This window comes from Mixophyes fleayi, chromosome 7, assembly GCF_038048845.1.
Source record: "Mixophyes fleayi isolate aMixFle1 chromosome 7, aMixFle1.hap1, whole genome shotgun sequence".
NCBI lineage: Eukaryota > Metazoa > Chordata > Amphibia > Anura > Limnodynastidae > Mixophyes > Mixophyes fleayi.
In genome coordinates, this window is record NC_134408.1 from 129,901,998 (window position 1) to 129,974,086 (window position 72,089).

Consider the following 72,089-nt stretch of genomic DNA (forward strand, 5'->3'; position numbering starts at 1 on the left):
TATATATATATATATATATAAAAATATATATATATATATATATATATATATATATATATATATATAAATAAATAAATATATATATATATATATATATATATATATATATATATATTTACATACATATATTTATATACTTATATAATATATATATATATATATATATATATATATATATATATATATATATATTATACATATACGCTTTCAGAGACTCGTCTATATAATGCAACTTGTAATATAGTGTTTTAGCTTTATTGGTCTTTTAATGTTTACTACATTCATTTCCAGAACATTCACAGTAGGTTATGTACGTTGATTACAGACAGTTTTGGCATTTTGGAAAATCACAGTGCGAAGTTCTCTTAATGAAGAAGCCATTGTGCACTAATGTCTTCTCACAGAATGACTAACAATTTAGTCTTATGATTTTTTCTTGCAATTGTAGATCACCTTAATTCTTAACTTTTAATTAAACAACAAAGGGATACCTCTGAAACTCTCGAGTCATCTCTTTATTCAAGATAGATTTCCTCACAAAATTATAGCCTTTACAAACTATTTACATGCCTCAGTAGTTTTTCCTTGTACATTAAACAATTTTGTGTTTGCACAATATGTTCTCATATATTTGCATAGTTTCTGAGTTGGTAAGAAAGATAAACAGAAGCTCATCAGGTTTAAGCTGCAGTAGTTTTCTCTATTGTTGCAGAGTAAGTTATACCTGAAAAAATATTGCAACTGTGAAACAAAGGAAAAGGTTTTTTTTCCATGATATGGCTATACCTACAGATGGAACATATAGATTTGTGACAAACGGCACTATATCCACTCAGGCGCATCGCATTGTCATGCACACTGCATTGAGTGGGTGGAGCTGATATGATGCAATAATGTTCCCTATCTGTGTGTAAATAGATATATATATTCCCAGCACTTTTCTTTTTTCTTTTGTATACTTCTGATGTCCCCTCACTCTCACGGTTAATTTAAAGAATAAATTAGGTTAAATAGTAGAAAATAGAAAAATTAAGGGACTGGTGAAAGTTTTTGGACATTTACCAGGGTATCTTCAAATCTGCAAAGCTAGGTGCAGGTTGATTTTCTAAGGGGCAGTTTCCTAGTATGGAAAATAGACATGCAATGTGAAATGCGTTGGTCCAAGTAGGTGAATAGGTAAACTGTGCTTGCCCACATTTTTGTGGTTCACAAATGAGCCTTTCTCTGTGCCTTTTGGTTGTGAGTAGAGTGTGTCACTGTTATGCTTCTTCTGGTACTTGCCTATGTGCATCTGGTTGTCTGTACCTGATGTTGCCGCTCAAAAAAAAAAAAAAAAAGTATCAAATACTCCAGAAAGTAAGAAAATACATAACTTTTAGTGCTTTTTCAATTTATAAATTGCAATTTTCATTTTACAATTGAAATCCATAGAACTGTTTGAGACAATCTTTTAATAAAAGTAATCATTGGAACATTTGTTCTGTTAATTTATCTAGCGTTTGAATTTGACCTAAATAAAAGCACCCAGTAAAAACGTATTTAAAAAACATGCTCAACATAAAAATGATAATAAACACAATTACATATGACAACCTGCAAAACATATATGTGTAATGTTAATTGTTGATACTTCTTTAATTTCAAAAAGACAACTACTTTATTTTTAAACTTTTTCAGTTCCTGGAAAATGGAAAATAAATTACTGTGGCTAATGTGCAATGTTAACTGGCACAAGACATGAGATTTCCTGCCAAGTTTACTTTAAGCATTTCAAGGATAAAAACAGATTAGCGATTTGCTAAACATGCATTTATTTTGTAGCATTTGTAGTTTTTGAACAGTTGTCACTTAAAAGTGCTTTAGAAATGCTGGCTCGGAGTTAAGAAATTAGATCTTATACCCTAGATATGTTCACTGTAAATCAATATATTAAACAAGTGAGGATATTTCGACGTTGACTGACAAATGAAGAGATGTTTGCTATATTATGTTTGTCTTTTAAATATGTTTGGTTTTAACATCAGCAGAGAACATTGATGATTAATCTCCAAATCCTCTTGTGAGCCTTGTCAGCGTTATAGCTCTTTATTTAATAGTCCTCTACGTTTCAGGGGCACCAGTTACTTCCAAATTTTAAACAAACCAAATGGCAGTCATTTGGCTTGCTTGACAATTATGGATAAATACATTTTATTTTGGTCAATAATCTATTTTATTATGATTATACTTGTAGATAGTATCAACTTATTACACTGGCTTATCAGAACCGTGGATTGTCATAACTGATTGTAGGAAGAAGTTTAGGGTCGTCTGCGTTTCTCCTACAATCACAGTCATAGCAGCGATGTGATTGGCAGGATGGCAGGATATTCTTCCTCACCCTCCCCTACACCACTTACCGTGTCAATCACTGGGCTTCAGCAGAGAATGGCACAAAATCCTCTCTGGTCAAATTACAGATGGGTGCGTCGTTTTTCACTAATGTAGATAGACCATCTGCACAATTTGAGCTGAGAATTGCTGACTGGATATATTATTTAAGTTTCAGCCAAAGTTTGTGATTTAAACTCATTAATCACATGGATGAGGAGCATAGGCAAACCAAGGGGGGGGGGGGGGGGGGGGGGGGTTCCTAGTGCCTGGAAACCCCCTCATAGCATGGGGCACTGTATAATTGAGGTGGCTGGAACCTGTCCCCGCTTCACACGGCTCTGCTTGAAAATGGAGAGCTTCGTGCACCTAACAGTAGTGCACGCAGCATTGCCCATGTATATTATGGGGATAGAAAGAGTTGGAGAGCAGCCAAGCACTGTCTATTATTATAGCCACGCCCCCATGCATGCTGGTCACGCCCACTGGTGGCGTAGTGTGGAAACCCCCCTCTACAAATCCTGCGTTTGCCCCTGGAGGAGAAGCATTGACAACAGCAATGTCTATTTTAATCAGACAAATGATAGTAAGACAGGGGTGTCACAACTGTCTTCCAGGGATCTCTCGGCTTAAAGGGAATATGGGACCTCAGGTAACTAGCGCTATACATTTGTTTTAGATGTTCCCTCTGTCTATAACATACATTTAAGCCAAAAATGTCAACCATTTTTAAGGGGGATGCCACATTCACTGTGATCTATAAGCAAAGTGTATTTTGTGTTTAAAGATCCATTTAGCGCTCAACATGAATGCTTCATGAGGAAAACAACAGGAACACGTTACATCTTTTCCAGCTAATCTACTGTTACTAAGTAAATGTGTTGACACTATTCTTGTTTGCTCTTTTCAATTGGAAATTCTCATGTACATTTCTCATGGGAAATTGAGGATACAAAGTCACAACAACAGCAGTGAAGTGACTACAGCCTTCAAAGGTATTGACAATAAAATACATTAATGATACCTACATTTGGCAAATGTGGCTCACCTCCCTGTACTTCTGATAAGAACATACTTCAATGCCCATCCTCATTTGCAACATACAGTAAAAGGTACTTGCTGATAATGTCATTGTGGGTATCAACAAAACAGCATAGGTGGGAAGACAGACAATTTCTGAAGTGACAATTTATCTACTGGCTGTCTATGAGACTGGTTAAGCCTTAAGCTGGGTACACACTGGTGCATTTTCGTCCAATAATCGGGCAAATCAGCCGATATATATACGACCGTTCGGTTGGAAGTCGGGTTAGTGTGTATAGTGACACTATGGTCGAAATTCATTCCAAAGTGTCGATTGTCGGCTCATTTGGTTGCTCATACTGTTTAATATTTTCCAACTAATCCACCTAACGATCATGTAGTGTGTATAAGTTTCCGATCGATCCATGAGCAACTGCCGATAGTTCCTCGAGCTGCGACTCCTTTGCGGGCGTGTGTATGTTAATTTCTGCTGCCTGTATACGAATGTATGAAAAAAAACGTGTTACCTTCGCTTTTTTTATGAGGTTTGGGGTGGTTACTATTGAAAATGCTCGGCCCTTTATTTAAATTTCTTGGGGATATCGTTACGTGGACCTCATAAGTTGTTTCAGTGTGTACAAAATTCTAATCTATGCTCACCACAATATGGCGGTGAAAAGTCGCTGCCCGGACGGTCGGACTTTCGTTAATAGTCTAAATCGTGACTAGCGTGTACGCATTAATCGTCCGAGCGATCGGACCTTCGGGCAAAGGTAAAATCGGTGTAGATAACACGTTGGTCAGAAAAATTCTCCAGTGTGTACCTAGCCTTAGTGTGGCTCCTAGACTGCCCTTTAAAGGTCAGAGATCATCCCAAGTAGATTGGAGAGTCCCCAATGCAGCAACTGTAAAACGTATATCAATGACACCTTTATACATAAGAATTGCTTACATTCAAGATTGATCATAGTGCCTCCAATTGGCAATGTAATTAAATATATGCAGGCAAAGGGATTGGTGCTAAGGAATCACATGTGGTTTATATAGAGAAATACATACATATAGGGGCTAATTTTCTGTATTACAGCAGCTAGCGTTTGCCTTGTGGAACATGACTATTGTTGCTTTAGACAATTAATGAGTGCAGCGCAGCACTGAACTCACCTATTAGACAGTGTGAAACTGGCCAAAAACAGATTTTCTTTCAAAATCAAGTGAAATTTGTGATTTCAATCAATTTTTTCTTTTTAAAGGGATTTACCAGCAATGTTCTGCCATTCATTTCAAAGATTTATTACTTTCAATGGTGTTTCCACTGTGAGCACTAAACCCTATTTAAATGAATTGGCGAATTGAATTGAATGGAGGGTCACAACATTGTTAATTGTTTTCTTGCCACATTAATAGAGATTCAGTTATCTTCCATTATACTTGGATTACTTGGATGGATAAGTTACAACTCCAGGGGTAAATGTTTTATCCTGCGGATTCGACAAATTGACGATATAGACGAATAGACCCGTTAGTTCATGCTGGTTTCACCTTATATGCATACTTGCCAACTCTCGGAAACAAGTTTCCGGGAGAGGGGGCGTGACTGGAAAACGTAATTTACGTCGCGGGGGGCGGGACGAGGCCAATTGCGTCATTTTGGCCCCGCCCCCACGACGTAAATTACGTTTTCCAGCATGGCGTCAATCACCGAGAATCGCATCATTTGACGCGATTCTCTGTGAAATCCAGGATGCGGGAGAAATGCCAACGAGCCCGGGAGCCCGGGAAACTGAACCGAATTTCGGGAGTCACCCGGACATTCCGGGAGAGTTGGCAAGTATGCTTATATGCAGTGATGAATGTAGTGAGCACACTTACCGTGTACAATGGGTACCGACAACGCTTTCAATGTGTGGAGAATGCTTAGAAAATTAGGATCCATTGAACCTTTTGACGAATACTTACTTAAATGGGAGCACATTGCAGGCCTGATTCCTTAAGGAAAGTAAGGCAAAAAAATTAGTAAATTTTCTCCTGGACAAAACCATGGTACAATGCAAGGGGTGCAAATTAGTTTATTATTTTGCACATAAGTTAAATACTGGCTGTTCTTTCATGTAGCACACAAATACTTGTTAGCTTAATGTGTACACTGAAATTTAAAGTTGATCTAGAACATGCCCTATCCCAACTATAAATCTGCCATCACATTTTAAATTTCCCTCCCCCTCCAATGCAACATGGTTTTGGCCAAGGTGCAAAGTTGCTCATCTTTTTTGTTTAACCTCCTTAATGAATCATGTCCTGCATGTGCATACAGAGGGCCTGATTCATTAAAGGAAGCATATTGAACATATTGCGCATTTTTTAAAAACGACACGTTAATGGGGTGTAAGCACATCCGAATTCAACAAGGAGCTGATCTGAGACACCTATTGTGATGAATACGGGTGTAGACACTCTCTGCTCTCCTACACAAGACACTGTAGGATACGTGCAAAATATATGTGGAATAGAATCTGACAAAAGAACGCACAGGAAAAAGAAAGCTATTCAATTAATGTCAGCTGTTAATAATATAGGCATTAATGATAAAACATTAGAAAATACAAAAAGTGGTTGTTTTTACTTGAAAAACATTTATGAAGATGTTGGCACTTAGACTAGACCCTAGATGGAGTTAGAGGTACATCTAAAAAGCAGGTACCTGAGAGATGACCAGAGCTTGAATTGGATGCTTGAGCTTGGCACGCCCTTACTGTACATTCACTGTGGGCATACAGCCCTTCCTCACCCCGTTCCTTCCCTGAATTTGTAGTCCGTCTTAAGTGTCCTTTGCACTTGAGGATGAATTAAACGTTGCTGCGCACTGTGACGAATGGTCCAGATTAATTGTGTGGACTGTATGCACAAAATCAGCGTTTACGTCCCTTAATGAATCAGCCCAGAGTGAGCATTCAACAAAGGGTTCAATGGTCTGAGCTTTCATAGTGCAACGGATGCATCCTCAGCACAACACAAAGTTGATGCCTTGTTGGCACACAGGCACACACACACACACACCAGCTGAAGGACTGTAGCACTCTATCATCATCATCACCATTGATTTATATAGCGCCACTGAGTCCGCAGCGATGTACAGAGAACTCATTAACATAAGTCTCTGCCCCATTGGAGCTTAAAGTCTAAATTCCCTAACACACACACACACACACACACACACACACACACACACAGAGACTAGGGTCAATTTTGATAGCAGCCAATTAAACTACCAGTATGTTTTTGGACTGTGGGAGGAAACCTTGAGCACCCTGAGGAAACCCACGCAAACACAGGGAGAACATACAAACTCCTCACAGATAAGTCCATGGTTGGGAATTGAGACAGAAGTGCTAACCACTTAGCCACCATGCAGCCCCACTCTATACCAAAACTAAATGCTTGGAAATATATAAAAACATATGAAAAGCTAATTAATAAGACAAATAAGAGTCAATGGGGGCAATTCACACAAGGTCTTGTAGGTGCCTTGCCGATGTACATCTGCGAAAAACCCAAACAGCGCCGCAGAGAACCAACGTATGAGGCTCCTACGGGACGTTGCACTGAATTGAATTCCTCCTGACCATTGGTACCATTACCACCACTGTGTAGTAAAAATTGGCAGAACCCCGTTCTTTTAATACGTTAATGCGTGCTATCAGTACTATCTATTGCCTTATTCAAAGCATCACACATGAAAGTGCATTGATTATCATCATCATTGATAGAACACATTAGTTTCCATGCGGTTATAGACATTTTCCCAGTGCTTACGAGCCCTTATTTTAATAAGACAGATTTAAGATTTTACTCTTCATATCAAGCTTTAATTAAGAATTAGCCCAGGGTATCACTAAAATGTATGCTGCACATACAGGAGTTAAACACTCTCGAGACTTTGGCAGTCTAAGCAAAACATAATGTTGTCTTAATCTGACAATAGGGGCTTTGAAATTAAATATTTCCAGTGAATGTTGTCTGCCTGTCTTAAGTATTCTAAACACAAGTATCAGAGTGTGCTTCCAAGGACAAGAGGAGCCTTGAAAACATGCCTGGGATTGGCTGCTGGTTGGTGCTCTCCCACAGTTAGTTTTAATTGGCTTTGAGTATAGTTAGGATCACAGTTTCTTCGTCTGTGCAGTATTAGTACAACTCTGCAGTATCTGACGTGACTGCATATCCTGGACTATTATTCCAAGTGTAAACTACTGCGTGAAGCAGAAATATGAGTTTGTATGCAAGGAGAGTGACACTGCCTGCAATCACCCCACTGGTGCTACAGAAAAGGGTAGGGCATTCCAGTGTTTACTTTTATGTGTGACATGTCCTGTCAGTGACTGTGAGACGGGATTTGCAGCCAGATCTATCATTCTTCTTATTTTTACTGTGAGTGTGATGCATAATGTTACCTATGTATCTAAGTGTATGAAATATGCATTTATATCTATGACTAGTAGTATTGTACTTATAAGTCACACTGGCAGCATCTCAGAGCTGTTGTCCATTCATCTTTTAAAGTGGTTTATTTAAGGCATAATGTGACTTAGAATCCTCCTATATAAAAACTTAATTGTGTTACAGTAAATATATGTATTTGTTGCTTCCATACTTTTCATACTAAAATTATAGAGTGACCCCCCCCCAGAATTAATTTTGAAGTAATGTGTGAAATTGGGGTGAGGTTAAAAATGACCATAAATTTATAATAAAGAAAAATACACACAAGAAATTTGCTACGAATAACATCTGTTTAATGTGTTAAACTTTTTATTATAGAATGTAAGCTATCAACAACCTGGACTGTAATATACAATGTTAACTAGAGACAGGAGGATACACATCCTTATCATTGTTATATGAGTATAATTATCAGATTATATGAGCTACTGTGAATGCTGATTGCAATAAAAACACAATAAAACTACTGTATATTTCCAGGACTGGACAAAATAATGTATCTGGGTAAATTGTAATATATATATATATATATATATATATATATATATATATATATAGTGGAACATATATATATATATATATATATATATATATATATATATATATATATATATATATATATATATTTATATATATATATATATTTATATATATATATATATATATATATATATATCTATACGTAAACATTTATATATGTATACATATATGTATATATATATATATATATATTTATATATATTTATATATGTATAATATATATATATATATATATATATATATATATATATATATATATATATATATATATATATATATATCTGTTTTTATTACTTTTTAATGGTGATTTTGCCTATTTCAATATATTTCATTTTTTACAGACGCCAACTCACCATTTAAGGCACAATGGCCTTAAATATTAGTTTTTTTTGTTTCTATTTAACAAACAAACTCAACGATACATATTAGCAGTTGTGAACTATTTTAGAAGACAAACAATTGTTCAAAGGAAATAAAACCATGACACCAATCACCACCACCTTTTATTTATATAGTGCCCCCAATTACGCAGCGCTTTACAGATAATATTTGTCACTGACATCAGTCCCTGCCCCACTGGAGCTTACAGTCTAAATTCCCTAACACAGGCGCACAGAATAAGGTTAATTTTTGTTAGCAACCAATTAACCTACCAGTATGTTTTTGGAGACCAATGTATTATGGCATGGGACCTGGCATGGATGACAAATGATATGCACAGTATGATTTTCCTTATTATTTTTCTTCTTATTTAATAATACACCAGCACTTGTGTGCTGTAACTCAGACCAATGAATTAATACATATTCTAGTCTTTATTTTTCCCCAATCATAGTTGATATCTGGTTAGTTGCTACAGCTTACATCACCTTTGTGTTATCCGTGATATGTTTAGAATTAAACCCACCTGTTCTTTGTTTTCTGAAAGAGTCCCTTCAAGTAATACAAGTAGCATGTATTGTGTTATACTTAAAATAAATAAATTCATTACTGGCATATTCATTACAGGAACTTTGTCCTTTAATACAAACTGTAATATAATAGAAAACAAAGCAAATCCTGTAGCTTGTTTACATTGACTGAATGGAGCAACTCTGGCTTTTAATGTGCGCTGCATTGTGTCCTTATTATTCTATGCATTAAGCAAACAGATTTGCAGAGCTGATTAAACATGGTGACAACAGTGTATGTTGTCTGCTTTTCGTTTTATTCCTTGGTTAAATGTAACATGTTCCTCAGGCATCACGAAACATATATCTGTATGGGGGTTATGTCCTCCCAAGTCTTCCTTCCATACGTGGGTCTATTCAACCTGGTGGTTATGCAAATGTCCCGCTGCTTCATATTGTGATTTTTTTAGATATAACTTTATGTGTTATATTGTGATTTAGTTGTTACTTCTAAAGTTTATTCTACTTTATGAAAAGTATATCATTGATCTATAGTCACTAACCACCTAGATACTTTTTAGTTTAGTTATAAGCCCTTACTGTAACCCTGTTTGACCAATAAAAAATATCTTAACAGTCTATGCTCATACATCTACGGGGAGATCTCTTTATCTATACAGGTAAAACTCAGCATTTATCCTGTTCTTGCCTAGTTTCCCGGAACGTCCGGGAGATTCCTGAAATTCAGGGAGTCCTGCTGGACATTGCCCCTTCGAGATCTCCCTGGGGGGACATCTTAAAAGTTGTCAAATATGATATATTGCCCACCACCCATATGCTTGTCCCCCAAGTGCTGTGATGATCTAGTCAGTTAGCACATTCTACACTTTCCTTAGACAACTAATCTCGTTCTTCGCAGCATCTCCAGTTGTACAGCCTGCTTATAAACCATAAGTATAGAAATATGTTTATCATCATCATCACCATTTATTTATATAGCGCCACTGATTCCGCAGCGCTGTACAGAGAACTCATTCACATCAGTCCCTGCCCCATTGGAGCTTACAGTCTAAATTCCCTAACATACACACACACACAGACAGAGAGAGACTAGGGTCAATTTAGATAGCAGCTAAGTAACCTACTAGTATGTTTTTTGAGTGTGGGAGGAAACCGGAGCACCCGGAGGAAACCCACACAAACACGGGGAGAACATACAAATCCTACACAGATAAGGCCATGGTCGGGGATTGAACCCATTATTGACTATATATATATATATATATAAAAAAAAAATATATATATATATATATATATCTATCTATCTATCTATAGATATATAGATATATATACATATAGATATATATACAGATAGATAGATAGATAGATAGGTATATATATATATATATATATATATATATATATATATATATAGTTTTACAATATCTGCTATCTAATGTTTGTAACAGAGTTGACAGAAACCAGCTATTGTTTCTTTCAGTAACCTGTATATACACTATGGTCTTTGTGGGGTTAATAGAGTGAGTCTCTGACAAAAAGCCACCCCTTTTTCCGGGCGTGAAACTAGTGAGGCTGCTAACAGACTTATGGTCCCTTTTCATCACCCATAATAAACATTTTGGCATTTTGAATATATTTTGCCCACGGGAGGGGTTAGTGATTGGTGGGAGTACAACTGTTTTCTTTGGTGATTGATATCATCTTATAACAGTTATGCCTAAAAGTGAGTGTGATATTATTTACACATGAAATACATCCTTGATACGTAATAGTTTTAAATATTTGACAAGTAAAATCAGGTGTTATTGTAATGAAATATTCTATAGTTAATTGTTCTTTACCTTGTGTAAGGTTATGGTAGTTATCAATCTTTTGAAATATGAGATAGGTCCGACGTGGCAGGTATGTGAGTGGAGCTATTATATCTATCATATCACCTTGTGTAACACATTAACCATTTAGCAGCTGTTTTCCGAATTGATTATATTTTATCAATGTATTTTTGGAAAAAGGGCCTACATTTATCAATAATAACTTATAAAGTGTCAATATAACTTCCTTCCTCCTACTATTAATACATTTTTCTATACAACCAAGTAGAACCATTGGTTTACTCTACAGCTATAATATACAAAACATTTTATAACCTTCAAGTCACATTCTAGACAATAATGGTTAGCATTTTTGCCGCACAGCACTGGAGTCATGCAGACAGGCCTTATCTGTGCGGAATTTGTATGTTCTCCCCGTGTTTGCGTGGGTTTCCTCCAGGTACTCCAGTTTCCTGCCACACTCCAAACACTGATTGGTTGGTTCATTGGCTGCTGACAAAATTAACACTAGACTGCGTGCCTGTGTGTGTGCGTGTGTGTCTAAAGCATTTGTATTGATCCTCTTTTTGTTTTATTTAAGGACTTAGATAATAATAAACACATAATAGTTTGTAAGTATCCGGATTAGTCTAAGTTCTTTTAATACCCTTAAGACCCATGGGTGCAGACCATGTGAAGCCAATGACTTATCTATTTTTCATTTTAATATTTGCAGAAAAACTTCATCTGTAGTAAATCCAGTTTTGTCATCGGGACAGTGGTAAATATTTTTCTGTGTAGTGTACGTATTTTACCTTTATAGCTCTCCTAACTTAAGCACTTTTTTAGTTTGAGATTTGCATATCCTTCATTTTTTTTATTAACATTCATGTTTGTTATACTTGCAGCTAATACCTCCTTTTTTTTATTGAATTACTCTTTCTGAAGTACTGGGAATGAAATGGTTAATTAGACTGTTGATAATTCATGATCTCTGTTGATGTGTATTAAACTAGAGATTAACTATATTTGGCAGGAATTAAAATACCCCTGACTAAAGGGCAGACATTATTTGAAAATCTTTTAATTCTTGCATCTGCACATAACAGGCTAAATTCAGCTGTTCTTAAGTATAAAATTAAGGTAATGAATTATGGTAAAGTAGTTTAATTATGATTCATATGACAGTATTTGAAATATGTGCAAATATTGACATTTACATTATTTTACAACAATATATTTGTAGTTTCATTGATTAATTCAGCTCATTAAATGTAGTTTTTTTTTATTGTATACAGTAATATACACAGTATTTTTCGGGTAGGCCACCTGCGCTGTATGGTGTGCAGACTTATTTGTGTTTAGTAAGACACAGATAATAAGATGACACTAAAGGGCCTATTCATCATTGTACAGCCCATCTCTGGAGAAAACTATTATTTCTATGGCAGCTGTTTGCTCCAGATTTTTGGATTATCACAGTTCCATAAATAGACCCCTAGAGTTGAAACTGGGTCTCAAACAAGTCACTACAAAAATAACAGTTCATTCATACCGTTCTTCCAACATTCCCACTTATGTACTCAAATGTCTACTCCACTCTCACTTTGAATACTCTCACTAGCTCCCAAAATTGTTTGCCTGAATTCCAAGTTTAACATATATACAGTTCATGCTTTGGAAACTGTACTCTTTTTCTGTTAATTCCTAATTTTCTAACTCATGTAAATATCTTTTAGGACCATCACCACCAGTAGCCGTGTCTAATTACCCCGCCCGCGCCCAAGCAGAATTGTAGACTTGACCATTCCTCCTATGAGGTTCTATGAGAACCTTGACTCAGGTAGCACCATCCCAGGAGCAGAAGAGATGAGGTTCTTCCTGACCCCTAACTTGAGTCTCGCCACCACCCCCAATGCTCTGTAAACTAGTCGCTCTTTAATAGTTCATTGCAGAAGGTTCCTAGATGGACATGAGCCTCCTAAGCAAATGCTGTAGCACACCAGCTGACAACATGAGATGAGATGGGGCAGGAGACATAGGGGCAGGTTCTCTCATGAACCAACACCACTTAATTTTTCAGTCACTGCACTACAGCAGTGTGTGGTCAGTGAGTAAAGCATCTGAGGGACAGGTGGGGGCAGATAACATGTGTCGGGTGGTAGAAGAGGTCGGAACACCCATTGATTATTGCCCATTTCAAGGAAGTTTTCGTCTAAGCCAGCTACGTCTAAATGTGTAACTAAGTTAGCCAGTACTTAAACAATATATTATTCTATTATTTATTTGTAGACTTACTAGGAACGTTTAATAATTAGGAGAATTGCATCTTACACCCCAAATTAGAACTGAGGTACAATCTTCCTAAATATGTCAGTGTAAAGAGTAGAGTAAAACCATGCAGGGCATCTGTTTCTGCAATGGTTTAGGTAAAATGAAGTGATCTTGCTATTGAACATTAGTCTAACACAGGAGATATCAAAAATATGAACTAATGTGGCAATTTATTAAAATTGATTAGTCGGGGCAGCTGCTCCAATTCTCAAAAGGGGACTACGGGCTAGAATTATTTATCACGCTCTGGAAAGCTGAGATTTTTGGGGCTTGACCCCGACAGCTAACGTTATCTGAAGATGGCCTCAGCCGTTCTTCCCTATGAGGAGAGCATCACATCCCCCCTCCATCCTATAGTATATTGTACTCTGAGCAGGCATGGCCTTATTGCCGTAGATGACTAGTGTAAAGGCCAGGTCAGATCCTGGGAATAAAGTAATCACCATTGCAATCACTTTTCTATAGGCTATTCACCGGGACAGGTTTCTATCAGAATCGCTGTCCCGGCTAATCAATTTTAATAAACTGTCACGTTAATTGATTTCTTATCATTGTGATAAGATATGATCATTAGCGTGCACAATAGGTGATGGGTCTTAAATAGACCCTATATTTTACATATGTTTGGACCTGATTGTGGTGTACGTCTGAAGTATAGGCTGCATCCTGTTGTAGATTTTCGGTAAGAACACTAAGAAGTGGTCTGGGTGAACTTCAATAGAATATTTATTTGAACATAAGGAATGTTCATGACAAAATTGCAGTTGACGGTTTTTAAAGAGCAATGTGTAAAGCTACTTTTTGACATATGTAAAACACTGTGTATAACTGATATGAATAACATACCTGAAGTATCTGAACCGTTTATACTTGGAATGTATTGAATTCCTTGAGGTCCTACTCCCCATTAACACTTCTATACTTGAACTGTCCACTTGTGTAAATAACTCACATTGTTTTAAGTTAATATTCACCTCTGTCCTGACCTTCCCTGCCCATATACAAGCCCATAGGAAATCATGTCACTTGTACCTTCTCACTAAACATCCTCATTTGTAGCAACACTATTAAAATGTTAATACATGCACTAATCATTTGTCATCTCAATTACTGCAACCCTGGACTAACCTCTTTCATTACCTTCAGTTCTTACTCAAAGCATCCCTTGGAATGTTTTAATTTTCATACTAATAGTTTTACTAATGTTGCAAGCAGTCAGGTCACCAGCTCTCTAATCCTCCAAAATATAATTCTTATCCACAAAGCGTTGTGTGATGTTTTATTTTCTTACATTTCCTCTGTAGTGTCTATATATTGCCCAGTCACACTCTTCAATCTGCCAAGATTCTCCATTTATCATACCACCACACTACCATCTCCTACTCTCATTCCCAAGGCTTTTCCCCATCCTCTGTAATGCATTATGTCTGTCAATCACACTATTCCCTATTTCCCAAAGATTTAAACATGCCCTGAAAACACATTTCTTCAAGAAGCTTACCATACTCCCTAAATACCATATCATTACTTTCCAATAGTATACAATATTTAGGGAGTGGGATTACACCCAACCTCTATCACATTCCCCAATGCTATGCAATATCATCATTATCACTTGTTTACAGCAATTAACAACTTTCACCCAGTCTTCTGTTACATCATCCATGCATATCTGATTCATATTGCCTTTAAGAACTGTTTCTGCACATTAACTAGCTGGGTGACTGGTCCCTTTAACAATTCTTAGCATCATCTGGAATAAAAGACCTGCACATCGGTTGGATACAATGTTGGATTTTATTCACTCATTACAAATATAATTTGCGACAGACTCCACTGATATTAGAGGGCAAGTATGGGCAATAGTCTCTTTCTCTTTCACGGTAGCTAAGTGGTTAGCACTTTTGAGGTCTAGAGTTCAATTCCTGACCATGACTTTATCTGTGAGGAGTTTGTATGTTCTCCCCGTGTTTGCATGGGTTTCCTCCGGGTGCTCCGGTTTCCTCCCAAACTCCAAAAACATACTAGTAGGTTAATTGGCTGCTAACAAATTGACCCTAGTCTGTGTGTGTGTGTGTGTGTGTGTGTGTGTCTGTGTCTGTCTGTGTGTTAGGGAATTTAGGCTGTAAGCCCCAATGGGGCAGGGACTGATGTGAGTGAATTCTCTGTACAGCGCTACGGAATTAGTGGCGCTATATAAATAAATGATAATAGTAATAATAATAATAATACAATCTTAGGTGGTCTATAGGGTAAATTCATCCCTGCCAGGATGGGAATTGTATTTTTTAACTCTTTTGATAGTAAGGAAACTTTTACATCAGAAAATGTATATTTTACTTTGGCCTTACTTATTACATATTAATGCTGTTCTAGTTGCTTCAAGCTGTACTTTGCATTACAAACAGGGAATGTTAGTTCTACATAGTACAATATATGTTAAGCTGACCAACTCGCGCCAAAGTCTTGCCCTTCTGGCCAGTCCTAAACTAAATATAAATATGAATTCAACCTGAATCATTGCTATGTTTTGTAACAGGACGGCGTCTTGCCTGCACCTGCATGTGGACCTAATATTCCCTGTTTTTAATACAGACTACAGTTTGTAGTAGCTAGATTAGCGTTAATAATATCTTTGGTAAGTGCAGAGGATCCAGTGTATTTTTGTTTACACAATGTAGTCACACCTCTCTTGCACCCCAGGTTTCAGTACTTTGCATTTATTAAATACTTGTGGTAGAGCACAATACTTTATAGCCAATTATGTACATACTATAGCGTTATCATCTATGTGTATATGTGTGTACCTATGTCAGAGCTAACATCTAATATTTCCATCTCCTTCAAATAAAGTTTAGTGCTTGCATTACTTCACTTACTAAAACTAGGAAAAACAAACAGAGTGAAACACAGACCAGTTCTATACAAAGATTACTAATCAGCAAAGTTAAACAAGGCAAAAAAAAATAAAAATAGAAGCATAGATTAAACCAAGAGAAAAAAAAAACCTGCTTGCAATAAAAAGCTTATATTGTATTTGAGTATGACTAAGTACACCATTCTGTGTTTGATACATGTCACCCGGAAGTAGGATGGAACAAAGACTGTATTGTGGTGTTTTGAAAAGAAATCTTTTACAATGACAGGATTTGAGAAATTAGAATGTCAAGGTCGGCGAAGGTTAGGCATTAATGACAAATATACATATTTTATAATTGAGGAAATGATCTGTCCTACCAGTGCTAGGCTGGAACTCTGAAAAAAATTAATTATACTCGTCCAAGATAATTTGTGAGCGTAGTGTGAATGGATTTCTGTGTTTATGGAAAGTTCTAACTACATGAACACGATATGCAAAATAAATCATACAAGGGATTAGTAAGGGTTATTTACTAAAGGCAGCACCATGCAGAATAGCTTGTCCAGCATGCACTCACCTCTGTCGGCTCATGTAATCATGTTTTGTCACCTAGAATATGCAAAAGTATAGATTTAATATGGCAGTGCAGGCACTTATCACTAATGTTTGCCATTTTTGCATACCCCCTTTGTTAAATGAACTATAGCATGAAAAACATACTGCTGGTCTTCTCTACCCAGAGTTGTCTCAACAAAATCTCGAAAAAGAATATGTGCCCCCTTGTAATATAAACTTATCAATGTATAATGTATCTCTGATCAGAAGAGGGTAGACATCCTTGGAGTGTAGCGCTGAAAGATGCAGAGAACCTTTATATCAAGAATTCATGTGAAGAGAAACACTTGTAATTTGTTATTCAGGATGGACACTACCATTAGATGAAGCTAAGTGGTTGCCTAGAGGGCCAATGGTTAGGGGCACATAAAACTCCGGATGAGGGCTGTGAAGAACGTACCAATCCTTTCCAAGCAGCTCTTGTTCCTCTCCAGGTGACCCGAGATTCTCTGTGACAATATACCTCTTAGAGGTCAACTCAGTAATATATATATCTTAAATCCTCAATATCCCTTGCAGGACCATAGACCTGCCACGTCCTCCCCCCTCCCTCTCCCCAAGCCCTTTGTTCTGATTATATTATTTTAAAGTTTGTCTTTTCAGTTTTTTTCTTTTTTCTGCAGATCTAAATGATATAAATGTTTATTGAAATGATTAAGACCATATTGATACCCTATGTGACTAGTGACACATTTATTGTACTAATTGATCATGTGGTATATGTCTGTTTTTTTGTATCTGTTTCAATACACAATCTGTGTATTGAAACAGATACAAATTACACAATTCAATTACGCAAAACATACTCCCGATGAGGAGCAACTGATGTTATCTCCACTTCTCACCTGTTACGGCAAGAAGCAGCAGGGAAGGGGGCACAAGACTGCTGTTCTCACCGGCAATAGGACTTTTCGCTTATTGCTAAATCTGCCCCAAGTCTCTTATATGCTTCCCCGTGTTTGATCTACATGTCTGCTCACATCTGCTCTATGTCTCTTTCCCAGGTCTTACACATTTTACTTGTCTGTTCTCCATGTACACTAACGTGCTTTGCATTGTCTGCTTCTCCATTTCCCTATATCTGCTCCCTTATTTCTACAATAATTTATGTTGGAACCCCTGCTTGTCCCCCTATGTTTGTTCCCTTATGTTTGCTCCCACATTGTACTTTTTATTTCCTCTCTTATGACTACATTATGCTTCCACAGTAGCTTGTCTGCTTCTCCATGCCTGGCAGCCTACCCTCCATTCCACAACACTTCCTCCTTCTCTTCTGGTAGCATCAGATGGTGAATTGTTAGAGCACTGTATAATAACATCATCGCGAAGCGCTCCAGAACCCTGATGAAAAGGTTCTATGTGCAGGGAGCGGATCATGGTGCTAACATAAGAGGTGGAGAAAGCGGTGTGCAGTGAAATCGAGTCATGACTCCAGCTGAAATGTAGACTCAGTGGCACTGTAAGCGACACACCACCTTCCAGTGCCATAATGATGTCCGTCCTTACTCCATGCTCATTTGAAGTAGCACGGTCACAAGGCAAAACTTATTTTAGCAAAAAAAATAATACCAGCCCACTATCAGTGCCCTCGATCGCCTATATGGCCATGCCTACAAGTATTTTGTTGAACTGTGGAAGGAATCAGAGCAGCTGGATGAAAACCCCACTAAACATAATGGGGACATACAAACTCTATGCAGATAGCGGCCTGTTTGGAATCAGACCCAGGACTCCAGTACTGCAGAGTAACAATGTAACCTCTATAAAGCCATTCCATGAACTTTGGCTGTATATCAGCCCACAAATGAGAAGAACTGTGGATACATATAAAACAAACCGTGGATGCATAATGGCTAAGTAGATTTGGCCAGTATGGGTGGTGAGCCTCAACTTTCATAGACATATGTTATATGATCAAAACGCTCAGACTTCACACAGTTAAAATAATTCATTGAATATATGTGTTTAATCTACTATATAAATGCCTAGTGGCGTGTGTGAAAAAAAAAAAAACAAGCTGCAGCGCCACCTGCTGGGCAGAGTTATACACTGACCTATATATTTCTTGAAGGAGAAGTGACAGTTGGGAGTGGTTGGTGGTTGCCGGGGGTGACAGTGGGGAGTTTTTAACACCTTAAGTAGCTTGATGAAGGATGTGGCGATGAAGATGAAGGATGAGGTGATGGAGAAAAATGATGAGGTGGTGACATGTGGACAAAACCACGTTAAAAAAGGGCGCTTGCATCGGGAAGTAACGCTCTTCCCCTGAGGAGGCCTGGGCTAGGCCCAAATGCATGACAAGAACCTTTTTAACACCTTAAGTAGCTTGATTTGACTAGAATGCATGAGTATCATGCACGGGTTAACTTGTAAATAGTATGTGTTTAATAAAACTAATTGAATTTATGTCATATGTATGTGTTTAATAAAACAATACTATTCACATTATTGCAGGTGATTAAAGTTTTCAGCGAAGATGGGACCAGCCGAGCTTTGGAGGTGCCAAATGATATAACAGCTTTGAATGTATGCCAGCTGTTGATTCAAAAGAACCATTATATTGATGACCAGAACTGGACATTGATTGAGCAGCTCTCCACATTATGTCTAGGTCAGCATTTTTTTATTTTCAGTTGTTTTTCCTTAACACGTAGTTTGGGTCACATCATGGGTAACTAATATAATTGTATTTGCACCCTGCCTTTTATGATTTTCACTAATGTATTTCAGTAGAGGAGAACGAATGCCTGCCATAACTCTAAAGTGCTTATTACAAAACACAGCACACTTTAATAAAGAAAAAATATAAAACTAGCCAAATATTATCAGGCATATAAACTTTTAAAGCCTATATTAGTTTATGAAAAACTTAAATCTGTAAGTACAATTTTGAAAGTAGTTCGTTCAACCCTAGAGCCCAAAAGTAGGTCCTCTGATGACCCACCCAAAGGTAGCCCACTATGGGAATGGCAGATGCCCCCCTGCCTCCAGCCCAGCCTGCCCCTGGTCTCCAACAATCCCTGAATCTGAATGCAGTATCTTGAAAGAGAGTAGTAAAAATTCCATGAAATGGGTCATCTGTATTCTATGGTGATGGTCCACAGTGTTCTACACGGATGGGTGTCATCTTCCATGTACAGTAAGGCGCAACCCATGAACCCATTTTACAAAAGCAACAGTAACATCTCTGTATTTGCCCCTATGAGAGTTCCATTTGATATTTATATAGTAGCCCCCTGGTGCAGGCAGAATTTAACATTCTACAAATTAATTTAGAACTGGCAGACCAAGTTGCCAAAGGTGTACTGAAAAATCATTTGGAATTAGAGAAACTTCAAAAATAACATCAATTTAAACCAAGTGATGCTATAGTCAACTTTTTACATTCTTAGACTTCTTTTTTGTTCAAATTACCTCTAATAAAAGATTTGAGAATTAAAACTATTTGTCCTAAGCAGCAAATAGTTCTGAGCACCACTGGAAAGGGCTGCATTCAAAATCATGTTACAACTCATAATGATCTGTTTTTTCAACGTGATGATTTACAAACCGGTCAGCTTAGAGGGTGCTGAGATTTTAGTTGCACAAACCTGAACCCAAAAGAGATTTTTTTAATTTTTTTTTAGAATGCGTTTTATATGTTTGTGTTTTAAGGCATGTATAATGCATGTAAATGGGTGTGATGCTAGAAACCATGGCTTCTAGAGTTACCATTTTTGCATTAATCACATTTAATGCATCTGGAAGTCTACAGTGAAGACAGGGGCGGAATAGTGTATTGCTGGACAACATAGCAAAATTTGGGCAGGGGCCTGACAATGCCATTCTTTCCGCCAAGCTCCATTGCTCTGCTCTCCAAAGACCAGAGCGTGGGACCTCTTATGGGCAAATGCGGAACAGCGTATTTGCATGAGCCACTCAGAGGAGGTATTATTATTAATATTATTATTATTATTACCACTTATTCATATAGCGCCACCAATTCCGCAGCGCTGTACAGAGGACTCACATCAGTCCCTGTCCCATTGGGGTTACAGTCTAGATTCTCTGACACACAGACACATAGAATAGGGTTAATTTGTTAGCAGCCAAGTATGTTTTTGGAGAATGGGAGGAAACCCACGCAAACATGGGGAGAGCATACAAACTCCTCACAGATATGGCCATGGTCGGGAATTGAACTCATGACCCCAGTGCTGTAAGGCAGAAGTGCTAACCACCATGCCACCGTGCTGCCCAATCTTCTTGGCTCTTTGGATAGCAGAGTGGAGACCAAAGAGAGGGCGGGACCTCAGAGAGGGAGGAATGACCTAACATTGCTGGGCCCTCCTCACCCCCAGGCCCCATAGATGTCGCACCCCTCGCTCCCCCCATTGTTGTGCCCCATGAATGAAGGATACTACAAGTAACAACACAACTAAAACATTGGTGGGTTTGAGGCATTAATGTCAATAAGGGGGAGGGGAGGCCGATAGGGGGGACTCCAAACACATATACTTCTAGCCAAAACACACGTAGTGCCTACAGTAAGAGCTATCAGCGATCTAATAATTACAATTTACATGTGTGCCTTTACAAACCCTTTAATATCTGTATTGGGTAACTGCCGGTTACAAATGTTAACATGAGTGGAAATTTGTTTTATTTGCAGAAAGAATTCTAGAAGATCACGAGTTGGTAATTGAAGTGCAGTCAAAGTGGGATATGGAGGAAGATTGCAGATTTTGCTTCAGGAAATATTATACAAAATATGAATTTTTTAAAAATCCAGAGGTAGGGCCCTTATTCACATTTAAAAATAGCCAAAATGCCTTAATATAAGTTATGCTCTTTTCACTTTTATATGTTATTTTGTGATTGTGTTTCTTCAAAATATTATACGGTTATTATAAATTCCAATGAAAGTTCATGGATGCTTAATTATTATTGATGCTAATCAATCCATACATCATTTTGTAACAATATGCAGTACAATGTTATACTGTATTTGCTAGAATGGATCAGAGATGAATTAAATTTTCAAAACACCAATAGAGGAGATTTCTATTGTAATTGTCGGCAATTGGATTCCTATCCGATCTCATAACTATATTGGATTACTTGTGTGCGCTCAGTTGAGGGCAAGCAGGGGTATTCCATTGCAGATCACAAATAATGAAAAATATCATTATTATTATTATTTTGTCATCGGAACGTGCCAGAGATAACAATATAGTTCACAGGTTTTTATACATATGTTATCACTGCTCATATATTTAAATGCATAAGACATTCACACTCCATCTGATTCTGATAAATGAGCACCAGTCAGTAGTAACTGCATTCTGAGGAATGACTCTCATCTGCTTATAGACAAAATTCATATGTCGCACTGTGTAGCCATAGATCCATATATACTGTCTACTGTAAGTTAGAAGCAGGTCCTCTAATAGTGCATAGCCCACAAATAATCAGATCATTTTTGCAAAACATGTGTGATAGCAGCGTGAGGAACCTTTATAGATAGGAGCATACTGGTGAGTCTGCATTTATATTCTTTCTATAGTCTATGTTTACTGAATTATGGCCATCTTATGTGAAATAGTTTAGGGCATACTTGCCCACTCTCCTGCAATTCCCGGGAGGCTCCCGAATTTCGGGGAGTCCTCACAGACCCCTGGAGGAGTAGGCAAAGCTCCCGCATGTGCCAAAATTCACGGCAGTAAATGGAGGGGGCGAGGCTTAACCACTAAGTCACCGTGCTGCCCATGATCACCTTTTTCCTCTGACCTCAGATAGGCTTATAATTTACATAAGACTCTCCTTATTCTTGCATATCAGTGTATATCAACTTGGTATTGGCCCTTTCAAAGTGGCCGCATAGAGGCCGGAGAGCACAGCGAACTCCCTCTTCCTCCGGGTATGTCACGTGACCTCCCTGCACTGTGCAGAGCAGGTCACATGACGCAGAAGTCGTCTGCCTCTGTTCTGACTCCGCTCTGGCTCCGTTCTCTGCTTATTAATTAGAGAATAAGATATGGAGCAGCCGGCTGGGGCTGAAGGCTCGGCAGGCCGTTGTCCACATGTTGCCCATCATTACTATGTACGAGAATCACTAAACTAGGCAATGTGTGAGGACCAGGGATAACTATTCTCTTGTGTTACTAGCTAACAATATTATTGTTTTTATTTCTAATGTTTTTCTTTAATAATTTATGCTTATTTTTAACAAAAATGTTATACTTGGTGTTTTGACTTATTTGTGTTTTGAGTAGTACCCGAGGATTGGGAACTATTGATTTACACAGTATCTGAATGAGGCCCATAGGCCGTTTTGCTGTTAGGTCACGAGACTACTAGTTTTACCATTAATATTGTTCTGAGCAGTAATTATATATAAATACAACAAGGTTTATAATAGAGCAAAATGTAGAAAATACAGATGGCTATTTTAGTAATATAACTATTTATGTCAAGTGTGCGTGGTTTTATTTGTATTTAATGATTTCATGTTAACAGAACTATTTTCCAGATTTAATGCTGTCCTATTCAAGTGAAGTTAATGGTGCAGCAAAGTCTGTTGATACAATAAAGGTGAGTAATGATCTCTGAAGATCATATTTTTCCTCTACCTGCAAGGTTATATTTAGAGATAAGGTCTGCTATTTGTGATGACATATTTTACAATAAAGTGGAGCTGTCATCACAAACTAATCTTCTGACCCAATAGCATAATAACAACTTATGTATTTATTTCACTAAACGTACAAATACTCCTATCAATTTGTTTTAGAAATCTTTATTTTTTTTATATATCGTCTTCCTTTATTTTGCTGCCAATATCTCTGTAATGCTAGTGGAAATCTGAACAGAGAATAGAATCAATAAGCCTTCTAGTAGTAGAAGAAGAAGAAGCCTGGCTTCTACTGTAACTTTGACTGTCTCCTGCAGCTTAAATTGCAGCTCTATCTAATATTTCGACATAAAATGCAGAAAGCACAGTTACACACATTTGCAGATATATGATAAGCCACCCGTCAAGGCTCTTCTGCTAATATGGTGGTCCTAACTCTAAACAATGAGAGTCCCTATATTGGGTCTTACATTCATGGCTTTTTAAATTGAGAGCTACTTTACCAAGAGATACCCCAGGAACCTCCAAACAGCAATAAAGGACTAGTTATATCTTCTTCAGTATCACAAGTGGTCAATGCTAAAATAAATTTTGGATACATAAATATCTCATTCTCATGGTTGTAGAACAAGGCAGATACCAACTTCTAGTAACTGTAGACATAGTCCAAAGTAAAGCCCATACTCTGGAAACTGTAAAATGCAGAGCCCATCTTTTGGTGACTGTAATATAATCCACACACCATACACCATAATCTGGTTACAATCCAGCCGAAATTGGGACAATTGTCATGCAATGCAGGACCCATATTCTAATAATTATGATACAAAGCACATTGAATATAGCGCATGCGCAGCAGCTCCGTTTTGACCATCCTCAGCTGCGCAGCATCAGCGTGCCAGATAAAAGTGGTCAACGTGCAATGTCTGGCATGATTGCAGGCTGACCCCTGTTCTAGTGAATATAGTATAATATAGAGTCCATATTCTAGTGAGTATAGCACAATAAAGAATCCATATGTTAGTGAATATAGCACAATATGGAGTCCATATTCTAGTGAATATAGTACAATATAGAGTCCATATTCTAGTGAATATAGTACAATATAGAGTCCATATTCTAGTGAGTATAGCACAATATAGAGTCCATATTCTAGTGAGTATAGCACAATATAGAGTCCATATTGTAGTGAGTATAGTACAATATAGAGTATGTATTCTAGTGAATGTAGTACAATAGTGAACAAATATTGTGGTGAATATCGTACAATACAGAGTCCATATTCTAGTGAATAAAGAACAATACAGAGTCCATATTCTAGTGAATAAAGTACAATACAGAGCCAACATTCTCTTGGCTGCAGAACATACTAATCCCAAATTGTAGCAATTATACAAAGCATGGCCCATATTCTAGTGACTATAATACAAAGTAGGAAACATATTCGGATGACTATATCAGAATGCTGACCCCTTATCTAATGACTATAGTACAATGCAGAGTTCTGTCCTGGTAACAACAGTGCAGCTACACATTTGATTATACCTATCTGAGCTGCATTACATTCACATGAATTGCATAGCCTGCTTCCTCAGAAGTCCGCTCTCCTCACTACTAAAGTAATCTCTCCCTTCCTCATCTCTCATTGGCTGAACATGTTCAGCCTTTGCTCTCTGTGTAGACTGGAAGCTTGAGCAGCCTATTCAAAAAGTTGCAGCATGGGAACAGCTGCTTAGTGGAAAGTGAGTTAGTGTCCAGATCACAGGACTCAGGAAACTCAGATAGGTCCAGACAAAGGGTTGGGTACGTGATCCCGACTACAACAACACCCACAACGGCTTACCCGACTTGACAAGTGCAAAGCTCTCAGTGACGAAAGACTGGTAAGATCGAAGGTTTGAAATGACTACCTGCCACGATTGGGAGGACTGAAGAAGCTGGCACACAGAAAGTCACGTGACTTTCTGGGAGTATACTATTGTTAGGGGTGTTAAAGGAGTAGATGTAGAAAGTAGAAGCCTTGCTATAAAATATTGTACATCCGGCACCTCCTTGCATCACTCCCTTAAAACCCTAATAATAGTACCGCAGACAAAGCAGGCGGTAATCTTATGGGTGGTTCACCTCTGGCTCATTCCAGGGAAACTTTAAACCATTAATGGGCCTTGTACTAAGGTTGCATTAGTTTATTAGGACGAGCAACTGAAATATGTTCAAATTAGTTTTGCTTTTATTTTGATGCCACTTTTGCCCATTTATTAAAATGGCCTTAATTGAGTGGTAAGGTAACATGAAGAAAATGACAATATGTACTAACTTTAAAATACAAAGGACAAATATTTATTTCAGCGCTAGCAACCAATAGCAACCTTCATTTTATGGTAGGCCTTCATAAGCAGGCTTATTCTAGGCCAGAATATTTACAGTAGTATTTTCTGTTCCCCTATACTTACATGCTCTGCCTCTCAGTGACCACATTAGCATGCTGACACTCTTACTAAAGTGGTAAATGTCAGACCATGACTGACAGCTCTGACATAACCCCATCTCCAGTAGGCGGTGCTAGAGCATTGGCATATGAATGAGGTCACTGCTACAAGAAGTGAGCATGGATTCCTCAAAAGGGAGGAGAATCAAAGGGTTAGATTCAATTAGCCATGAGCTCCTGTAGGAACCTCACACAATGTGTCTCTGTGGGATGTTTCAAGTAATAATCTTTTTTCGTTTTTGTTCGCACCTCGTAGGGGTGCTAGCAAAAATGAGCAATGTTTTCCACATCATAATTGCGGTGTATTTGTACCAAAAATCATTGTGAGAGTTTCCTCAAAGGACCTCACATCTAATTAGATTTCCACCTGTCATGGAGATGAAATGGTGCATTAAAATGCAATGATTTGGCCCATAGACTACACCTTAAAACATTTAGACTTTCTCTTTTACTTATATTTGCAGAGCATATTGTTTTGTCATTGATAGTTTTCCCAGATCTCTATATATGAAAAATGTCATGTTTATTATACTGTTAAACCAGAGACCTGGTAATCTTCCTGTTTTTGCAATTTTGTAATCATTCTAAACAAAAAATTGTATAAGCTATTGACAAGTTCCAGTCATACAGTAATACCTTTTATGGTAATTATAATATCTGGATTAATTCTTCGTACAAGATAATTAATTAAGAAATTCAATAATGTAGAGTATGTGTACAAAAGGGCAGAGATAATGTTTGCAGACACAATTGACAATTAATGATAAATTCACATTGAGATATTAAATTGTTATTAATTATATTATTATTGTTATTATTATTATTATTAGAAGAGAGTAATGGCATTATAAGTTGCAGGATACAGTTTATAAATTGCTTCAGCAGTTTGATTCCTCATGATTTAAAACAAATAAAATGTTAATTGTTTTTCTGTTCACATGTATTTTTCACATAAAGGTTATAATGCTCTTTTAATCCTTGTTTACCTCTATTATTAACATAGCACCTACAAATTACAAACTGCTTCACAGAGAATATTTAATCATTTACGTCAACTCCTGGAACAAATCCACGCAACATATAGGGCCTGATTTATTAAGAAACGTAAATGCCGATATGTGCCATATTTTACGTTAAATTGCTCTGTGACATTCCAAATGTGGTCATTTCCCGTGTTAAATGGACTCACAGGCAACTCCCTGAGAATGTTTTGCCACCATAAACTGAGCTCACTACATCGCCAGGTAGACTGTGTGTATTTATCTCTATGACTCTCAGTAAGACCCCAAGGCCATGCATGCAACCTGAGGCCACAATTCAGCAGGGCAGGTGGATATAGACATTTGTTATGACCAGGGCCGGATTAAGGGAATGGAGGCCCCTGGGCTATGGGGGCCTCCATTCCCCCTGTGAGGCCCCCAATGTGAGCCGCCCGCCGCCCCCCGTGAGGCCCCCCCCCCAAGCACTTGCCTGTCACTGCAGTCCTCCTTCTGCGGCGCGCTGTAAGCTCCTTACTGAGGAGATCTCGCGAGAGTTCGTGAACTCTCACGAGATCTCCTCAGTAAACAGATTACTGAGCGGGGACGGAGGACTGCATTGACAGTGCTCAGCAGCATTGATCGGGATGGGGGCCCCCGCACCGATCAATAATGCTGCTGAGGACTTTGAAGGGCCCCCTGGATGCCCGAGGCCCCTGGGCTATAGCCCAGTTAGCCCTAGGGTTAATCCGGCGCTGGTTATGACTTGTATACTAATTCTTCCTTAGCATCAGCTGTACCTTTTGTTTTATGTTTAGATGTTTCTGAGTACAAGCACATATCCTGAAGTCCACGGTTACTTATATATGTCAGAAAAAGGGAAAAAATCATGGAAGAAACTGTTTTTTGTATTACGACGCTCTGGGCTATACTTTTCAACTAAAGGAACATCAAAGGTAAAGTTCAGGAAAAGTTGTCAATGTTTTAATATTTTCTTCAACTCTGCCGTTTGAACATATTAGATGAAAACACCTTTAACTTTAATATTTAAAGTGTGGTTTTCAGGCATTTTCCAAAGATGGTTATCTTGTCATTTTATGCAGGCAATATATTTTTTTTCAAGGCAAAAAGAGAGGATATTACGCTTTCATACTGCCGCCCCGGCAATATCCCGGGTTTTTCAAGCCGGGTTTTTGCCGGGGCTCGGAGCGTCCCAGCTCAGAAACACCATTCATACTGCACCTCGGACCCGGGAATTTCCCGGGTTGACCTCATTCATACTGCACAAGTCTGTGCCCTGGCAATTTGTGGGAGTCATCACCGGAGCAGTTTTCATTGGCTGAAAAATGAAGACTGGATGCTGCTCCAGTGTTTAAATCCTGGCAGAAAAACCTGAACTTTGCTTCCATTCACACAACTAGTATTTCCCAGACTTTGTACCTCTGTAATGTGGGATATCAGCTACATCAGACACCCAAATGAATACACAGCACTGCACTTTAATCAGGACAAGTAACATTTAAAGGGAAATATACTCTATCTATTAGCATGATTTATATATATAAAAAAGTACAATAATGATGGTATGCCTTCTTTATATATCTCCAATCATGTATACCCAATGGTATATTTATGTATGTAATAGCCATTAATACAATTTCTGTAAACTGCCCTTCTTTTCATATACATTCTTTGTATTCTCCTGCTTTAAATCCTCCAGAGACAGGCAGACAGCCAATCATCTTGTTTTCTGTGCAACCTGGGTTGAAAAACCCGGGTTGCACCATTAATAGTGCAGGCAACCCGGGTCCGACCCGGGAATTACCCCTCGATAAATCCCGGGTTGAAGACCCAGGTTTTTAGACCCGGGATTTTTGACTTGTACAATTCATACTGCACCAAGACCCGGGTCGTTTGAGCTCGCCCCGGGAAAAACCCGGGATTTTGGTGCAGTATGAATGGGGTAATAAAGAGGAATTGTGTATTTGGAGGCACTCCGCGATCTTCTAAATAATAAAATAAAATATCTATTTCTTTATTGATATACCTTAAGAAAAATCCCTCCTAATTAGATAGCGCAATATTAAAACCAAAGTGACTAAAGTGATTTAAAATAGCAAAATGAATTGCTATGCCGCGCTACTTTGTATCAGTATATATAAATACTCAATGTATAATAATCACTCCTATGTTGAACTTATCTAACAACTTGAGATACCACTCCAAATTGAAATGATTTAGATATGTGTGGTACACATATGACTAAATACCATGGTAACCTTGATTGAAACAGTTTATAGGTAGTGAGACTATATGAAGATTAAATAAGGTCTCTGGCAATTATTTATTTATTTGTGCAGTCCATTGTCCCAATAATCCTCTATAGTAACTATATTAGTCAGTAATAGTATCTTAATATAATAAGGACTCCATATAGATCTCAGACATGCCCTTTATACGATCACACCAATCCACATACATGCTTTTATATAAAGCCCAGTAAGGGTTAAGCTACTTGTAATTGGATCACTAGGACTTTATAGAATCTCTGCCTAGCGATTATTTAGTTAGTTATATAATCTAGCAATATCTTGTCCCAGTAATTCAAATTGTATATTTGGTTGATCGATTACTCTGTTATCAATCAGGCACCTAATATATCTTTTAGATTTCCTTCTCAGTTTCAATCATGCCGTTTTTGCGGTCATACATACACACACGCTTGTGCTATTATATAACCCATACAGGGTTGAGTGATATCTCAGATTACTGAATTAAACAGAAATAATGAGGAGTGAATGATCACAGTAGCAGGGTAAACGCCAACGCGCGTTTCACTACATGCTTTTTCAAGGGCCTTGATGATGATGATGATGGTTGCTCTGATTCGCTGATTGTGGACTGCCCTCTGAAGTTGATATGTGCTTTCTTCACTGACCATGCCTATATTATATGATTTTGTGGACATATTTTAGAATTAATTTATTTGCTACTTTCATTCATACACAAGAAGGAAGATTATACTTGCTGTATTATAAAGCGTTTTTTTATCTAAATAAAACCAAATAGCGAATGCAATTTTCGCTATCAAAACAAATGTTAAAAAGGTTTACTTTTGTTTATGACCTGGTGGGATGTGTTTCTGGTATATGCCTGGTGCAGAGAAGGTCGTATATTGAGATATCTCTGACTCAGCCTATGGGCATAAATACGCTACTTTATGTGCAACTTTTTAGAGCTTTATTTTGGACGCATATGCGTCCAAATCAGCATCAGCCCCTCTGTGTGCAGACTGCCATACTCCAATTCAGTGCTGCCTGTCCATAGGTACAGCAGATGTAACCGAGTGTGCAGCAACTGAAATTCATATAATTTTCTTTTAATCTACATTTGTTGTGTCACAATTAGTATAACAAGTACTGAATGTATATTTTTATTAGTTTGCCCATTGTCTAGTGGCTAACTTATCTTATCTTATCACATATGTTACATAAAGTAAAGGTTAGGAACCCATTGCCATTGCACAAGTTGAAAATAGAGGTCCAGACCAGATTGAGTTCTCTGCGCACAGAGAACCTGGACTGCAAGAAGGTGGGTCATGTGACAGGGAAGGATCACATGATCCCTCCACACATGTGCTGTGCAGCTCTGCTCTTCGCAACAGAGCTGTCAGCAGTGAAAGTTTTTAAAATGTAGCTGGCGTACATTAACATGATTGAAAACTTAATTTCGTTTGTTGGTAAATAGCGTTACTGAGCACTCCCCATACACTTTTATGGGGAATGCTCAGTAAAGCGAAGAGAGATGCAAAGAGCTGCAATGCTCTGATAATAAATCTGAATTTTGCGGTTAAAGATTTAAGTGGGAATTTAAGCTTGATAAATAGGCCCCACGTTCTCTGTTTTACTCTTCTCTTCACGCTTCTTTAAACTTTTTTCTCTCTCCTTTCCATACTTTTTCTCTCACATTTTCACTATCCTTGTTCTCCACCCTCTTTTGCCCTCCTCTCCTCCTTTCTAATTTTTGCTCTCATTTTCCCTATTTTTCACTCTTTTTTTCACTCTCACTTTCTCTTTCATTTTCTCTATCTATTTCAAGCTCTCTTTTTCTCTCCTCTATCTTTCTCTGTTACATTCTTTTATTCTCTCCTTTACAAAGTTTCTCTTTACTCTCCTTCTCTCTCTTCTCTTCATTCATACCTGATTCATGTGACCACAGATTATTTATATACTGGTAGCTTCCACGTCTACCATAGATGGAATCAGCGCACTAATCTCGTGTTGTAAACTTTGTTTGTGAGAGTGAAGGTTGAACAGAACTTGTTCACAAACTTTACAAGTACAACTTTAACATTAATACATAATACTACAAGGGAGGTTTTGCCCTATTACCATTTAAACTTGGCAGAAAACAATGCTTATTGCCTGTTTAATAATACATGGAGTCAGGGTTATTTAGCAGTCAGCCAGTTTGTTTTTTTCATGATTGGTTTAAATTTACACATGCACATTATGGTACATTTTAAGTTAACCATTTCATCTAATAATCTGTTTATTTACTTCCACTCAAAGATGTATAAATAGTCTCCCACAAATACATTATAACACACATTATAACGCTAAGCAATGTCTTCTAAAGCAATGATTGTTCCTGCCTCTGTTTCTCTGGGTACATTTATTGGTGTGTGTGTATACATAAATATAGATGGAACATTTCAGATATACAGTGCAACTTGGTATATATTGAGATGCACTGTATTGGTTCTGTGGATGTGCATCTGAGTGTGACATGCCTGAGTGTGCCTGATACACAGAGGCATAACTGGAACTTTGAAAGCTCGAAGAAAAATTTTGAATGGGCCATCAAGGTTTCTAGGGCGCCTCTCTACCCTCATTTACCTTAAAGAGGCCGGTGTCTGTCTCACTTCCTGCGCAGAGAGGAAGGGAGCACACAAAATACCTTCCCCTCTAAGCAGAATTCGTTCCTTATAGTCTTGGCCAGGGGTGGGCTGGCAAATTTTAGCCCAGGGGGCAAGACTCGACTCAGCAGCCTATCAGGAACATTTTAAAGGAAGAAAATGCAGATGACCCAGTGACCCAGCCCAAGGTAGCCCACTGTGGTTCCGGCCCAGGGGGCAGATGGGCCCCTGCCCTCCAGCCCAGCCCAGCCTGCTCCTGGTCTCAGTTGCTAGACAGCTGGGCTCTCATCGACTGAGGACAGTACAGATGGGAACAGGATCTAGAGTAACACAGGTGGCTGCTACACAGGGCCTGGCAGCTGGGGGGCTGAGATGGGGACCCTCTTTTATTGTCCCTATAGCAGCTCCACCCCTGGTGGCCAAGTAGTTATACCTCCGCTGGTATAACATTATGAGAACATAATACCCTGTTTGTCTCAAATAAATGTGTCTACATAGATAGATAGATAGATAGATAGATAGATAGATAGATAGATAGATAAATAGATAGATCATACTTGCTGAATTTCTGAAGACAGCGTCCGGGAGGTGCCTGGAGGAGGTAGGTGTTTCAGGGGCGGGGCTTTGCAAATTGCGCTATTCTATTACTGTGGGGGGTGGGGCCAAATGCAGCTATTCCCCGAGAATCGCGCCATTTTGGCTTTAATTCTGCCAAACTTCCTAGTGAGGTGGTCAGATGCAGGAGGTTGCCATACTCTCCCAGGAGTCCAGGAGACCTACCCGGAATCCGGGAGTCTCCCGGACATTCCAGGGGAGTTGGCAAATATGAGATAGATAGATAGATAGAAAGATCATACTTGCCGAGTTTCTGAAGACAGCGTCCGGGAGCTGCCTGGGGGAGGTGGGTGTTTTTGATAGATAGATAGATAGATAGCTATATTGCTGTTTTCCACCGTTATTCAGCTAAACAAATAAATCATAACTAAATAACTTCTGCTAATAGTAAAGCACATATATTATAATCCCTCAAAATCACTGTACTAATGTGCTTATGTTTCTTTCCATCTAGGACCCCAGACACCTGCAATTTTTCAGTGATTTTAGCCAAAGTAATGTATATATGTTGCTATCTGCAAGGAAAGTATTCGGAGCCCCCACAGACTATGGATTGTGCCTAAAGGTACCTTCTCATATTTGTATGGTTTTCATAAGGACATAGAACTTTACAGCAGATTCATTGTAGCAGAACATGGTGAAGTGTAATCATGTTTTTGGCTATCTAAGTAGGAGAATTTTAGTGGCTTTTATTTCAACAGGTATTGCCTGCCAGACATGCATTAATCACAATGTGCTGTGGCTTTCTAGCCTAACAAGACAGGAGGAACCAAAGAGATGAAACTGTTGTGTGCAGAGAGCGAAGGGAGTAAGATCTGCTGGATGACAGCAATAAGATTGTACAAGGTAACACGTTTTTCTACTACGCTTGTTGTGTATATGTTTTATTTATGCAATATTACAGATAGAGGTTGCAGCAGTAAAGAGCGCCCATAGCGCACCTTAGCTTTGAATAGCTCGTGGCATTTGAGATGACTGTGCATTATGTGCTGTAGTGTGCTGGAATGTGTTCATAGAGTGTTTATTCGCACATTCTTTTTGTGGCTTAGTTCAACTCATTTTGCACTTTTAACTGTGGAACTCTTTCAAGCTAGGTGATTTAATCCTGTACGTGGGCTGGGCCTGTTCCTTGAGTAAGTACAAACGAATAAATCAAATGTATTGTATCCTATCCCTTGCTAGTACAGCTTTTTACAGCTATCAGCAGGTTTGGAAAGAGGATGGGGAGGTAATGCCCATAGAAGGCGCCATATTGTTAGTTCTGATGCCACCTTTAGGGTCCCTGTTGCTTATTACCCACAACCCGACAACCCAACCTAATATTCATGTCCACTTGGGTTCATGTCCACTGTATAATAATGTGCAAACATGTGTGCATGACGAACAGGCTGGCTCAGTGTTATTGGGATGTGTTACCCCTACTTATGTATCTTATATCTTCTAACTCATTCCAGTTCTGTTTGTCTTCACTTCGAATTGTTATTAAACAAGATATGTGCTTTATTGTGCTGCATCTTTTCCTCTATTATGGACCTGATTTATGTTCGGGCGTACGTCCACTTGCGTAGCGCATCTTGGGTGAAATAGCGCTGCACATGGACAATACGCCAATGAACGCAATTGCGCGCAAATCATGTCTGAATGCAAAAGACACTTACGACTGCCTTTGACTTTAGAGTTGCAGCGGTGCAGGGGAAAGGGGGGGCTAACGTAGCCTCGTAAAGTAAGGTCATACCGAGGGCGTTCTGATTCAGATGCTGCAGGTTCAAGTCCTGAGTTTTTCGTTAGTACACTTGGTTCCAGCTGTATCATTTTCACCAACTACGGGGCAGGTGTAAGTGCCAACTGATAGTGATAAGTTTATGCAAGATCGATTATAGAGATGGATTGTATACCCAGTACACATTATTAGCATCTTTATTTATGTATTTAATGTTTACATATATATATATATATATATATATATATATATATATATATATTTATATATATACTGTATATACTGTTTATATATTTTCATCCATATTTTGTATTAATATATATACTGTTAAGAGTTAATTAATAATATAATTTTTTTATGTTTTCTGATTTGACCTTATATCATGCACATACCCTTTTGCATACACTTCAGTCGGTTCTGTGTGTAAACGTTTAGACAGAGTGTACTTACACCAAGGGGTATATATTTACTAAACTGCGGGTTTGAAAAAGTGGAGATGTTGCCTATAACAACCAATCAGATTCTAGCTATCATTTAGTAGAATGTACTTAATAACTGACAACTAGAATCTGATTGGTTGCTATAGGCAACATCTCTACTTTTTTAAACCTGCAGTTTAGTAAATATACCCCTTAGATTCAAGTGGAAATGTATCTTGATAAACGTTTGGATTAGAATATGGTCTGGACTAATCACACCTTGCGTGCTATTTTTTAAAACACGAACGTCTGAACATGAATCAGACCCTATTCAACCTTAGACGTTGTATAAATGATGTATAACATCTTTCTCATATTATATCAATATTAATTTTCAGCATGGAAAACAGATTTATCAAAATTACTTAAGACCTCACCAAAAAAGTGTTCCAAACACTCAAAATTTGTCAGCTATGGTATGTATGTCTTGCTTTTATAATAAATAACTATTATACATAAAATAGTATTTGTTTGCTCATTTGTATCTTCTGAAAGTTTTTAACAACTTTATTATTTGAATATTATTTAAGTATTCTCAATTTCCAAGAGTCATTGATGAGTAGTTTTAAAAACAGGTAAATAGCTGGAAGAAATTTCCTTCATGATATCATCATAGAGATGTATTTTTAATTCAGAATTATTGTACCTTGTTTTTAAACAATGAGGCCATATGTTAAAGTATACCTGATTTAAAAATATTAATAGTGCAGCCTGATTGAAATACTAATTTCAATGTACACATACCATTCTTGGTAAAATCAGGTATTAAACTATTCCCCTTTCCATCTGTGGAAATGTGTCAACTATTATTTAAATTAGTTGTGATTTGATAATTCACAGCTAATCAGGAGACCACACTGAAAGCTGTAATATTACTTTGAATATACAAAGTATCTCAGAAGCACAGTGAGCATTCTCTTGCCAGCACATGGGATAGGATTTATTTAATTAATGCTAAAGCTAGTACCAGGCACCCAAATCCATCAGACCCCCCAACCTAGGAATGCCACCCCTCAGGTGCAGCTCCCTACTCACACTCATGGCTTCAGCCCAGTGGACGGCTACTGCTCCTGCTTGTCAGTGACAGGAACAAATGTTTGATTAGAAGAGACTATCTGGCTGTGACACATGGTAATTGTAACCTATGTTTATCATTGTTTTAAAGGATGTTTGAGCATTGCATTGTTCTATTTATAAATGTGAAAGTAATAAATTGGCAGCATATACTGACTAAAGCTGGGTACACACTACAGAATTTTCCACCAGCTTTTTATACCGATTGATTTTACATGCGATCGATGGTCCGATCGCTCAGTCCATGGACTGCATATACACTAGCCTTGTTTAGGACGATAAAGGGAAGAACGGACGTCCCTATAGCGACTTTTTACAGCCATGTTGTCGTGAGCAATGACTGTAATTTCATACTCACTGTTGTGGATCGGTTGGAAACTTATACACACTACACAATGGAATCGAGATTGGAACGAAAATATTTAACGGTACGACCAACCAAATGAGGCGACAATCGTCCACTTGGGGCAGACTTTCGACCATCGTGTAACTGTACACACTGACCCGACTTTTGAATGAGCGGTCGTATGTCGGCTGATTGAGCCGATTATTGGATGAAAACTGTGTATTGTGTACCCAGCTTTAGTCTTAGAGTAGGTACACACTGGAGAATTTTCTAACCAATCTGGACTCTATAATGATTATACCTACGACTGAAGGCCAAAAGAAGGCCAAAGGAATGCGATTCGTCAAGCCCCCCCTCTCCCTCCCGCATGCCCACCTCCCCCGGGATCTCTCTGAAGCCAACGAGGAAAAGTTGGCAAGTATGGTGTGAATAGCTATGATAAAAACCTGACAATAACCTGGGGAGTAGCTAGGAGCCAGAGGTGAAGCCTAGGAGTGCCACATGTTGCCCATCACTGCCTTAGCATTGAAAAAGGATGCTGCTTCTGTAAGTTATGTTGATAACATATTTTTCTGTATTTGCAGAGGAGCATATCAGAAAACTCACTAGTGGCAATGGATTTCTCAGGCCATAAAAGCAGAGTTATTGAGAATCCAACAGAAGTGTTGTCTGTTGCTCTACAAGAAGGATTGTTATGGCGGGTGTGTATGATATCTACATTGCTCGGGTATTGTATGACATTGTCTGTACTACGATCAGCTTTAAGGCTAGAGATGGACCAATCTCTCACAGTTTAGTTTGCTTTTATTTGCCTTATTGGTAAAAGTTATGTGTCTTGCAAATTTATTGGCAAATCTACATCAAGAAAAGTTGTTTACAAAAAAAAATCCTTTGATTTTATATCCACTGCAGCCAATTTTATATTATAAACCGCCAAAACATGCAAGTTTTGGTATTTACAACTAATGTATACATAGCGTCACATTAATAACACATTGATAAACACCTGGGGCTAAATGTATTAAACAGCGCTTTTTGCAACTCACCGATATTTAGCGAGCTTTACAGCTAAATTTAAAGCGGCAATGCATTTAAAGGCAAATATTACCTTTAAACGCATTGCCGTTTTAGATTTAGATTACAATTTAGCGAATATGGGCGAGTTGCAAAAAGCGCTGTTTGATACATTTATCCCCTGGACTAAAGTATATAGTATTTACATTTTATATGACCATATTTTGTTTGTTTGTCCTTTTTTAAACAGAGGAAAAGCTGTGGACGTATCAGTTCCCATAGCATCCCCACAACTTCTCAGAATTCAACAATGAACTTTGGTATGTTTAAACTAGAATCCTGAATTAAAACTTTTACAGAATTTTTTGTTAGTACTAAGTTATACATATTCATGATTGGGATAATGCAAAGCCCTACTGTAGCATTGTAATTTCAATATAGTCACTGAAGAGTTCTGTGATTGCATATTTATGTATATGTATGTATATATATATATATATATATTGTAACAAAAGAAGGCATTTAGCTGGCAATATACAGAGAAAGCAGGGAAGTAGAGTCAAACATTTGTCCAGTAATGCACCTAGAGTGAAGACTTATGTATGAAAAGCAATAGTTTAAATTTGGTTAAACTTACATGATCTGAAATCATTCCTCTCAGCAAACAGACAGGGCGTGTCTGGTTGTGCAAACAGAGCCAGTGATGGGTGTTTTCTTTTAAAGGGAAGGTGGGTGTGTCACCTGTCCATCAAGCTAAGGCTGGGGGAGGAGCACCATGTATAAAAGCTTGTTTGTTTCATTTGTTCAGAGAGACCAACGCTGGGATAGCTGGCTGGTCCTGAGAGAGAGCTGGTCTATGTATAGCTAGCGTTTAGGGTCTACATGATTGCTGGGCAAGTATACGGTGTCAAAATATTTACCATCCTGACAATAAAGCACCATAAAAAGGAAGAAGTTGTTCGCATGTGCTTCTGCAGTAGCGGGCTCTTGCCACAATATATATATATATATATATATATATATATATATATATATACATACAGACAGTGGTGCATTATTCCTTATAATACACATATTTCCCTAATGGCCCTGAAGTGATGACTCAATCTAAGCAATGACATCAGAATGACATCGTATCACCTCTCTGTTGATGTAGGTCCATGGGGGGCAAAACTTGCAATATTAACAATTTTACTCTAGAATTACTTGAAATTATTAATTTTTATAATTCAAAGTGAGACTAGTTTTAACCTTTTTACAACCTCAGATGTCCAGATCCCAGATTACATATCAGACACATAAATTATATCTAATTAATAATGACTTTGTGAAATAGGAGCATACTGCAATCTATTCTACTCCTTAATACAGAAAGTCAACGTAATGATACTGTACTATAGACACCTGTACTGTTTATAGATAACCCACAAATACAATATATGACAGATTAACCTTTACTCACAATATATATTTAAGAGTGTAAAGACAGCACATGTAAAGTTTTACACACAATACACATAGGAGGATACAATGCAATAACAATGAACCACTCACACTTCCAGTTCCACACTCTACCTTGTATGTTGCTGCTCTGATTTTGTTTTTTACATGTTTGCTGATCTTTATCTTGCTATCCTTTTAAGTTGCTTTTCTTAGTGTGCTTTTCCTATTCTCTTTGTGTATGCTTTACTTTCTCTCTTTGTGCCCTTTACAGTATCTTCAGTGCTCGGTTATGACCAGAGGCCTTTCTGTGTAGAGTTTGTATATTCTCCCTGTGTTTGGGTTTTCTCTGAGAGCTCTGTGCTTCTCCCACAGTGCAGAAGTGGTTTTAGGCAAAATACCACCCTATTTAATTTGCTTCTCATAAAATGGACCCTAGTGTGGGTCGGAAAAATTTAGATTGTAAGCTCCTTTGCTGCAGGGAATGATGTGAATGATTACATAGTCTCGGTACAGGATTGCATAATAGGATCAGAGCTATATAAATAAAGGTTAATAATTGGCATAATAATAATAATAATAATAATAATAGCAAATAGAAGACTATGTCGAATGGAAACATAGTACAAGGAAAATGTGTACAGTAATTTTAGTTAACATGTTTCCATTGTTATATTTTTCTACATCTATATGCCCATAAGAGCAACGTATTGACTCCCATGATGGTGCCTCTCATGTGAAGACAGTGTTAGTGACCCTAGCGAACCTTTACTGTATAATATGTGTATTCATCTTTGCTAAGGAAATTGCATGTCTCTGTATGAAATTTACATTTAAAAGCAAAGTAGGAGGCTAAAGACTATGTCACCAAATTGTACTCTATTGTTACGTAAATTGAATAAGATATTTGAAAGCATTATTCATAATAAAAGTAATAAACTCTGAAACAATTTCACAAGCTGCATTCTTAGGTCAAATCAAAATATAAGATAAGATAAATTCTTTTTTAGATAGTATACAATGCATCAGGTTCAGCATGACCAATCATCCTACAGAGATTTACTTAAGTATACCTTTTGTATATGGAATATATATGTTATACGCAGTTTATTTTATTTCTCTGTGCAAGCTATGAGCAAGTTTACAGGATTATTTGTGTCTCACCTTTGCCTTCTATCTTATATTTCTGGTTCTTCTTATTTGCTCACACTCACACTGAGACCCTACTTACAATCGTTTAAGGCCACACTCACCAGATATTTAATTGTGAGAGGATTGTCACAAGTGAATAAAATTAACAGGGGAGTTTTGAGAATAGGTGTATTACAGGACAAATACTAAAACAATTGCTCTCTAATACATGGTAAAGTCTCCAGGGGTAGAGCTAGTAATCCTTTTACAGAAGCTAAGTAAAATCCTGCAACATGATTATTATACATTAAACTACATTATTTCTTTTAGTCAAGCACACAGAAGAAATAAAAAAAAGTGTAAGTGTACTTTTATATGTAAAGGTACATTGACAGTAAAAAATAAGATCAAATTGTAAATTATAAAAAATAATCAATGTTAATGTATATTTCCATGGACAAACCAAGGCAAAAGGTAATTGTAAATCAATTGTTATAATATGAGTTGAGTTACTGTGTTCTTAGGACTGTGCAGAAAAGTATAATAGCGAAAAAGACTATTTGGGCATTATAAACATTATAAACAGATGTACCATGCTATAAAATAAAAAGTTTATTCCTGAAATTATGATAGAAAACATACTCTGGGACTGAAATGTACCCATACTTGTTAAAATAAAGATATACTGTAGCTATAGCAATTAGTTAAAAAAATATACATAAAGTATATTTAGTAACATGGTACAAATTAGGTAGCCAATCAGATATAATGACAATGAAAGGTAAGATCTGATTGGCTGCTATGGGTTATATCACATATGGCATAAAGTATTTTCATTTAGTCATTAAATACGCTTTACAAAAAAAGTTGGCTATTGTTCTAGTGATTCTAGTGTTCTAGCAGATAAAATATATTTTCCTGTCTATTAATAAGCAGTTATTCATTATTATATGTTTAGCTATCCATTTGTCACAACCCTGGTTCCACCACAAAATATCAAGAGATGAAGCTCAGAAACTGATACTTCAACAAGGACTTGTAAACGGGTAAGTTTATTTTCCTTTGCTGTTGTTACGTTACATTTAATTCATTGTATTATTTATTATTTAGGACCCATTTCATATTTTTATACCAATATATTTGAAAGTGTTTTTAAAATACACATAAATCTCCCAGAAATAGACATTTTTTGTTAAACGTTCATTGGTGGATAATACAGTACACTTTACAGTCTGAGTTAATGTTTTTATATCTGGATCAGAGAGACATTTTGAAGTTCAGTTCTTATGCAGACCAAGTCAGCTGGTGTACTACACAAACTTGACAGCTTGGACCTATAGAGATGAATCAATACTCAAGTCATTGAAGTTTCTTTGAAAGCATAATCATACTTTTCAGCATTATATCTTTCTTCTTCTAAGCCAGAGAGAGTTCTATTTATAAATCCCATCTGATTTTCTGAAAGCTTTCTAAATGCTGTATAGCACTATTCAATTCCAGCCTTATAGGTCGACCAGACCATAAAAAAATGGTCAAGTACAAAAAACATGCACATATGACATTATACGTCTTTGTACTAGAGATGAGTGAAATGCTCAAAACTGTTCGGCAGAATATTGACCTCATTCTGCATTTGGTAGCGAAATATTTTGCCAGGAAAATTTTGGCTTTAAGCCTTCAAAGTCCTTCCCTAACCAAACCACAAGCAGAATTAATGGACTGTTGCAGTCCCAGCTCTAGTCATAGACTAGAAAATCTGCAAAATGTGAATCCGGTGTGGAATGGCATGCCGTGTAATGGCGAAGCTACAGCAGAACGCAATACCGGAACTTTACCCCTTAGAAGAGGCCTGTTCCTCCACAAAATTACATTTTCACTCATTTACCTTTTACCCTTATTAGTAAAGTGTACCTGCAACATTTTCTAATTCAATAGTATACACGCAACTATTTTGCTAGCTATTTCTAGTAATCATTGATATTTTTTATTAATTTTTCATTTTTAGATTTTTTTTGTTGGCATTTTGTGTATAGATACATGTGGACCTTGCATCTTTGTGAGTAGTGTTGTCATTAATTATTTGCAGCCTAGGGATGTCACTTCTTTTGAAATAGAACACATTTGGAGAGTGGGAATGTCATTTCTTTTACTTAATTAATTTTGAAAGTGTTCCATGACGGAATGTAAAGGATATTATAAGCCACCACGGAGTTATGTGATCTTGATTAAATCACTTGGCCGTTGACCTTGTGTTTTTGTACCGTCACTTAGTAATTTCTAATATCCTTATATTTTGCATTGGGGAGTGCATTATTCCCATTATTAAAAAAAAATAAGAAAATATTGCACTTTCAAAATACCAAATGGAAGTTTTAATCTAAAAATAGTGATGCTAAATTACAGAACCATGTTTTGTATCCATTAGTCTTTGTTCATTTGTAAGATTATTTTGTGCTTAACATGCTTTTTATCTGTATTTGTTTTATTCTAGAGTATTTTTGGTCCGGGACAGCCAAAGTACTCCCAAATCATTTGTACTTTCTATGTGTTACGGACAGAGGATAAAGCATTTTCAGATTGCTCCAGTAAGTAATGTGTATCATATTTGCCAGTTTATTGTTTATAAATATATGGAGTGTGGCATTTCAATGCATCATCCGCCAAACCATTTCATTGACATATTGGGGCTTATTTGCTAATAATTTGCATAAGTGCAAATGTTTAGTAACTTATAGCAAGCAGTATGTCCGGATTATGGACAGAGGTTGGGATAGGAACAGTGGCAGACAAAGGTGTTTGACTGCAGCTCAGCCTCTTTAAACTGGTTACATTGGTTGCCTTGCCATTTCTCTGACTCAGATGATGTACATTTCCTGATCAGCGCTATGATGGCTGGACTGATACGCTGTTGGGATTGGTTACTGGTGGGTTTAGCAGGCTTTCCGCATCATTCACTCGCTGTTTGTAAAAGCATTAGCTTGCCTAGCCGTTCATGTTCCATATTGTTTTGACGTCTGCTTGTTATAGACCCTGCTTGTTTTTGACTATTGTTACCTACCACCAGCCTTGACCTCTGCTTGTCATCATTTATCCTTGTCTGTTGTCCTCCCTATCCTTTGTTTGTGACCACAATTGTTGTTGGCCGCCTGTGCTCATTTTGTTTTTGTTTGTTTTACCAGGTACTAGGTAGGACCTGTAGTCCCAGACACTGAACTAATATTTTTCACTTATTACCCCCAACTCCCACCAGCCATGGGGCTATTCAGCACTGGGCTTTGAGATTGCCCATATTTTTTGCAGGCCTTATTTGCCTACGTAACACAGCCCTGTGCTGACTATGCTTGGGCTGGCTCACATTATAACCCATGCTCTGGGTCTCCCTGTTATAGTGTGACCAGCCTAACCTGGACTAGCCTAGTGCTGGATACCCAGATGGGGGTAAGCTGACTAGACTATAAGCACTGGTACTCATTATTCATTTAACGGAGGGAGGCACACTGTCATTTACATTTTGATTGTAAGCTCTTTTGGGCTGGGCCATCTTTACCTTCAATTTCATGTCATTATCTGTTGTTTATTTGTATGATGATCCCCTTAATGTACAGCAGTTTGTGATATATTGGTGATTTATAAATAACAGATAATAATAATAATAATAATAATAATAATAATAATAATAATCAGTTATGCTGATTTAAACAATTACGTTATAGTATCCAAATGTGAAAGTGTAATTCAGAAAAGGCACGACTCAATAACATCCCGACATGCTGGGTGTTATTAACACTTCCTATATCTGTAGTCATGTAAATAAAACCCTATTCAATTTTGGATAGATTAAAGTAAAAAACAATATTTAATTAATAATTTTGGAATTTAATGACTTTACTGTTTGCAATAAGTTATAATATTTTTTATCTATCTATCTATCTATCTATCTATCTATCTATCTATCTATCTATCGACTTGTAGTTTCACAACTGCAATGGGCTGACTAGGCTACAGCTTAGGTTTCAAGATTTTTTTTTGGGGGTGCAAAATTATGACATGGAGTTGTATAAACTGAAATTAATTTTAAAACATAAGAATAGTTGTTAGTTGTTATCCAAAGTAAAAATAAACCAGGAAAGAAACATTTAGACTCATCCAAACATTGAGACTCATCTTCCTCTCACGCCGCTCCTCCTCTGCCTCCCCTCTCTGTCTTTCCTTACACTGGCTCCCCTTTCCCTACAGAATCTTTTTCAAACTCCTCACCACCACTTACAAGGCTCTCTCTCAGTCTACTGCCCCTTACATCTCTAACCTACTCTCCATTCACACTCCCGCCCGCTCCCTGCGCTCAGCCAATGATCGCCGCCTCTCCTCCACTCTGATCACCTCTTCCCACTCTAGAATCCAAGACTTCTCCCGTGCTGCCCCCCTTCACTGGAACGACCTCCCTTGCTCCATTCGTCTCTCACCCAATCTGTGCTCCTCCAAGCGGGCTCTTAAAACTCACCTGTTCCTTAAGGCCTACCAACCATCCACTTAACCTCTCACCTCTTCTGGTTCTCCCCTGCCCCCTTTCTCTCTCCCCGTTGCTTCACTGGCTCCCTTATGTACCTGATTCTGTTTACCCTCCCTTAGGATGTAAGCTAGTATGAGCAGGGCCCATCTTCCCTCCTGTCTCCATACCTGTTCTTCCACTCCATCTCTACTGTATCTGCCTGCCTGGAGTTTCTGAAGTACTGGTACTTTGTGTTTATTGTTCTGTACTGTCTTACCCTGTATAGTCTACTGTTTGTACCATGTACGGCGCTGCGGAAACCTTGTGGCGCCTTACAAATAAACGATAATAATAATAATAATAATAATTTAGTAAAGTTTTAATCTTTGCGTATTCTCATGGTAAAAGCTAAAGACAATGAGTCATCCTCAAGCGGACGCTTGAGGATAAGCGAGTAGGACAGACAAGTATAGAGACAGGTGCAGACATGATAGCCCCCTCCCCCTTCACATCTTCACCCTCAGTAGTGCTATTTCAAGCCTCCGTTCTGCTTTACAGGTATTATTTTAGTGAAAATTAAATGAATGACGCAGATTGCTGTGACCCTTTTACAAAGACAAGTGGGGATGATTTTGGAAAATACTCAACAGTAAACATTGGTGGGGGTGGGGGGGGGGTTATGCAAGCCAGATTTTAAATTATAAGCAAATTTGTTTTTACCTTTAGCCTCACCTATAAGGTGAAGGGGTGCTATGAACGTATTAGCCTAGGGCGGCCGGAATCTTTAATCAGGCCCTACCCCCAGAGGCTTAAGGGGGAGTGCTATGTGCCCTGTGACATGCGAGTAAGGGCGCGGGGGGGGTGATGCTTTTGTGAGGTCGCAAAGGAATGAGCTGCAGTGGAATGAACTGCAGGGGAGGGCTGGCAAATTTTAACCCGGGGAGCAAGACTCAACTCGGCAGCCTATTTTAAAGGAAAAAAATGCAGGTGGCCCAGTGACCCAGCCTAAGATCGCCTACTATGAGCCCGACCTGGGGGGCAGTTGCCCCCCAGCCCAGCCTGCCCCTGAATGGAGGGTAGCAGCAGAGCCCACATGAGAATTACATGGGTGCTTACTCAGAGAGCCAATCAGAGATAACCCCTGTTTGGCATTTCCCTAGGGGGAGTTGTGATGAAGCCAAGAGGGAGTCATAGAGTGGAAACATGTAAACAGTGAGTGTGGAGGTCACAGTGTAGAAGAGGCAACAAGTGAGAGAGATGCCCCTCCACCAAAAGAGGTTCTATAGCCGGTGAGAAGACCGGGTGACTACTAATTGGACAACTTGTAGCCTAAGACCAATTCATTTTATCACTGGTAGCTGTACAGTGCCATACTTACTGTATCTACAAGACATCTGCCTGCATGTGCAGAGACACATGTTATCTGATTCCACCCACAGGATCCTTATGTGAGAGAGATAATGACTATTAGTGGGCGGTCTATCCAAGGGTACTAAGGAGCTGAGGATAACACCCTACTACCATCCCCAGGGAAACGGGATTACAAGATGGTGGCAACAGATGCTCTGTAGAGCAGTGCAAGGAGCAATTGCAAGTGTTACCGGCTCAGCAGCAGAGGGAAAAGATGATTACAGTCAAACCAGCCAAAGCAAAGCCTTTGAAGTATTAATTCTAGCCACTTTGGGATGACTATTCCCAACAAAGGATCTATCATCTTCATTGGGGCCCAACTGGGGGAGGAACAGATTAAGAACAAGCGGTTAAGAGGATTTCATAGAAAGTCTAAAAAAGTAATTTATTAAAAACAAATGCCCTTGAATGGCCTCAGTAGTGCAGCCAGCATGAAATCTAGTTGTAGAAAAATGTACTAGTAAATACCTATGTCTGGTTGGCACAAAAAAATACAGCAGAAAGTGGAGTGAGAGCTTCTTATAACAGAAATTATTTATTTTTCCATAACTATTCTTTAACAACCAGTATAATTCCACAGTGGAAGGTTATGCCCCTTATCTATTTCTAACCCACCTCACTTCCCTAATCATAATCATAATTATAATAATAATAATAATAATAATAATAATAATAATATAATATAATAATAGCAATGGTTACGCTATTTGGGAGAATTTGAAAAAACACAAAACTTCTTTTTGAATAAGATAATAAAATATGTGATTTATAATTGGTAATATAAACCAATATGGAGCTTATTAACCACTGACATATGCACAAAAATATAAATAATAAACTATTACTAACAAATAATGTATGTGCTGTAATATTATTTAAAGTGATTGCTTAAAAAGTTTTTAACCCACTTGTGTCTTTTGGTTTTTCTTTCTATTGTCCACTTTTCCCACAAAGAGACAGGAAATATTTGGAGTTCAATTTCCTACTTAGGTGTCTTGCCAGGCAGAATACCTGAGAGATCTAATTAGTCTCATCTCAAACTCAAACAGATTCTAGCTACCATTTTCTAGAATGTACTAAATAAATGATAGCTAAATTCTGATAGGTTGCTATGGGCAACCCATAGTGACCAATCAGATTCTAACTATCATTGTCTAGAATGTACAAGATAAATGATAGCTAAAATCTGATTGGTTGCTATGAGCAACATTTCCTTTTTAGAAAGTTTGATAAATTTGCCCCCTAATATTTAAAAATTCAAAAAGGTTATTCACTGCCAAAATCTGGTATGGCCTAGTTCATACACATTTTTAGCCACTGATCTTATCGGCTTGCAATTTCATGCCTTTTTTATAAAAAGACTGCTTTATTAAGTCGTGCAAACCGAACGTAATGTGCTTTTTTTTAAAAAAAACGCACTTAATTCCGTCATGCGTCCGTCCGTATTATGCTACAAACATGTCTAGAGAAATGTCTCTTGTTGCATACAGGTGTAGGTTCGCTCTACATATACACACTTGCTGTATTGACATAGACACAACACACTGCAGGTGTCAGGCGCTGGCCCTGTATCTCCTCTGTGGTGTCGGGACGGCCACCTGTCACATCCTGGCTGGCAACATAGACAGGGTTCCCCCGGGCAGTTGGGTGCATACCTAAAGAAAGCACTTCCTGTTGCTAGGGACGCTTCTCTCTGCACCTGTCGGCAGTCAGTGTCATCACTGACCGCCCAAACCTCCCCCAGCCTATCAGGAGTTCCCAGCCTCTATATAAACCTGACTCTGGCTCCATTAATGTTCCAGAGTATCAGGTCTTATCCTGCCTCCAGTGTTCCTGTATAATTGTCTTGCGCTTGTACTCCCTGTATCCTGCATTCTTGTTCCCTTTGGCATTTTGCCACTGCTTGTTTTCTGACTACTTGTTTTGGCTATGTTTTGGCTCACCTGGTGTGACCCTAGGCTTTTCCTGACCATTCTCTAGATTCCCCTTTGTACCTCCTGTCTCGATTGGCTTGACCCAAACTGTCCAATCATTTTTCCCATCACCACCACTACTTCGATGGTAACTGTCTCGGAGAACAGCGACCTACGCATCTCTTTCAGCCAAGCCCAAACCTCCTTGCGGAAATCCCTGGTGAATACCAGGGGTGCGTTGGACTCCGCACCTGCTTGTGCAGTTGCGTTAATACCAGCAAGTAGCTCCATTCAGCACACAGTCCTGACAGCAGGATATGTACAATACATAAGTGCAATATAAAGTCCCGGCAGACCACACAGAAAAAAAGAATTAAACTATTGCTACGCGTTAATAATATTATAGTCATTAAGAAAAAGACATTGAAAAAAAATATATATTTTTTTTTTTCTCACCAAATACATTTATCGAGATGTTTTCCTCAATGCGTACTGTATAAAAAATTACTTTTTACAGTTGGTGTGGCACACATACCTTAGAGATGCCCACACCTTGAATCGGACGCTACTGTGTGCAATCAACCTTAGCACCCTCTTACCGTACATTAACTATGTACATACTACCTTCTCTGACCCATTCCGTTCATGAATTCAGTTGTTGTTTGTGTCATTTACATGCAAACATGAATTAAGCAATTCTTTGGCGTATGTTTCAGTTTTGCGCATGCGCAGAGTAAAAATATGCAAATTGCGCCATGTAAATCGACTTACATTACTTAATGAATCAGGCCCAAAGTGCGCCAAATAATGCTTTGTAAATACTTTCATTTATTTATGGATTTTTTTATTTTTTTGGGATGTATATTAAGCAACACTTTTTTAACTGCATATCTATGTTAATTCTATTTGGCAAGCAATACTTCATTCATTTAATTTTATATTGCCTTATGGTTGAAAAACAACATTTAACTTTGTAAGCGTCTTTACATCTCTAAGGGGTAGATTCAAATGTAAAAAACAATACACATGAGGTGCCTCCGGAACGGCCGCCAGGCACCTCGTACAGATTTTTTTTTACAGAAATCACCCTCATTTTTGCTTGCGCCCCATAGAAGTGCGAGCAAAAATGAGCGTTCATTTTTACCGTAGTAATGGTAAAAACGCGCCTGCAATGTTCTGAGGAACATCGCTGCCAACTGAATCTGCCTCTAAGGGTTAGTTCTTTTGCAGAGCTCTGCAATAATAAAATATAGTAAAAAACAAACAATAGTTGGGCTACCTATCGAGTTCTATTGTAGTGATTATGGACCGGAGAAAGATGTTAAAGTTCTCACTAATGCCTTTCCAGTCTCACAATACATGTTGGTTGAGTTTTCTAGCACACAAGTAGATATGCTAGAAACAATTTAAATATAGTCTTACTCTCCACCAGAAGACAACTTTGTAACAATACTTTGAAGTAATTTTATTGGCAATTGGGCTTATCAATTAAAGTATGTTTTTTAAGGCAAGGCTTACTGTACTTATGTGCATATATCTTTAGTAAATTAACTTTTCTATTTTTCCCACCTGTCTAACAGATGGAAGATGGAGGAGAACTGTTTTATACGTTAGATGAAGGACACACAAGATTTACAGATCTCACACAGCTTGTAGAGTTTCATCAGCTGAACAAAGGAATACTGCCTTGTACACTCAAACACTACTGTACCCGTGTTACTGTCTAACATTATTAGATAGGTTGTGATGAAATACTGTAAATGATGCTGGAGGAATCTTTTTATTGAGACAATATTGTTGTATATACACATTGTCAAAAATTCTAGTCTTTTTGTGAGTATATTGAAGACAATTTTCGTTAAAAAGTCTCAGTTAAAAAAAATGTTGCAAATTGCTGTCATAAAAAACTGTAATTTATAACACGGTGACATAAGTGGGGGTGGATTTAAAGGGTTTTTCCACCTTGTGGTTTGAAGCCTAGTTATTGATCTGACAGATTTCCTCTATCTGGGCCTGATTCATTAAGGATCTTAACTTAAGAAACTTCTTATTTAAGTTTCTTGGACAAAACCACGTTACAATGCAAGGGGTGCAAATTAGTATTCTGTTTTGCACATAAGTTAAATACTGACTGTTTTTTCATGTAGCACACAAATACTTGATAGCTTATTTGTACACTGAAATTTACAATTGATATTTGTGTGTTACATGAAAAAACAGTCAGTATTTAACTTATGTGAAAAACAGAATACTAATTTGCACCCCTTGCATTGTAACATGGTTTTGTCCAGGAGACTTGAATAAGAAGTTTCTCAAGTTAAGATCCTTAATGAATCAGGCCCAGAGTCTGAGTGGATGGCAAATGATTGGCTAACCTCAGCCAATGCCCAATCACATGCCACCTGTTTTTTTTAAATAGGAAAGTAATGCTCACATATTTCCTATATCTTAATCACTGTAAAATACAGTGTTTGGGCATTTTGCCCTAAAGGTGTGAAGGTGGAATATCCCAGTGGCTCTCCATACTTATAGGGCCTGAGATATTAAGGAAAGTAAGCTTAAAAAAAAGGAGTAAGTTTTCTCCTGGACAAAACCAAATTACAATGCAAGGGGTGCAAATTAGTTTATTATTTGGCACATACGTTAAATATTGGCTGGTTTTTCATGTAGCACACAAATACTTGATAACTTTATACGTACTCTGAAATTTAAAGTTGATCTAGGACATGCCCTACCCCAACTATTAGTCTGCCATCATATTTTAAATTTACCTCCCCCTTTAATACAACATGGTTTTGCCAAGGTGCAAAGTTACTCCTTTTTTTTTGCTTTACTTGCCTTAATGAATCAGGTCCATAGTGTTCAATATTTAGCTATAATAAGCAGTAAGACTTGCACTGTACATAATAGAAATTTGTTCCACTTGCAAAAGGTTATAAAAATAAAGTTTGATTCAATGTTGAAGCAGTCAAACCTTTATCTGGGTGTTCCGGTGATCTTAAGTTGAACTCCACAGACAACGCTCCATTATCTGTCATGGGATAATGTTTTATCAGAGTTGTGGTTAGTAATTTTGCTGCCTGGGGTAACAGCTGAAATGACAGTTTTCTCCTTATTCTCACACACTACCATCAATATTTATATACAGAGTGTTTGCTATAAAGGACAAATATTAGACATACCAATAATGTGGAAACTATTCATTTACCTTTTTGACAGCAAGAAAATGATCTTTTCGACAACTTTCTGCCTCTCAGAACCTGATATTGGTGCCTCTGTTGGCTCTTTGTGAGGTCATGCATACACAGTGAAGTGTTTACCATCAATGATTTCTCCAAAACTACTGCATGTAAACTTTCCATGCTTATGTTTACAGTCCCTTTGGCCTTTTAATTAGTTTAATATTGTGCACGCTAAAGTTTTAGTAAATAGAGGCAAAAGATTGCACTTTAACACCAACTATATTATATCACATTTCCCCTTCCATTAGCAGGAGCATAGGTCACACGCACGGCACTGGTTCTCTTTCCTTATTTGCTCCAGGTTTTCATTTCTTTAAAGTGTGCATCCAGTCTGGTATATCCACCTCTGTACCACCTAACATATTAGACTGTTCCCTGATCCACCCAAAGCCCTACCCGATCCACCCAACCCCTCTCCCGTCTACTAAACCACACCCCGAAGTAGTGAAGCTCCACTCTAGGGGGTATATTTACTAGACGGCGAGCTTGAAAAAGTGGAGATGCTGCCTGTAGCAACCAATCAGATTCTAGCTGTCATTTTGTAGAATGTACTAAATAAATGATAACTAGAATCTGATTGGTTGATATAGGTAATATCTCCACTTTTTCAAACTCGCATTTTAATAAATATAACCCTTAGTCTTTCAAATAGAATAGATAATCAAAAATGCATGTTAATTACCTTTTAAATTAATAGGTCACTTTTACCACTCTGAAGCCTAAATAAATAACCTTGAATGTCAGTGTCATAAGGTGTATTCAGTTTCTAAGCTATGTATGATCATCCGTGTGACTGGGAAACAGTGTTTCCAATTAAAAGCTGTGCATCACTAAATAGGCTCCTGGCGACTATTTTTCTGGCTGTAAATATATGACCTTCAGAAACACTAATATGACACCAACCTTAAGTTTGGAATACACAGCACATTGATATATATTTATGTACATGTGCACTGCATTCAGGTTACTGTATAGTAAACCACATATTAAATACAGCTTAAAACAAGCTAAAAAAAAAAAGAGTCATTAAATGCATATATGAAAATGACAATATATCAATTTGGATATCAATAAATATGACATAATGAATCATAATTGGTCTGTGTTCTGTTTTTGATTCTTCATTTTAAAAAATGACCAATTGTTCCTATATTTTGCATTGATTGAAAGTGTTAAAGTAATAATTTAAGTTCTTCAGCTAAAGAAACTTTAAGAATAAAATTATATCATTGTTTATTTACAAAAGAAAAGCTTGCGCTGTGATAATATTATCACTGCTCAATTTCAGTCTCTGAAATCTCTGCCCGTTCACAGACCAGACAGTTTTTATCAATAACAAAAGTAGGTTGTACTACAATTCACAAATGTCATATTACAATTGGCTGAGATGGCATATAGGCGTGTCTTGGTCCTTTTTGGCTCCCCTGGATTCAATGGAGATTTTGGAGAAATTCTTACAAGTCTTTGTTCACCATCTCTGATTAAAAACATCTGTTCTTTGAATTAACTCCTTCATTCCTGTTCATATCCCTCTCATCAGCTCACACGCAAGGATCCAATTGACATAATAAAACCACATCAAATATAAATGATATACTAAAATAAGATAAAACAATGTAAATATTTTCATGTTAATAAATTGGCTTCATCCAAAATAAAAAATCTTTCACAAGAGGGACCTAGGAAAGAATATGTGTTTTAGCCTAATAGCACCTTTGTTAATGTGCCCAAATGAATCTAAACAAATTCAATTTATATTGTGCCTTTTCTCTAAACAAGTAGCACCCAGACTTTTAGCTTTATCCAGCTATTTTACACCAGATATTAGTTAATCCTTGTTGAAATGTTTTTTCTCATTTTTTTTTTTATTATTGTTCTCAAATCTCCTTATTGCTTTAAGAGAAGTTAGTTGGGGTACCATCCATGGGACACTAACTGTTCATTGTATCTTGGCACTCCCAGATCCTCTGTGAGATTCAGAACATGAATGCTGGCAGCTGATTGGATAAGCAGCTGTACACTATTTACAGACTCAGTGTTGTTCTGGAGAGACACTAGTAGAGGTATAACCAAGTCCTATAAAAAAGAGGCAGGGATTTGGTCCCCATATTTAAAATAAAAAAAAACCCTTAAAGATAACTGAAAGGTTTATATTATACTAAATATGTCATCCAGGCACTCTTCAACCCCTCTACAGCAGATTGTCTTGTTAGGAAAAAGGTGCTTATCTAATTAAACAGACTGATTGTAAGTTTCATTTATGAAAGTTCAGCATTTTTTTGTGTGCAAATGTACCATTTTTATGGGAAAGTGCCATGGTGGTGTCTGTGGCGGAGAAGGGGGTCTTTTGCCTTTTCCCATTGGTGTAGCTGTGTAGATTCTTACTTAGTTTGAGCTAGGCACAATACTCCTCCTACTTATGCACCCACATTTAAAAATAAGATTTCATTTTGCTGATGAAATTCTTTAAATGGTGGAGAAGGTCCATTTAGGGGCAGTGTCAGACTGGGGCTTGAAGGGCCCACAGGGGGAATACAATGGTAGAGGCCCAACAGAGAGGGCGTGGCCACCCACTAGAGAGGCATAACCAAATTACTAGAGGGGGTGTGGCAAGCCCGCCAAGGACAGCTAGCACCATAATGTAGTATATAAAGAATGCAGTGTGTATATAATGAGTACACAGTCTTGGCCTGCCCCTTAGATTGGGCAGAATAGTCACCAAAAATTGGGATTGTCCATTTAGAATCAGAACATTTGTCATACTGTCCTGCTTTCTCCTACCTGTTCTTGTCACTTTCACCACCTGTGGCTGCAGGTTTCTTTAGTTGTGGCTTGTCTGGATCCTGGAATGTTGGGGGCCCTATTTGGAAAAAAAATGGGTACATTTAGAAAATTCCAACCAGACCTTGTATTAAATCAATAGCACACACGATTATTTTTCCAGCCCCAACATTAAAATAATAGTATTCCCATTTAGTAAATAGATCTATATCCCTCTAACCAACCACAACATTAACGTAATAGTATTCCCATTTAATTAATAAACCTATTTCCCTCCCTCCAAATAGCCAAAGCAATAAATTAATAGTATTTACATTTAATAACATACCTATTTCCCGCAACTGTCAATGCCATTAAATAATTCATATTGAAATTTATGAAATAGACCCCATTCTCCCCAAACTCACCCCCACATTCAAGCAATAGCCCCCAAATCACCCCATCTTAAATTAATAGTCCCCACTATTAAATTAAATTGCCCCACCAACACCCCACAAACAAAATAGCTCCCATTAATTAGCCACCACCTACCTCACACACACACTACATTTCCACAAGCCCCCTGTGCCATTACATACACAGACACACACACACACACACACACTGCTTTGCCACAAGCCCCCTATGCATTCACATACAGACTACATTGCTATAAGCCCCCTATGCATTCACATACAGATTACATTGCCACAAGCCCCCTATGCATTCACAAACAGACTACATTCCCATAAGCCCCCTATGCATTCACATACAGACTACATTGCTATAAGCCCCCTATGCATTCACATACAGATTACATTGCCACAAGCCCCCTATGCATTCACAAACAGACTACATTCCCATAAGCCCCCTATGCATTCACATACAGACTACATTGCCACAAGCCCCCTATGCTTGCACATACAGACTACATTGCCACAAGCCCCCTATGCTTGCACATACAGACTACATTGCCACAAGCCCCCTATGCTTGCACATACAGACTACATTGCCACAAGCCCCCTATGCTTGCACATACAGACTACATTGCCACAAGCCCCCTATGCATTCACATACAGACTACATTGCCACAAGTCCCCTATGCATTCACATACAGACTACATTGCCACAAGCCCCCTATGCTTGCACATACAGACTACATTGCCACAAGCCCCCTATGCTTGCACATACAGACTACATTGCCACAAGCCCCCTATGCATTCACATACAGACTACATTGCCACAAGTCCCCTGTGCCATCACACACTACATTGCCACAAGCCCCCTATGCATTCACATACAGACTACATTGCCACAAGCCCCCTATGCATTCACATACAGACTACATTGCCACAAGCCCCCTATGCATTCACATACAGACTACATTGCCACAAGCCCCCTATGCTTGCACATACAGACTACATTGCCACAAGCCCCCTATGCTTGCACATACAGACTACATTGCCACAAGCCCCCTATGCATTCACATACAGACTACATTGCCACAAGTCCCCTGTGCCATCACACACTACATTGCCACAAGCCCCCTATGCATTCACATACAGACTACATTGCCACAAGCCCCCTATGCATTCACATACAGACTACATTGCCACAAGCCCCCTATGCATTCACATACAGACTACATTGCCACAAGCCCCCTATGCATTCACATACAGACTACATTGCCACAAGTCCCCTGTGCCATCCCACACTACATTGCCACAAGCCCCCTTTGCCATCACACACATATTGTGCTTTTTCATCACCACACTGTGCCCCCTTATGATCACACTGCACCATCCATGATGCTTTTTCTCTCCCCTTCACCTTACCACCCTTCTCACTCTGTGCCATTCTGCTCCCCCTTCATCACTCTGTGCGATCCTGCTCCCCCCACTTCATCACTCTGTGCCATCCTGCTCCCCCACTTCATAACTCTGTGCCTTTCTGCTCCCCCCCTTCATCACGCTGTGCCTTTCTGCTGCCCCGCTTCAGCACTCAGTGCCATCCTGCTCCCCCACTTCATCACTCTGTTCCATCCTGCTTCCCCAGTTCATCACTCTGTGCCTTTCTACTTCCCCTGCCCCCTCCTTCATCATTCTTCACCATTCTGCTTCCCCCGCTTCATCACTCTGTGCCTTTCTGCTCTCCCCCTTCATCACTCTGTGCCATCCTGCTCCCCCCACTTCATCACTCTGTGCCTTTCTGCTCTCCCACTTCATCTTTCTGTGCCATCCTGCTCCCCCCACTTCATCACTCTGTGCCATTTTGCTTCCCCCATCATCACTCTATGCCTTTCTGCTTCCCCCCCTTCATCACTCTGTGCCTTTCGGCTTCCCCCTTCATCACTCTGTGCCATTCTGGTTCACCCGCTCCCCCTTCATCACTTTGTGCCTTTCTGCTTCCCCCCCCTTCATCACTCTGTGCCTTTCGGCTTCCCCCTTCATCACTCTTTGCCTTTCTGCTTCCCCCACCCCCCTTCATCACTCTGTGCCTTTCTGCTTCCCCCTTCATCACTCTGTGCCATTCTGGTTACCCCGCTCCCCCTTCATCACTCTGTGCTATCCTGATTTCCTCCCCTCCCTCCCTTCATCACTCTGTGCCATCCTGCTTCCCCCCCTCCCTTCATAACTCTGTACCATCCTGCTTCCCCCCCTCCCTTCATAACTCTGTGCCATCCTGCTTTCCTCCCTCCCTTCATAACTCTGTGCCATCCTGCTTTCCCTCCCTTGCCTCCGTTCCTTTACTTACCTTTATTGGCTTCTTTCTTCTCTTTTCTTCTCTTCTCTTCTGTCTTCTGTCTTCTTGCTTGCTAGCTCCTCTTTGCGTCGCTCCTCACTTAATGTCGGGTGTGATGACGTCATGCCCGACATTCAGTGTGAACAGAGCAGGGAGGAGGGAGTAGGGGCGCCAGCGCTGCAACGGGTATGTTTTTTGTTAGTGCCTCGTCCCACCAGCAAAGAGGGCAGAGCCAATGGCATCGGGGTCCACCGGGGAATACCCTGACTCCCCGGCGGGCCAGTCCAACTCTGTTTAGGGGGTCATTACCTATTTAGCAGTGGGCTGCGGGTCATTTATCTCCTTGCAAAAGGACTCAACGGGTACTTAGGAAGTGAACGCAATTGGGCGCTGTCCTTTAATTTTAATGTGGTGCATTTTCTATCTTCCAGGTGCACTTTATATGCTACCAATTTCATAAAAACATTCAAACACACAAAAGTGACACCTAATACTGTCCCAAGTGTATGGTCCTAAAGTGGTAGTACATAGGATACTGTAGTGACATTTTCTCTATCCTCCATGTCCATTTCCATTTGCGACTGCAAATAATTGTTTTCTCAGGTTACATTAGGATATTGCCCTACAATTGTGGCAGGGGCTTTTAACAGAACTGCAGTGAAATATCAGGTTAACAAAAAACATATCTGATCATTTCAATTTGGAGATTTAGTCCTTTAACAATAAAAATAAAAAAAAAGTTCTAAAATATTTGGACATATTTAAAATCATATTCTTACATCTAAGTAGTGTAATTATTTTACAATGTTTTTTTCTGCAGTATAATCCTCATTTTCCCCACACTACCATACAAAACAGAATATATTATGTTTCAAAGCTATTGTCCCTTATTAAAAATGCACATAACAAATGTAAAATAAATTAATGAAATAAAATCGCGTAAATTCAAAGAAAGAAAATTTTATTTATTTCTTTTTATTTTCTATGAACTCTATTTCGGTATCATTTGTAAATAAAATGAGTTGATCATGTTTAACATTGGCCTCTGGATGTCAGCAATGCACCATTAAGCTTCTGTGTACACTCTTCCACGGTTAGTCTCCCATCATTAAATGCATGGTCTTTGCACACCTTTTAAACATCCATGCTTTTTTATAATTGTATAAATTATTTACTTATTCTGTACCAATTAGTTCTACCAATTGCTAGGTTTGTTATCAAGTTAGGCTTTAAGATAAAAAACTGGACTTGAGCACTGATTAAAAATTCATCAGCCGAGAGGATTAAATATGCACATATTCCGCTTGTGAAGCTTGTTCTTAAAACCATTATGTTAACTTTTTTATTCTAATGATTTCTATAATTAATATAAAGGATCCTGAAAAGACTTTTGAAAGCATAATGAGACTTTTCAAAAGGGGTGAGATGCAAATAAGCCAGCTAAGTTATTGCAAAGAAGCCCCATTTAAATTGAAGTCGACACAGCTGACCACCTCTCCTCCTTAACACATACTTTATCCTACCGGACTCCTGACATTTCTAATGGCCTTAGTTTTCCTCCAATTCTAATTTTCGATCTTTAATACTAAACTGTGTAATGTGCTCACTCTATTTAATGAGATGACTCTGAAGTGGACTAGAGACCTGATTCTCAATCCTCGTGGGAACTTAATTCCCAAACCCAGAGAGAGGGACCATCCACTTATTAACCAAACCAATGCTTTAATTTGTAAGTATTTTTTCTAATCAGGTATGGGGTTACTGAGATAACTATTTAATTAGTATCCACTTTTCATCTCCATCTATCTCCAGGTCATGTTTCATTCACAGATTCACGTGCTTTTTGTGGAGTGTTTCGATTTGACTGGTTTTTAGTGATCATATGCAAGCTCTTTTATGGGGACATTATACACAAAATATAACGTATTTTTAGAACACTATAGATCTGTAGGTTTCTTTACTGCCATTCATACATGTTGCATTTTTTCATGATAATTTGGCCTCTAGAGTTCACTGTTTTATTGTAGGTAGAGGATACATCAATACACCTTAGTCGTGTAATTAATAGTGCACCATAATCTGATATCAATTAACACAAATATAAAACAATATATAAATATAGTAACGAATTCATTATTTTTGCAGAATAAACTCTGGCTATGTGTTTTGGTGAACATTCATTGAAAAAATAAGGTACATATAAACTCTTCTTATGAGCATAGTATATTTTATGTTTAATACAATTTAAGGTTAACACTGATAGGCTTCTTAATAGTCGGGTGCAAACAGCAGCAATACAGTAACCAATAGCAATACATGACATATTAGCATCAATCAGTCTTGTACAAATTAGGCTAATGAAAGCTAAATTCTGATTGGTTGTTAAGGCTTACAGCACATTTGAGCTATTTCTGCCATTATTATTATTATCTTTAATTTATAAGGCGCCACAAAGGGTCCGCAGCGCCGTACATGACATATACAGAAAACAATGAATCAATACACAACATGATATATTAACACACACACACACACAGGTAACATAGTAATGCAAATCAAATTATTTCTGGGACAAGGAGTGAAAGTGATGGTAGAAATCAGCGAGAAGTAGGCCGAAGCTTGAGAAAACAGGGCTAGGGAAGCAGCCTAGAGGTACAGAGGGTCATGGAATAGTAGAAGGAGCACACAAGGAAAGAGGGCCCTACTCATGAGAGCTTACATCCTAAAGGAAAGGGGGAGACACAAATAGGGTGGTACTAACTGGGGGAGAGAGCCGGGACAAGGGAGTTAGGAGTAGGACTGATATACTTGAATAAAGAAATGAGTCTTAAGAACACGCTTGAAGCCTTTGAGAGTAGATGCTAACCTGATGGAACGTGGAAGATCGTTCCACAGCTGGGAAGCAGCCCGGGCAAAGTCCTGAAGACGGGAGTGAGAGGAGGTGATCAGTGAAGTAGTGAGGCAGCGGTCACAGGCAGAGCGGAGGGGGCGGCTAGGAGTGTAGGTAGAGATGAGATTGAAGATGTAGGGAGGGGAGGAATTATTAAGAACTATAAAGGTGAGGGTGAGGAGTTTCAATTTAATTCTGTAGGCCATGTTATTATATATATATATATGCTTATCTAAAGTGTAAATATCTTCATAGAATTGAGGGTCTGTGTTAGAATCATGCCTCACTGACGTCACTAGTCTTTAGTGAATTATTGAGCTTCGGTCTATCTACCATGAAGCAAGGTGGGAGCATCGCTCCAGGCTGAACAATCCCAGGTTCCAACCCCATGTCTTGACCCCTAAATTACCTCCTCCAGGGCTCTGGTCACATGCTGTTCGGTAGTAATTCATTGCAAAAGGAAAGCAGTGTAAAACCTTCCATTGCCTGTGCTCCTCCCTGCAGTCGCTGTGCAGAGGAAGCCTCTGTTCTACGATAATGAATGGCCAGTAACCGAATCATCGCGGAAGTTCCACCCCGGGCTGTAGGTAGCAATGGAACGTCTCTGGCTACATTCACCTGAATTCTGTTCCGCTCACACAGCTGCTTCTACTGTAAGTGAAAGGTATTCTTGAAAAGTGCTATTAATACAAATCTGATGTAAAACTAGGATATTTATACTTATTCTTAAGTGAACCCTGATCTTTAATTTTTTGTGAAAAATTAAGAAACAAGTTCTTTGCCTTTAAAAAAAGAATAAATTTATTGAACTGTAGTTTTGCATCAGAATTATAATAGTAACCACGTTAAGGAATTGGACAATGATTGACTTCCCCATGCTGCATGGCTGCCTCTCTCTCGTACTCTGCACCTCCTCTTTCTACCTGGAAGAACAAGACATGCTGATGGATTGGAGGAATGTTGGCACTCTCCATACCCTCCCATCCAGGGACCAATACATTTGGGCCATGATATGCATGGCAATTACCTTGTATGCAATTTATGTCCAATTAGAAGATACAGTCACTACAGACACTCTAAATGATCGTGTGTAACTACAATCCAGTTATCAGTGCCAGAACTGACAGTTCTCTCCTCTCCTGTCTGTTAGAGCTGTCAGTGCACAACTCCAGCCTAGTAATTGTGAAGGTGTGTGGCAGGGAAGCCACACATGGGGTGCACGGAGAGGTTGTAGTAACAGTTCATGATGATTGCACACCAAAACATGAAATAAAACACCCAGATGCAATCTGATAGTAGTAAGCATAGACAAAGGTAGAGCTCACTTACTGGATATTTGCAAATATATGAAATTAATCTTTCTTGAAGTCAATATTTCAGTTGCTCTTAGCGTTTATAATCATCAGTCCTAACATGCAAGCAGTGCCACAAAATACCAGAAAATACCCACATTACCATAGTGACTTAATAAAAGACATTTATAGGCGAATAATGGTATCTATGGTATAACAAATATCTGATTACTAAAAGGGAGATGAAAAACACAAAATAATGTAATAAAATAAGAAAATATAGTAATCAATTGTTTGAACTGATGCTTACATTAAAGCAAGTAGTTGTGAAGCAGACATATAGCAGAATAGGATAATATTTTGGAATATTGAAATTGAATTTGAGATTTTGCCCACAGATGAAGATATAGAGGCTCATGCTGAATTGGACTCAAAAAGTAAGCTCCAAAATGCATCCAGTACTGCACCAGTTGCATATGCGTCATGTTTGCGCCTATCATACTTACACCTACCATATCATAAGCACAAGAAAAGCTTGTGAACATTTGTTTTGAAAGCGAAAAACAAATCCACTATTCGGTTTGACTTAAATGATAAAAAAACCCCTGTATATTACAGCTGGTATACTCTTTCTGTATGAATGAACACGAGCAATGAAGAAAGCACCTATCAGCTTCAGAGGTGAATCCACGATCAGCCAATCAGAAGCATAGCCCTGCTCTCTTCTGATCCAAGCATAAGTAATCCCAAATCTGCATATAGTACATACACAGAACACATTTAACATGAGCCCCGTAGCACTTTTAGCTAAAAGCTTCACTCACATCCATAGTACTTCAGTCTTGGAAAGAGTGCTGTATTGATCCTCAGCCCACCCGACAAAATGCCAGAAAGTTATGCGTGTGTCCATATTTCAGGGGAAGGTCACACAGAAAAAAAATGCCAACTCAGCAAACAGGAATATCTGGCCTGTTGCAATATGTCACTTCATGTAGAGTCCAATACTTCAGAGTATATGGCACTGCGATAAGCATTCTAAAAACATGAAACGAGAACCCTGGTAGCGAAAGGCTAAGTACGGTAGTAATCACGAACCTAATCTTAGGTGTATTGGTGCAGAATTGCTGCATACATTTAATGATATTCCCTCTGTTAGTGAAAATGTTGCACATTACTGATGAAGATGATTGCCGTGATAGTAAGGAGTGTAAATTGGTTCATTTCAATTGTTTAATATAAGCAAGATTCCCGTAGTGAGCACAACAGAAATACCAATGTAATAATAACACACACAGATTTTACACTTCAACAACTTTTTTCTAATTTTGTTTGTCCTTCCTCAATGTTCTGAATATCATTATCATCAGCTAATTATATAGCGGTACTAATTCCGCAGCGCTGTACAGAGAACTCACTCACACCAGTCCCTGCCCCTTTGGAGCTTACAGTCTAAATTCCTTAACACACACAGAGACTAGGATCAATTTGAAAGCAGCCAATTAACCTACTAGTATGTTTTTTGGAAAACACGGGGAGAACATACAAACTCCACACAGATAAGGCCACGGTTGGGAATTGAACTAATGACCCCAGTGCTGGAAGGCAGAAGTGCTAACCACTGAGCCACCGTGCTGCCCAATATAATTTTAATCATAATTTTAATATTCCCCCCTGCAAAATATAGCTACATATAAAGTGACACACAGATTATATCTGTTGTTTTTCTAGAATAGTTTAGGAAATGACAGACAATGGATTGGTTGCTATGGGGTACAGAATATTCATGCTGATTTTACAATTAAATAAGCCCCAATATTTTGCAACTGCAATGTGTAATTACACCATGACAACAGAGTGAAATCTGCTGAAACTGATTTAACGAGCTACATTGCCATTGTATGTCATTTTATATATAGGTTTACTCTGCAAGGAAAAAATCTAGTGTGAGTCTTGTAATTTATTTTATCATATTTCTTTGGGAAATGATGCATTGTCAGGAAGAAAATAAAGAACCATCCATCTCACTCTTCTCCTTCATGTAGGTTTCCGCATATCATCTGTGGGTATACAAGAGGCACACATGCTTATCAAGATATTGTAATTACTTACTGCTATGAAAATTACAACCTTCTCCTAAGACGGACCGTTTTCATATCGCTAGAATCATTTTCAACATAATCTTCGCAATAGAAAATGCCAGAGGGAAAATTACAATTAGAACGGCCTGTGTTGATTACTTTGTACTATTAAGCTGGAACATGCAATCACTTTATTACAGCTATCATTACATTTAATACTTGGCAATATGGTTTTCATAAAACTTCAGTCTTAATTACTGTTGCAGATTTCAGCTAAGCATAAATAAAAGCAAAGAACATTTTATGTCTAAATAGACTGTGATACAAACGCTGTATAAATAAAACAAACGTTTTTAAGGTGTATTTGGCTGGGGTCAGACTCCCAAATTGATGGCAGCAATAAGCTTCAGGGGGTCCTAGGGTGCACCAGCTACCGCCTACGCCGCGAGACCAGAAACAATAGGGAAAAGGTCAACACTTCAGAACTGCAATCGTGTGATAAAATGTTGATGACTTTATTCTCTTTTTATGGATCTGTAACAAAGGCATCAATATTTCATCACACAAAAGAAGTTTTGTAGTGTTTTTGTTATCAGTCTTCATTTGCTTCCAGTCTGGATGCCCCCAATTTTGAAGTTGGACGGATTTTTAACAATCAGCATCCATTCTGATCATTGGAACGCTTACTGAAACACAGAGTATTTCAGGAGATGAATGTGCTGATCTTGTGTAAGCCAGTGATCTGCCCATTCATCAGATTGTGTATTGAGGGCAGGTTTGCATGTGACAGGGGCAGTGTCATGTGCGGGGGGAATTGGAGGAAAGAGTTAGGCTAGGTCATAAACCCCTAAATAGGTTCATTGACTACAAAGAAGTAATGGCAGAAAACTATGGGTTAGGTTTATGAAACCTTTTGGAAATTAAAATTGACATTGTTGCCAATAGCAATCAATCAGGTTATAGCTATCGTGTTCTAGAATGTACAAGATAAATGAGAGATAGAAGCTGATTGGCTGGTATGGACAACACTTCCACTTTTTCTTGTTAAAAGGTTTAATAAACCTACCCCGAAGTCTAGGATAGGTTTGAGGGTCCCTTTAAATTTCATCCTCACCTTTTCATTATATGTTACATACGTGCTAAAAGCAATATACATAGCAGACATTTAGAATAAATAAAGTAGTATATTTTTTTGTAGACTTAGCATCAGTGGCTATTTAGAACTTTAGAATTTGGAGACCTTAACTTGTAATGATGTTAATCGGGAAACAAAGCTTCTCCGTTGTATTTCTTACATCATTCAGTTTAGAGCTGTTTGTTTGATGAGAAGTAGAGAAAACATGCTTGACTTTGCCTGACATAGCTTGACATCCTTAACCTTATGGAAATGTTTATTAAGTTATTTATTTATAGCAAGCTCAAATATATCTTATCCGAGACAGGATGTCTTGCGAGGTCTTGGTCACACTATAATAAAATACAGGGGCAAAATAAATTATGGACACAATATATCACAAACTCAAAGTAGCTACAACTGTAGTTAAAAAGTATCAGCACATCGTGAGCTGAAGAGAATATGATGCTGAAACCGTCCAGTTCCTGCAGGCCTACAATTAAAGATATGGTCTAATAATTTGTCATACATAAACTTTATAGCAAAATTAATCTGCATAGCTATTTAGAAAAATGTGTTATACATGGTAATGTAAATCTAGCATAAAATATCATATAATTATTTGACAACCATCAGTTTAGAATGGTCAAGGATAGCAATTTACTGTACTTGATTGTGCAAGAAGACTCTGCACCCCGATCTGACGATGCAAATATTATTAATCAATGTTTTAGGGATTTTAATTGCTGCTTTCCCCTAACCCTCATGAGAACACCCATTTTTTTTTTTTAACGAGTGGCACTATTAACTTGGAAGTCCCCCCCAAAACCAAGGTCAACTGCCATGTTGCTCCCTGCGCTCGGCTAATGACCGTCGCCTCTCCTCCACTCTGATCACCTCTTCCCACTCCAGAATCCAAGATTTCTCCCGTGCAGCCCCCTTTCACTGGAACGACCATCCTTGCTCTATCCGTCTCTCTCCTAATCTGTGCTCCTTCAAACAGGCACTTAAAACTCACCTGTTCCTCAAAGCCTACCAACCTTCCACCTAACCCCCTCATCTCATCTGCTCGTTCTCCTTTCTCTCCTCCCAAGCCCCCCTTTTCTCTCCCGCATACTTCAACTGGCTCTCCTTTGTGCCTGATTTTTGTTTACCCTCCCTTAGGATGTAAGCTCGTAAGAGCAGGGCCTTCTTTGCTCCTGTCCCCATACCTGTTCTTCCACTTCGTATTTACTGCATTAGTCTGCCTGGAGCTTCTGAAGTTTTGGTATTTTTTGTTTATTGTTCAGTAATGTTTCACCCTGTAACAGTTTGTGCTGTGTACGGTGCTGCGGAACTCTTGTGGCGCCTAACCAATAAAGGATATTAATAATAATAATAATGTCTTTCAATCACAGGGCAACAGATGACTGTGGAAATTAATGTTAATGTTAAAAGCTGATGTTGTATATATAGTATACAAAATATTGCTACAGTATAAAGATATGCAAAGGTATTGAACGAATAAAAAAGTATAATGTAAAGACTGCTGATGATGAAACATTGTTCAGGGGAATCTTGTACACGCTCATTTTACTTTCTACAGGTAGCGGTAACAGACGTTTTATGGACTGAAATTATATTCAATAGGTCGCAGCCTATCAATTCTCTAGAAACCAGTTCCTCAAAAAGTCAGAAAGTACTTCAGTGATGTCACTGGTCCGTAGTGAATTGATTGGCAGCATTCTCACTAACCTTGGTTCTGGTCATTAAAGGGCTTTGTGTTGGTGACAGGTGCACTTTTAAGATGTCAACCTTACCCCTTGAGTGCTAAGGACGAGCGAGACTCATCCTCTACGTGACTCCCTAATGTACTAAGGACGAGTCCCTCTCTTCCGCGGCATTTAAGGCACGTCCCACTGTGATATCTGGGTTTTTCGATACTCCTGGAGGAAAGGAATCTTTCCGGCATTAGAAATGTGCATTGGCGTTGACGCTGGTGTTCCAGCACACGAACGTCTATTAAACCGTATGAGAAATGCCAGGGTTATGGGAAGGTTTTTATTAGGACCTTTTTTACTCTCTATTTCTGGCACTTAGAAAGCTGGGAGCACCCTTGTTTGAAAGAGATGGTGGTACCCCTGTTTACTTATTGCCTGCTGATCATTTTGGTAAACAGGCAATAAATAATTATTTGGTGAGCTCAACATAGAGATGAGAAGAGCCTCCGCAGTGAAGGGGTTAAACTTTTTAGCAACAGAAGAAATGACAAGTTATTAAATAGAGCTATTGAATATCAGGGGCCTGATTCATTAAGGATCTTAAATTAAGAAGTTTCTTATTTCAGTCTCCTGGACAAAACCATGTTACAATGCAAGGGGTGCAAATGAGTTTTCTGTTTTGCATATAAGTTAAATACTGACTGTTTTTTCATGTAGCACACAAATACTTGATAGCTTATTTGTACGCTGAAATTTAAAGTTGATATTTGTGTGCTACATGAAAAAACAGTCAGTGTTTAACTTATGTGCAAAACAGAAAACTCATTTGCACCCCTTGTATTGTAAAATGGATTTGTCTAGGAGACTGAAATAAGAAACTTCTTAATTTAAGATCCTTAATGAATCAGGCCCCAGGTTTTGTTTTTTTGTAAATTGTCTTCAGTAACTTTTTTAAGTTCAAAATAATAAATTGAGAAAAAGAAAATAACTATCATTGTTCATTCTGATTTCGACCAACACTAAAATATTAAAATCCGAATCAAATTCTCAGAGCTGCTGGCGCACATATGGTTAAGGCACAGCTAGCATTTCACATCTCTAAAAAGATTTTAAAAAAAATATTGAGCAAAGAAAGAAAAAAAAAAAAGATTTTATCTTTAGGGAATAATAAGTGCAACTGCGTCATTGAAGTGCTCTGCCAAGCTTACAATTTATGCTTTTAATTTTGTTAAAAACATTTCATTATTGCCATTATTTTGTGGGTCAGAAAAGACAACTCAATCTAGGCATTTTTATTTTTATTTTTTTTTGTTACATCTTTAGCGTATGTATAATTTTAAGAGACTCTACAAGATAATGGAAACTATGAAAGGATTATCTAGGTGACATAATTACAAACAAAGAGACAATCATTCTTTGTACAAATGTGCTCGCTAATGAAACAAGCTTACATTAACAGTATAAATTTAAGGGGGGAAGGAAACATTTGGGTTTGAACTTTTGCTGAAGGTAATGAATAGTAATTTGGAAGTAAGCTAAAGCTATGCCGGATTCATCATTAAAATAGAAACACTGCAGCCTTGAATGCGCTGGTTGCTTGAATGCTAATAATAATCATGCTTTGTGTGATTTCTTTTATATTAGTTTAGTAGTATATAACGCAACAAACATTGACTGGTTGGTCTCTAGCGAAAACACATTCAAGAGCTGAAAAGCACAGGCATATGTAAATGTAGGAAAGTAAGCAACAATAACACATTAATACATTTTTGGAGGTTTTTTTAATGCAACATATGGAAATGTAATTTATTATATTAATAAATAAATTATAAAGCATCATAGGGAATTTTCCAAATACTTGTTTCAAATCACACTGTTCAAATCAGTTTTTAATATTTTAATTCAGGACCCAAATGAATTCTTCTGTAGGGGTTCCAGTTGAAACTTCCATTATCTTGCGCTCCAGTGCATCCACATTGTCAGTGCATAAGAGAAAACCGTCAATGTACTGAGAATGATGTTTCAACCTTAAGTTGTGTGGGCATACGGTGTAGGCAGGAATTGATTGGTCAGGAGCCAAGCCAATCAGATGGCACATATAATGTAAGTTATCTGCTGGAATAGCTTAGCATGCCAGCCAGTGCATACGGTTCTGTCCTATGCATAATGTCAGACGTGGGGGAACATTATTTGAAAGCAAGTAATGGTAGTTATTCAGTAAAGGGGAACTTGTCGAAAATTGTTTAACTACTGTAAATGTAATGAAAGGAAATTGGGTACTAGTACAAAATAAAAATGACAACATAAATAAGTAGAAGCTGGAAAATTAATCCAAAATCGAGTCTGAAATTCATCCGAATTTCAGCAATTTGCAAATCACATTGACAATGGGTCCAGATTCAACCAACTAAACTGAATTGAATGGAAAGGAGCCAAGCTGCAAGGAGAACAAATTGCACTTGTTTGTAGCCTTACTAGTTGAAGTACTCAGCATTGCCTGAGTTTAAATCTTCAAGTTATTAAGTTATCAATGAGTTGGATGTAACTGTCAACATTTTAAAAAATAATTAGCAGCTTAGCAGCTCTTCCAGCACACCCATGAGGTGGCTGCCCAGTGTCATTTTTGTTTTTATATTAAATGTCATCCAAATCCATCCAGTGCACAACCCCGAACAGGCTCCCCGTGTCAAAGATCTGTCCAGCCTACACCAACGGGTGTCCGACTGGGACCCTAACCCTATTAAATCCTGGCAAGGATCCAACTGGACCACCTAGTTTCATCCCAATTGGTGCAGGAGTGTCAGAATGAACAGGCAACACAGGTCAAAGTTCTATCCAGCGTACACTAATGAGAGGTTCGACTGAGACCCTAACCCCCTTAAAACCTGCCCGGGATCCATATGGACCACCATGCGATGGTTTCATCCCAATCGGTGCAGGGATCTTCGAATGCATAACCGGACAAACAAACAGACCAATGATTTTATATCTAAGATATAAAGCGCTTACAGCCACTCTGGAACTCATTCTTCCTAGATTGTCCTAGTGGAAAATATATGTGACTGCTATTATTTGTGATTATTCTGTGCACACTTATTACATTGACATCCTACTCAACTCTATAGTACTGTATTGAAGTACAGTGGAGTTGTTTAGTTTTTTTTCCATTGTATACATTGCCCATAACCTAAAATCTTCACCTTTTCATATCACATATCCTACACCCATTGTCTGTATACTTTTCATTTTCCATGTAGGTGTTCAAATACCCGGAGAATATACTGTTTGCTATTTTAACTGGCATCATTTTTACAATGCACCGACTGGTACAAAAAAAAAATCCTCTGGTTGTCATTAGCTATCTAATGAGTACACATACCTAGGCAATAAATTAGCTTTGTAACTGATAGATTTTTACAATACACTGGCTGGTGCAAAGCCCATATTTTATTAAGCACTTGTCACTATCACTAATCAGTCTGCCCATTCCCTCCAACTGAAGACCTTATTGTATTGAGAAGACACAATAGCATGGAGTAAAATTTATCAAGCTGGTGGTTTGATAGTAGAGATGTTGCCTATAGCAACCAATCAGATTCTAGTTATCATTTATTTACTACATTCTACAAAATGACAGCTAAAATCTCATTGGTTGCTATAGGCAACATCTCCACTTTTTCAAACCCACAGCTTGATAAATTTCCCCCCAAGTGTGTTGTTATTGACAGTCAGTTACAGAACTTTATAGATGATGTGTGGGAAGAAAAGAAAAATACATTCCCTTGCTGAAGCCAAAATGGTGGTTTTGCTAAAACATCTGAAATTATGGTCTGGCCCATGTTGGCAGTTCAGAGGTCAATGGGATTTGTGAATCTATATTATCCCGTTTTTCAAATTTAGAGAGAGAGCTTTCATTATTTAGTCACACCTTTATGGACTTTGAGGACAATATGTCAGGTCCTAGCAGCAAAGTACATCTTAAAGTACAATTAAGTGTCAGCGACTATTCGAGCATGATGAGGTAGAATTAATGTGATGTAATAGTCATCTTCCGAGGAATGGTGAGGATGAACACTTGCTCTTATCCTATGGTCAGAAGAGGATACACATTTATAATTGAGAGATAAACCTAAATCTGGCATGCTCACAAAATGGCAGAGACAACCCTCCTTTGCTAAGCACATTATTCAGATAAATCAGTTCAACGTCTGCTGTTAATAATGTTCTGGATGGACATCCTTTGTTTTCCTGTGTCTCCACTTCTGATTTTTACAATTGTTGTTTTTTTATTTTTATTTTGTGCTACTTGTTATTGAAGTGTTTGTGTATACACTGCATTATTATGTTATTACCTTGTGGTTTTCTGCTGAACCTTGAATAAATAAAGTTGTTAAAAAAAATAAAAGCAATGCTAATGCCATTGTTATGAAGCAAAGAAAACTGGTGTTGATGCATCTTTCTCCTCACCCAACTTATTTATCATTTAAAAAAATGTAACGTGTCACGAACATATGTCATTTGGCAACAGTTGTGTGCAATGCAAAGCTTGCAGAGTTTGACCTCAAAAATAGTTGTATGCGCATATGATGGTTTCTTTATATCTGGCTCTCGCGCTTGCTTCGAATTGGAGAGGTGGAACGGGGGAGGGAACGGATGGTCGAATGCAGCCATACAGTAAGGGTGTTTTTGGTGTAATTGAGCTTAGGGCGGACCTGCACGGAGACGCTTGTCAGGAGGCGTAGCTCTCACAGGTGCTGGAGATCTGGTTCAATCCACTTATAATGATGATGATGAAATTTGACACCACTAGCTAGATCAGTGTTGGCCAACCTGTGGCACTCCAGGTGTTGTGAAACTACAAGTCCCAGCATACCCTTCCAGCAATAAGCTGCAATATATTGGCAAAGCATGCTGGGACTTGTAGTTTCACAACACCTGGAGTGTCACAGGTTGGCCAACACTGAGCTAGATGATTCTGATTGGTGAAATTACATCTCCAGCTGATATCATTTCTTTCATTTATCATGCTTACATTATCTAATTTATTGGCCATTTGTCAGAGTGACTTTTTTTTGCTATTTGCAGTCATACCAACACAATACAAGGTTAGCACTGGAGTTCTATGAAAGTATGCTAATATTTATTTTTTAATCCGATCTGATCTTTTGTGCTTTAGAAATAAAACATGTCAGGATTCATTTTTTTTATCTGATTCTAATTGCCATGTTAACTTTATTTGATATTTCTAATCTAAATAAATGCATTAATGTGTTTTTGGAATGACACGTAAATGCTTTTATAATTTTTAGCTAACATTAAACAAGATTAAAGATATTTTTTAAATGAATTTTACTGATTTATTAGTGATATTTTAAACGACAATCATTTTGTAGTCCCTTTTACACCCACACACATATACTGAGGTCCATTCTTGTCAGAAGCCAATTTAACTTCCAATCTTTGGACTGTGGGAGGAAACCGGAGCACTCAGGGGAAAACATATAGGGCCTGAGTCATTAAGGAGAACAAAGCAAAATAAAAAGGAGTAACTTTGCACCTGGGCAAAACCATGTTGTATTAGAGGGGAGGGGGTAAAATAAAAATGTGGGGGCAGATTTATAGTTGGGGTGAGGCATGTCTCCTAGATCAACTTTAAATTTCAGTCTAAAAATAAAGTTATCATGTACTTGTGTGCTACATAACAAAAAATAATATTTTTATTTATGTGTAAAATAATAAACTAATTTGCACCCCTTGCATTGTAACATGGTTTTGTCCATGATCAAACTTACTCCTTTTTTTGCCTTACTCTCCTTAATGACTCAGGCCCGTAAACTCCACACAAATAGGGCCCTGGTTGGAGTCAAACTTATGACCCCAGCCCAACGCTAACCACTGTGCCACACTACAATGCCCTTCTTAGTTCAATGGCATTGTGTATTGTAAGAACAACTGGTAACGTTCTAGGCACACCACATGATGCAGACCCATCCTCAATCAAAAATACCACATAGCAATATTATATAGAAATAGAAGGTATTGGCAATGGCTCTTCAAAACATAATTTTAGTCTATCAATGTTTCCATAGTGATTCATTAGCAAATTTATGTGGTTGTGAATGTCCACAATTCAACATCCTTATTATCGTTTGCTCACTTGTGGAAAACATTTAAAATATTATAGTGTAATCATTTAGATAAAAGCAATAAACACGTAACCATAAATTAATCCATAAAAAAAAATCTATATTATGTTCACTGAAACGCTCACAAAAACGTGAAAAATGCAGGAAAAAAAACCTCAAAATGATATAACAATCTTCCACCTAAAAAAACTGTATTTAGATACAATATTCAGAGATCTCACAGTAATCATCCAATGTAGTTCCTCATCTTAAAAAATATACACATAGCAAAAATAGTAAAATTCTATGTGATTGTGTTTCTCAAAGTGTCCTAGTCTAATTGCACTCACAAGGATACTTTAGATAAATGGCATTTAAATTACTCTAGATTTACTGGATACCCGGATTATAATGATAGGGCTCGTGCAGTTTGACCTTCTCAGTATCTTCCTGGAGAATAATCTATAACCGAGAGGGTTATATCAAGATAATTGATAGTATTAGTGCTATATGTGTGTGTATTTATCATTAAGCTGTAGATAAGGGTGGTTGCTTCGT

General features: G+C 38.0%; 1 protein-coding gene across 4 annotated transcripts; it reads left to right on the forward strand.

Annotated features, from left to right (window-relative positions):
- The first annotated feature begins 7,573 nt into the window (after window positions 1–7,573).
- Window positions 7,574–50,552, forward strand: GRB14 (growth factor receptor bound protein 14). Of its 4 annotated transcripts, XM_075180740.1 has the most exons (14): window positions 7,635–7,720; window positions 17,267–17,395; window positions 19,416–19,572; window positions 21,613–21,734; window positions 23,460–23,534; window positions 27,858–27,995; window positions 33,027–33,137; window positions 33,323–33,418; window positions 35,110–35,187; window positions 36,776–36,892; window positions 37,456–37,525; window positions 40,735–40,822; window positions 42,268–42,361; window positions 49,169–50,552. In XM_075180740.1, exons 2-14 carry the CDS (start codon window positions 17,285–17,287, stop codon window positions 49,313–49,315), a joined length of 1,404 nt encoding a protein of 467 aa, XP_075036841.1. In that variant the 5' UTR covers window positions 7,635–7,720; window positions 17,267–17,284; the 3' UTR covers window positions 49,316–50,552. The 4 variants fall into 4 exon arrangements, with proteins under 4 accessions (XP_075036842.1, XP_075036841.1, XP_075036843.1 ...); XM_075180741.1 differs by lacking the exon at window positions 17,267–17,395 and having other exon boundaries at window positions 7,574–7,720; XM_075180742.1 differs by lacking the exon at window positions 27,858–27,995.
- Window positions 50,553–72,089: the final 21,537 nt, after the last annotated feature.

Excerpts from the sequence above, each read along its gene's own strand:
- GRB14 (XM_075180740.1), top strand. The coding sequence starts at position 17,285 with ATGAAGCTAAGTGGTTGCCTAGAGGGCCAATGGTTAGGGGCACATAAA. Across the intron at positions 33,419-35,109 it reads CAGCAATAAGATTGTACAAG|CATGGAAAACAGATTTATCA; the intron begins GTAACACGTTTT and ends ATTAATTTTCAG. Across the intron at positions 36,893-37,455 it reads AAGAAGGATTGTTATGGCGG|AGGAAAAGCTGTGGACGTAT; the intron begins GTGTGTATGATA and ends TTTTTTAAACAG.